The sequence below is a fragment of the Xenopus tropicalis genome, chromosome 8 (genome assembly GCF_000004195.4).
Source record: "Xenopus tropicalis strain Nigerian chromosome 8, UCB_Xtro_10.0, whole genome shotgun sequence".
Lineage (NCBI taxonomy): Eukaryota > Metazoa > Chordata > Amphibia > Anura > Pipidae > Xenopus > Xenopus tropicalis.
In genome coordinates this window covers 127,980,162-128,051,863 of record NC_030684.2, presented here as the reverse complement: position 1 = coordinate 128,051,863, position 71,702 = coordinate 127,980,162, and the positions used below count along the sequence as shown (strand labels likewise).

At 42.9% G+C, this 71,702-nt stretch overlaps 4 protein-coding genes across 7 annotated transcripts in view; 3 read left to right on the top strand and 1 right to left on the bottom strand.

Moving 5' to 3' along the window:
* LOC100496031 overlaps window positions 1-1,877 on the top strand; it is a 5,836-nt gene extending 3,959 nt beyond the window's left edge. For all 3 annotated transcript variants that reach the window (XM_002941659.5, XM_018089724.2, XM_031890708.1), the window contains exons 4-5: window positions 610-861; window positions 1,761-1,877. In XM_002941659.5, the coding sequence (XP_002941705.2) occupies window positions 610-861; window positions 1,761-1,834 (326 nt within the window). In that variant the 3' untranslated portion in view covers window positions 1,835-1,877. The remainder of the gene's footprint in view (window positions 1-609; window positions 862-1,760) is intronic.
* A 29,485-nt stretch (window positions 1,878-31,362) lies between these two features.
* Window positions 31,363-33,085, bottom strand: LOC116406565. Of its 2 annotated transcripts, XM_031890711.1 has the most exons (4): window positions 32,629-33,085; window positions 32,178-32,369; window positions 31,889-31,945; window positions 31,363-31,801 (listed from the first exon to the last, which is right to left on the bottom strand). In XM_031890711.1, exons 1-4 carry the CDS (start codon window positions 32,674-32,676, stop codon window positions 31,445-31,447), a joined length of 654 nt encoding a protein of 217 aa, XP_031746571.1. In that variant the 5' UTR covers window positions 32,677-33,085; the 3' UTR covers window positions 31,363-31,444. The 2 variants fall into 2 exon arrangements, with proteins under 2 accessions (XP_031746571.1, XP_031746570.1); XM_031890710.1 differs by having other exon boundaries at window positions 32,178-33,085.
* A 3,767-nt stretch (window positions 33,086-36,852) lies between these two features.
* Window positions 36,853-51,022, top strand: LOC105945139. Its single transcript, XM_004919232.4, has 4 exons — window positions 36,853-38,112; window positions 46,145-46,471; window positions 47,238-47,510; window positions 49,054-51,022. Exons 1-4 carry the CDS (start codon window positions 37,833-37,835, stop codon window positions 49,215-49,217), a joined length of 1,044 nt encoding a protein of 347 aa, XP_004919289.2. The 5' UTR covers window positions 36,853-37,832; the 3' UTR covers window positions 49,218-51,022.
* Window positions 51,023-56,870: 5,848 nt separating this feature from the next.
* Window positions 56,871-61,009, top strand: LOC116406462. The gene is made up of 4 exons (XM_031890709.1): window positions 56,871-56,989; window positions 57,954-58,283; window positions 59,162-59,407; window positions 60,624-61,009. Exons 1-4 carry the CDS (start codon window positions 56,953-56,955, stop codon window positions 60,737-60,739), a joined length of 729 nt encoding a protein of 242 aa, XP_031746569.1. The 5' UTR covers window positions 56,871-56,952; the 3' UTR covers window positions 60,740-61,009.
* Window positions 61,010-71,702: the final 10,693 nt, after the last annotated feature.

Here is a 71,702-nt window from a genome sequence, read left to right as displayed (position 1 = left end):
TGCAGTTTGTTGGGACAGGTGGGGGTAGGATGAGTATCAATAAATGGTTTTTATCCTATTCAGTTTGTGTAAATTGATTTAAAGAGATACTGTCAGGATTTTTATGGGGTACTTTTTATTTCTAAATTACACTGTTTACATAGCAAATAATTCACTCTACCATTTAAAATGTTATTCACCACACAAGGAATAACCACACCGAATTCAGTCAGTCAGTTGGACAGAGCTGGTTTAGACTAATGTCCGATGGAGAGATTAAGTCACTCGCGATAGATCTCTAGTACCACGGGCTACTAATCTCCGAAATGTCTTTTCATTGGCAATAAAGGAATCACTGGTGGAAAGGCCTACACATTGCTTCAGCTTTCCAGAATTTCCTTCTGAATGAAACTTGGAGCGACTTCGGAAAACTGAAGTGATACATAGGCTTGTTCACCAGGGATTCCTTTGTTGCCAGTGGAAATGCATTTTGGAGAGATAAGTCGCCCGTGATAACAGAGATTTATTGTGGGCGACATTAGCCTTAGACTACAAGATCTGTTATTTATATATTGTGTGTGTAATGTTTATATTTAATTATTTGTCACATTTCCTTGTTTCCCTCCCCAGACCCAGTGTGTGTGACCAACATAAGCGCCAGGCACAATGGAGAAAATGTGAGTGTGAGTGTTTCCTACAGTGGGGAAGAGGCGACAGTTGTGTGGGCATGGAACGGGGAAGCCCTGCCTGAGAGACACCAGCTGAGTGACAGTAACAAGACTCTCACTGTACCCAGTACTGACACCGGCACATTCACCGCCCTTGTCTCCAACCCCGTCAGTCACAGCAGCGCTCACTATAACCTCACACTCCCGGGTAAAGGTGAGTTTTGTGCTTTGCTGCTACTGTAGACACAAACAAGGCCCCAACAATGGCAAAGTAGAAAACTTGTGGATTATATACACATATATACATTTTTTATTTATTATTATTCCACAACTAGAAGTTTTGACCCCATTTCCACCACCCCAGTGGCCTGTATGAGGTAAGGGGACATAGGTCAGGGAACCAGATGAGTGCATATTTATTCATTAGGACCCAATTCCTGGACTTGTAGGCACTGGGATTTTGTACGTCGACTCCACTCCTCAGAAGCAGATTTTGATGTCTGCAATAGATACATAAACACATTCTGAATGTTGGAGCATTTTTTCTGCTTTATTCCAAATACTCATGTGCCACTGTACCGCTAATTATGCAGATATTTTTTTTCCCATATGGGAGAAGCCAGTGTTATTCCAAGGGTATCCTCATCCGAATCATTTCAGACATTCAGTGAACATGCCCTTTAATAAAGACCATCAAAAATGTGTATAGGAAAAGGCTTTTCTCTCTGTTTCTGGGATATATTGTGTGTTTGTCAGGCAGCAGTAATTGCTATATGTAGAGTACACCGAAAAGCAGGCCTTCAGTCTAGGAGACTATTTGTCTTTTTGGAAGTCACCCCTAGACTAAAAGATTCCCCCAGAAAGGAGTCGCTTCAAGGAATCCATCCCTTTGTGTTACTTATACTGCTAGAGTTCGGGAGGAGTTTATACTCGCTGTAACACTTTGGGAAATGGGGGTGCCTAAGGATATGTGGCCCCAATAGAGCAGGGCAGAATGGCCATCTCCAAATGATTACACCTTGACCACTCTCTGATTATATTTATTTTTCATATGCTTTTGGCATCACCCTATTTATCTGTGACAAACATAACATTTTTTGTTTTGCATTTTAGAAGCGGAATTGCAATCTCAAGCTGGGACGATCATCGGAATTATTACTGGATTTCTGCTGCTGATTTTAAAGTGATACTGACACCAGAAATTAAATCTTTTTTTTACATCTATCATAACATTGTCTTTGCAAGAACTTTATTATTTTGCCATAAAAGTATTTGCCTGATGTGTTTACATTACCTGTCTGATTCCCTATGTTCTTCTATAAGGGGGTGGCCATATTTGTCCGTTTGCATTGGAAGCTGTAACTGACAGGCTAAGAAGGGACAGTCAGGTTGGCAAAACAGTCAGGTTTAGGAACTTCAAGTAACAATTACTTACAAAAGCAAACCTGTCAGCGGAAAACCGTCAACATGACTTATAGGTAACTTTTTATGTAGATTCAAATTTTGAAAGGCAGTTTTTTTGTCAGTATCACTTTAATTGCCTGCTTGGTGGTTTATTGGATAGTGAAAAAGAAAAGCCAAAAGATGAATAGCCCTATGTATTCTCTACCTATAGAGAATACACTGACCTGAATTAGCTGTGTGAATTGATGATATATAATATAATAGCTGTGAGATATTATATATGATTTAATTGATGAGGTGACCCTCATCAAATATATCATCAATCTTGACCAGTATTGTATATCCCTTTACCAGGAATATGCAAAGAAGCCATTTCCCCAGCATTAATATCAAATCACTGCAATAACTTATTGTACAGCGCTGCGGAATATGTTGGCGCTTTATAAATAAATGTTGATGATAATAATACAAGGCTAAGCCTCCCTAAACCTCTGTCAGTCACAGTGGAACCATGAGTTTCAGGTAGCACATAACTGAATAGTTCAATGGAACCACTGTAATTGGATTTTGGTGGCTTTATTTCCCTTAGGCCTTGGATTTATTATTATTACTATTATTATTATTTATATAGCACCATTGGATTTTCTCCAATCTAAGGCTGTAGCTTTTCACCATCTCTGGTTCAACTGGCAGAGCAGTTTTTTAGCAGTAATTTTACTCAGACAATATGTTTACATTGATGGTTGGGTGCATATCTTTTTTTAATCTCATCCAATATTATACCGTGTGACTAGTTTTTGCAAGAGGGACACAATATATCTGAACTATATATAATGTAAGAGCTCCCATAAATAACATTTTATTTAATATGAGATTGCTATGCATATTGTTTTCAACTCAGTACTTAATCATTCAGCTCTTATATGTATTTTCAGACAATAATCTACCCTGCGTGCTCACCCACTGGGTTTGAAGCTGAAGCCGGGACAATAGCTGATCAGATTCCCAACTACAGACCGGTTTCACCCTTTCTGGGGCTCATCAGTGTAGTGCAGGGTTTGGAATTCATTCCCAGAATTCCTTTTGTTTGCTTTTGTCTGTATGAGGCAGTCTCCTCAACCTTAATTATTTGTTTGTAGAACCACACAGTGACTCTACCTAAGCTGATCAGAAAACCCTGCACTACACTGATGAGCCCCAGAAAGGGGCAAAACCAGTCTGTAGTTGGGAATCTGATCAGCTAGTGTCCTGGCTTCAGCTTCAAACCCAGTGGGTGAGCTTTAGCCTATAGGATAAGCCCATGTAAAGGGGATTTTTTTAAAAGATCAGTCAGATACTCAGTGAATGTAGTTAAAACTTTATTGGAAAGCTAAATAATAAATTACAATAATACTGGAAATGTAACAGTTGAGGATTAGAAATCCCCTTCCAAGCACAGGGAGATAAACTTGCAGAAGAGTTGGCCAAATTCATTTTTTTTTGGCTTGGATTTTCCTTTTCTCTTCAAGTTCCGTGGAACTCGGCAGAAACACTTTCTAACTCTGAAGCCAAGTTTCTTCTTTTTGGGCCTCTGGGTTTGTCGGTTCTCTCTCTTTTTAGGTATTGCCTTTTTTCTTTTCAGATTTACATGTTTAGGCATTTGGTTTTGTGCCTCGTTCTCAGCAGTGGCCTCTTCTTCATCCTTTGGCTTCCCCTTCCAGAAGTACATTAGACTTATGAGATCCAATAAAATGCACATAAAGAGACTCGAGTTGTCTAAGGAGAACAGGTCCTAAGCAAGAGAAGAGAAAGAGAGTCATGAAACAGAATGTAGCACAACAGCAATGGATTCACTGATTCAGCTTAGATTCCAGCTTACCCCAAGGATCTCTGCTATGTTCCATTTATTCTCTGTGTCAGATACAGATGGGAAGTCCTGCAATAAAAGATTAGGATTTCATCAGATGACTGGGCACTGTGTTACTATAAGCAAATCAGTGATGACAATAAGACCAAATGGTATGGAACTGAACCTGTGTATACATATAAATCCCATGCAATTAATGATGAGGTTTGGGTACCATTATATCCTATGGGAAAGCTTGGCTTAGCCTACACTAGGGGCATAACTACAGAGAAATCAGACCCTGCAGTATTTTTTATTATTGCTGTGGGGCCTAGTTATATCTTGTTACCCCACTGGCCTACATGAGTGATGTGACTGGGGACTTGATTATCAGATCCCACCATTATTAGTTGGTACTTTTGGTAGTTGGCTTTGGGCAGAGAGAAGAATGGCTGCCATGTCAATGCATAAGATGTATCCCAGTGCTCCCACCTCTAATCCATGGCTACAAAATATAGATACAGACTTACAGCATAGATAGTTTGCCTCGGGGTCATCGGCTGAACCAGTGTGGGTAATTCCTGTACTAATTCCACATCAGGGTGACTTTCCTTAGTTGATAGACTGGCTGGGCAGGACTCATCAGCTATAAGGTTTATCCGATAATAAGGTTCGTCATTCCATGAACAAGAAGGTTGAATTAAATCTTTGATAAATTTTTCCTGTAATGGAAACACACAGAGATTAATATAGTTTACGTAGATTGCTGCCATTCCTATACTAATTTGGTCTAGTAACCCTTAGCATCCAATCAGCAGGTATTATTTACTGGTTGTGTGTTTGAAAACAACCATCTGATTGGTTGGGTCTGGGCTAAAAGACACTGTAAACTTTGATTACAATAGAATATATAACAGAACTATCTCTAATGGCTGGAAACCAAATCAATATACTCCCAAAATACAAAAAACCCAACTTACTTTGAAAGAAGCTGTCAGTAAGAGCAGCGCAAGGACTAGCGACCTCATGGTGGCACGAAATCACTAATCTGACTGCTCCCTGCTGCCAGCAGCGCTTACACAGCTTCTCACTCATTGTGATGTCATTACCATTGTGATGTCATTACACCTGAGCACAGTCACATGATTTCAGCTGCCAACAACTAAGGGTTTCAGTTATTTCCGTTATTTGCTTGGAAATACACTACAGGCAGCTGCCAAAATAAAGGAAACACATAAAGTGTCTGAAAAGGAATAAATGAGCCCCTGTTAGTGCCCGTTCCATACTAACTAATAGTGTCCAAGGCAGAGTAAATAGCGCAACTGCACCCAGAATTCCCAGAGTTAGAAATCATTGTTATAGTATTATGTAGCTGTGTATAACTTTATTGCTACAAGAACACGCAGCGCTGTACAACCTTACTTATTGTACAGCACTGCGGAATATGTTGGCACTTTATAAATAAATGTTAATAATAAATGTACAGCAGCACACACAGGGAGGGCACCTATTATAATAAATAATATAAATAAGTATAAACACATGAGGTATGAGACCCAGCAGGAAGGAGGTTCCTGCCCCATAGAGCTTTATTATTATTATTAACATTTATTTATAAAGCGCCAACATATCCCACAGCGCTGTACAATAAGTGGGTTACATACATTGGGCATACAGAGTAACATATAAAGCAATCAATAACCGATACAAGAGGTGAAGAGGGCCCTGCCCAACATAAATGCCGGTAGATGTCAAAAATAAATAAAATGGAAATGACACACGTACTGCCATGAGTATGTCCCTATTGTAATAACCATAAAGCATAAAGCCAAATGTCAATGAATGGATAAACGAGTGAGTAAATATACACAGAAACCTAAATGTACACAAGTAGTGAGTAGTAATTAGAGCAGGTACAGATTCCTTGCTCCCAAGCTGAGTGTTCCCTTCCCCTGATGCACATATTGATGTGATGCTTCTTCATGGGGATAAAGTGCAATAACTCATGTGATTATATTAATATGATTCAATTGCACCATTGAAGTGCACAATAGTCACTAATATGAGCATATATATATATATTTATTACTGTGACTTCCAGAACACCACATACTGTATGCTTCCGATGTGATTCTAATTTATTACATGTAACTGTGCATCTGATGTTTAAGTCCATATTGGGACCTTTATAAGGATATAGTGTAAAAATTACATGTTGTAATAATATGTAATAATTATATGTTGTAATACACGACTTCTAGTGATGTATGGGTTTCCCTTTAGGTGAGGCGGGTTAGGGTTGATATTCGGGCGACCATTGTGGGTTTGGGTTGGTTGCAGGTTAAGGTTTTCCATCTCAGCACATTATTATCGCCTTGCTCTCAATTCAGTCTACATAATGTATTGCAATAATCTCACCACTAGGTGTCACTGTTGTGCAAGAGGCAAACTTTGGTATTTTCTCAGTCTGCTGAGTTTTATATATTAATATGTGTATATATATATATTTAGTTTTCAGTTCTCTTAGGTTCCTGAAAAGTTGGCTCCATATTAGTTTACACCTTAATTCTGACATTTCTGGCTATTCTTAAAATTAAATAAAAGTGTAATATATATGTAATAAGCCCTTTATTTACTACTAACCTGGTGGTATTTGGGGTACATGATAGTTCTTGTTAATCTCCTTATCAAAAAGGTGAATATGGAGTCTGGGTAAGTGACGTCACAATACCGAAGCACACGCTTTCACAATGGACAATCAGCGTTCATTGGGTATATTTGGCCAGCAATGTAGAGTACACTAGGAGAGCCCAAGAGGCCATGTTTGTGTGGAGCATGTGATTTCTTATTGGGGCCACATTCTACTTGTTGGCAGCTCCTATTGCTCAGGGGGCCCAGATAACCAATGGCCTAATTTGGAGCAATCTTGGGGGTGGGCCCTGTTAGCTTAGCACTATATGGCTGCTGGGAATATGAGGGGAGCAGTGATTTGTGTGTGTGTGTGTCTCATTAGGGAATGACTTGTCTGTGAGGGATGGGGGGGCATCAATTTGATTCCCCGACTATAACTAGGCCTGGGCCCCGGGCTCACAGCAACACCCACCCTGTTCCTCAGGTGGAAGAAAAAAAGGAAGGTGCCACCCCTTTCCCAGCACTATACCAAAGTGAGGCAGGAAGTGGTCACCATCCCTGCTAGCCAATAGCACACATATGTTAATGAACTCACTTAGATACACTCCCTTCTGCCCAGCAACTAAGGGAACTGAACCTGTAGGGATTTAAACCATAGGGGCCATTTAACCCTATGGGTCCCTACAGTAACTTACAGCATGTAGGTCATAAACAATGTGTCTGAGATACCATTGTAATGTGTGTGTTCCTCACTTGAACCTTTACTCGCCCCAGACCCAGTGTGTGTGACCAACATAAGCGCCAGGCACAATGGAGAAAATGTGAGTGTGAGTGTTTCCTACAGTGGGGAAGAGGCGACAGTTGTGTGGACATGGAACGGGGGAGCCCTGCCTGAGAGACACCAGCTGAGTGACAGTAACAAGACTCTCACTGTACCCAGTACTGACACCGGCACATTCACCGCCCTTGTCTCCAACCCAGTCAGTCACAGCAGCGCTCACTATAACCTCACACTCCCGGGTAAGGGACAAGTCTGCTGCTGCCTTTGTAGGGAAAGTGACGATTGTGCTTTCTGTGATCCCTTTTTTGCTTTAAGCTGGTGCCGCCAGTCGAGTATATAAAATATTTCTGGCCATACTTATCTTTAGGATTGAGTTCCCCTGACGTGCCTCACCCAGTTAGGCCTTATCCCCGTCACTCAAGGCAACAAATGAAACAACACTTAATTGGAGACTGTTTTCATAAAAGATGACTATTTATATAAGATCTGCATAAATATATTCTAATAAACATTTCTTATTTATACTAAGCCTGTCCATCCTTATTTAAACTCAGGGCTTATTGGTGCATGAAATGCCTGTATATATGAAAATAGAACTCTAGTATGAAAGGAAGTCATGTAGCACTTAAAGGTTGGTTAGCATTTTATAGAATGGCCAATTCTAAGCAACTATTCAATTGGTCTCCATTATTTTCTATAGTTTTTGAATGATGTGCTTTATTCTTCTGACTCTTTCCCACTATTAAATGGGGCTCACTGACCCCGGCAGGCAAAAAACTACTGCTCTGTGAGGCTACAATTTTATTGTTACTTTCTATTGTTTAGAATTATTTAGTCTCTCATCCAAAGCACTCCCTGGTTGCTAATGTAATTTGAACCCTAGCAACCAGATAACTGCTGAAATTCGAAACTATAGAGTTGATGAACAAAAAGTGAAATCACAGAAAAACCGGAAATGATGAAAAAAAAATGAAGACCAATTGCAAATTGTTTCAGAATATTACTCTCTACACCATATTAAAAGCTTAATTAAAGGTGGACAACCCCTTTAACTAATGCAGATTATATACATCATATAGCTATTATGTTATTATCATAACTATCTAGTGGCAAAATGGATGCACTGCTGCACCCCCATAATGACATGGTGCCAGCTACACAATATCCCTGTACAGTAGGGGCAGCAGTATGTATGAAACTCACAGAGATCTGATCAAGTAGTGCAGGTATAGGGAGTAGCTTGGGGAATAGATTCAGGGTGCAGAACTAGGAGCCTATTTGCCAGGGAGAGTTATACACTTTATTTGCAATACTGCAACTCCCAGCGGGTCAGTGCCGGCAGTGGGACCCTAGTCCTAAAGGTCCAGTTCTCTGGTGGGTTTCAAGGTCTCCCAGTCCAGCACTGGAGCAGGGTGTGTCTGCCTCTTCACTATCATGATTACATGATAAATTGCTCATTATCAGCTTTTTGGACAGGAGACCCTTGGTGTTCGTATGCACTATATTATGGCACCATGGGGGCGTCATTCATTTATAAATAACTCTAACACCAACAGTTCATGCTAAATAATGTATAAAGTAATATATACATTAAAAACAAGTATATGTAGATGCATCCCATAAGATTTGCCTTTTGCTATCTCTCTGCTCATTGTCATGGTGGCCCTGTGGCCCTATATACTAATGATACTTAACTAACTGCCCTTTCCCAATCACTGATCACAAGCTGCTCACCTACAAACTGACGCTAAATTCCTCTGCCTCCTACTAACCTCCCCAGATACACACTGTCTAATCCGGCTTCCACTCACTAACAACTGGATGTCTCTACATTTCACTCTCTTTAGTGTCTTCACTATCACCTTCCCTAACTGTGCTACAGATGAAGCAGCCGCAATCCCATCCCAAAACTGGGTAAATAGATGGGCTGTGCAAAATATAAACAGGTTTTAGTGTAGCTAGTTAGCCAAAATGGCATATTATCACTTTACTGTTCCTTTAAAACCACACACAAAACAGCATTATAACAGCCTTAAGTTGGCCATACAGGCTCAGATTTGGCCAGGGAGTTTGCCCGATTTTGGACTATACTCCACTCACTTCTTCTGTAACCATTGGTGTGTTTTGGGGATTTAGTACTGCCTATGCCTGCCACATGGGCATGAAACATGTAAGGCAAAACTGTGGGGTTTATATATTTTATATGACGGACTAAAAAAAATAATTCTTGTTTTATATTTGGAGCGCTTTCTCCTTGAAAGTTTGCTGCGGCTCCCCTGCCATACTGGGGCTGTGTTTGCACTCCTTTTGAATGGTAAATATCCCTCAGTTCAAGAACTTTTTGGGACCAATTGGTTGGATACTGCATGGATTTGGCTGTGTATGGCCTTTAGCCCAAGCCAAACAATCAGATCAAGACATTTGGCCCAGCGTGTGTGGTCAAAACAGGCAAAAGATCCACATGTTCAGCAACCTCCCACCCAATGTAACGACTGTACAGAGCGCCACAGGGAAACGGGTGCGGCCCTCCTGCTGCTGCCGTGATTGGGGGCCCAGACACAAATAAGGGGACACTAGGCAGGACATATAAAATAATCAGCTGCAATAATAACAGCCATAATACTCACTGGGCATAACATTGAATAACTGCATAGAGTTACTAACAAGGTAATATCCCCCATATCCAGTGTGTGCGCTGCGTATAATAAATGCCTCAACGATACCGTGTCCCAGGCAGCCCAGCAACGAGTCTCTAGGAAAGCAGCAAACAGTAAGTAATACACAGGCGCTGCCGCCAACGCTTATAGCTCCCACAGCTAGAGAGAGAAAGTGAAAGGTCGGGCAGTGCGCGGGTACAGGAGTACAGTATACTGTATATAGGGCTGTTCGGCTGCAGTTTGTCACAGAGAGCGGATTTTCTTGCGTTGGAAGGGAAGGATACCGGTATCCTAGCGCCCCCTGTCGGCTGTATGTGCGTCCCGCAGCAGCTATGGGCAGTCGGTAGGTACAGAGCGCAGAGCAGGGCGGGTCAGTGCTGGCTGTGGGGCTGAATGGGAGATAGAGTGCTGGGCGATCATTTACTGCCTGTGAGGCTAAGCCTCCCCAAACCATTTAATCCAAAAAAAAGCCCCCTCCAGAGAAAATCAAAGTTTAAGAAAAAAAAAATAATAATCATCTGACAGAGCCTGCTTGCCTACTTGTGCTTCTCTGAGGAGATGGGTGCTGCTGCTGAAGTGTTTGTAGGGATCCATAGGGTTAACTAGTCCCTGTGGCTTTAAACCCTGCAGCTTCCTGGTTTTGTGCTGTTACTGGGCAAAGACCCATGTATCAGTTTTGAGTTCATATGTGTGATTATTGGTTAATAGGGAGACCACTCCCTTGGCACTGAGATATAGTGTTTAGCAGGGGGTGGGTCTGTCTCTTTGGCTGCCTGTGTTCACAGGGGAAGGAGCACTGTGCTGGAGGGAGAAGAGTTAGGCCCCAGTAAGCCATGTGCCCCAGAGTGTGTCAGCCACTCTGGTGAAGTCGGGGACAGGGACCCTGTGAATGAGGCCCAGTTAGAGAGCAAGTTTTGTGGAGCACTTTCTAGGAAAGTGAGATAGTGAGGGAAGTAAGTGCAGTTTGGCTCAGAGGAAAGTAGCTGTGGGAGTCCCTTCCAGACAGGCACTGTTGCCTTAGTGTAGGGCCACGGTTTAGACCTAGGAGGCAGGTAGTGTGTGACCCCTGATCCAGAGTTGCCGTGGGGCCTGAGGAGTGTGGTATCCAGCTGACTGTTCCAGAGAGTGGGCAACTGAACCGGTGGCACTGGCCCTGCCCAGGCTCAAGGGGAGTTGGGAGGAGCGGGTGAGCACCCTCTCTGTGCTGTCCTCAGGGAAATGCTATGCTAACTGATGTATGAGAGTATATTGCATAACCCTGCAAGTTGCTTGTTGCTGAAAATAAACCAGTTCTACTGTTCAATTGCAAGAACCTTCTGGCGCCCATTTGTTATTCTGCACTGCACACAGCTACAGTGAGTTGTAGTTGCACTACACCATAGCTCCGTTTGGTTACTTCCACATAGCGAAGGCCCATCCTGAAGGACTGAGTCTCGTGTACCCCATGCTCTAGGCCTATCTAGGCGTGCTGTTGGCTTGTTACAGCCAAGAAAGGGTTACATGTTTCTACCTAAAAATAATTTCCTTTTAACTGACAGGGAACTCCACTGTGTGATAACATCATTGTAAGATTTTGAATGGGAAACTGTAAGAGAGACTTAGAGAGGGAGTAGGTGTGAGTAAACGCTACTCAGCTCCCAGGCTGCTTGTTTGTGCCTTTCATAAGGGCTCTGGCACACAGGGAGATTAGTCGCCCGCGTCAAAACTCCCTGTTCGCGGGCGACTAAACTCCCCGAGTTGCCATCACCTGCCATCCCACCGGCGAACATGTAAGTCGCCGGTGGGATGGCACACGCGGCAACGCGATTTCGGGAAATCGTCGAAGTTGCCTCGCGAGGCTTTTCCGGCGAGTTTTGTCGCGGGCGACTAATCTCCCTGTGTGCCAGAGCCCTAATACTGCATCTAGGGGTTCCTGCAATAACAGGCAGTTTGCATAGGCGGAGGGTGACTTTTTTTGTTTGGGGAGGCTAAAGATGGGCCATACAGAGACTGACCTACATGAACCTAATGAACCTCCCAACTACCTCTTGCTGTTCCCAATGAATTTCAGGCATACTTCGCAATAGTGCAGACGGGATTGCTTTTTTTACCCTAAAATGCTTAGGATATAAAAGTATTTATTTCTGTGAGGGGTTCTCAATACATTTGTTAGCTTAAAGGGGTAGTTCACCTTTAAATTAACTTTTAATATGATGTAGACTTTAATATTCTGAGACAATTTGCAATTGGTCCTCTTATTTTTAATGGTTTTTCAGTTATTTAGCTTTGTGTTCAGCAGCTCTCCGTTTGGTAGTTTACCAGCTATCTGTTTGCTAGGGTCTTATTTACCCTAGCAACCAGGGAGTGGTTTAAACAAGAGATGGGAATATGAATAATTAAGGGGCCCTGCATGGAAAAATAAGTAATAAAAATTACAATAATAATAAAATTGTAGCCTTGCAGAACAATACTTTTTGGTCAGTGACCTCAGTTTGAAAGCTGGAAAGAGGCAGAAGAGAAAGGCAAATTATTCAAGAAATATAAAAAAAAAAATTATTTGGAAGACCAATTGCAAAGTTGCTAGGAATAGGCCATTCTATAACATACTAAAAGTTAACTTTAAAGTGAACCTCCCCTTTAGATGTGTTTACGTTAGTTTTATAGAGAGAGAGGCAGTGGGTACTGACATCCAAGGCACATTATATACAGTGAGAAGCAGCGGGTACGGATGGCAGATATTCAGGCCCTGGCACTGATACATTGGCTCCACTGTAACTAGAAATGAACAAAACAATGACAAAAGTAGAAAAGAAAATAGTAAATGCAAAAAACAACAACAAATGTATAAAAGCACAATTAGCTTTTTCAGGGGGAAAGATTTAACTTACCATTCATCTGTTAGGGTAGGGGATAGGGATATTATAGATGTCAGGTCAGGCAAAAAACAATTTAATTTCAGCTAGTGGGTCAGCTGTTAGAACTGTATAGCGCCTGCGTATAGTGCCTGTGTATAGTACCTGTGTATAGCGCCTGTGTATAGTACCTGCATATAGCGCCTGCTTATAGTGCCTGTGTATAGTACCTGTGTATAGCGCCTGTGTATAGTACCTGCATATAGCGCCTGCTTATAGTACCTGTGTATAGTACCTGTGTATAGTGCCCGTGTATAGTGCCTGTGTATAGTACCTGTGTATAGTACCTGTGTATAGTACCTGTGTATAGTACCTGCATATAGCGCCTGCTTATAGTGCCTGCGTATAGTACCTGTGTATAGTACCTGTGTATAGTACCTGCATATAGCGCCTGCTTATAGTGCCTGCGTATAGTGCCTGTGTATAGTGCCTGGGTATAGCACCTGCGTATAGTGCCTGCGTATAGTGCCTGCGTATAGTGCCTGTTTATAGCGCCCGGGTATAGCGTCCGTGTATAGCGCCCGTGTATAGCACCCGCGTATAGCGCCTGGGTATAGCGCCCGGGTATAGTACCTGCGTATAGCGCCTGCGTATAGCGCCAGCGTATAGCGCCCGTGTATAGCACCTGGGTATAACAAAAAAAAATAACAAACAGCAGCTCCCTGGCATAGGGTTTAGCAGCACCCAGGGCTGCAAAGACACTTTTCCCACTGTTGTACTCTACATTCAAATCTACACCAAATCTAACCGTATTGGGCAAAGGCACTACATGTGTGAAGTCACAGTGGAGTATTTGTGAATACCCCACTCTTCATAGCACCTTGAAAACATTTAAAATATGGACATACAACAACAGCTTACATTGCTGCATACATGCCGTTATTGTACTTTTCCATGTGGCGTGACAAATGGCTCACAGCCTGAGGGCCCATCATTTGGTAACTCTTAAGTCATCGTATGCATAAGAAAGATTTTAGCCTGAGAATGAGTGCATTGTTAGACAAAGAAATCCATCCTGTGCATTTGCTCAGTGACAGGTTGATTCCGCCAAGGAATGTTGGATTATGATTGGCTATTAAGCACCCACACCTTTCAAGTTTATTCCCTGAGACTGAGATATAACCAGCAGTTTCCCATGTTGTGTGAAGGAATTGGGCTGCTCCCTGTAGCCCCTTCTCTGTGATTTCCAACATGCTGTTCCCCCAGCTCAGTACAACAGGTAAGAACCTTTATACTAATAGCGTGGGACCCACCAGCGTTACTGTTATGTATTTATAATGTGGCCACATGGCGCAGCAAAGTAAAATTAAAAGACATCAACCCAGAAAAATAATTATTTTGCCCAATAAAAAAATAGATCCCAGCAACTTTCTGATATGAATTTATTAAACATGTTTAGTATTTTCAAAGTTATGTGTAATGTAATTGCTGTGGAAAGCAGCATTTGCTGAACTGTTTATGACTCCATTTTGCAAGTGCCACTGAGTTGCGCAAACAGGTCTGTCAGGTCTGTTTCATATAATAAAACCCTATCTGCGCTCTAAAAGTTGAGATGAGATAGATTATAAGGTATGGAACAGGACTGGAAAGTGCATAGTGAAGAAAATGAATTGAAACCAATTAAATCGGGATTATTATTAGCTGCCTTCCTCCAAACTAATCCCTAAGTGTGCAACATAACTATCTTAACAAGAGTTGGCGCTCAATAACCACCCAGTGATGTGAGTAAAATCAATTTTGTTTATTAAAAAATAAAATGTGTTTCAGCAAGTGAATACACCAATTATAATGAAGTTAACCACTTATAAACACAGACTAAATCACCACATAGATTCACAAGTTAATTTTTTATATACATAATAGGAAGGACATATGGTGCAAATGTATTTTCTATATAGAACAGTATAAAGGTAGATAGCACCTAAGATCAAAATACCACATGTAATGAATTTCTTATGGATAAAAATCAATCTATGTACAATAGAATAAAAAAACTTAACTATCTGGATTGCTTATGGATAAACATCCATCTATATACAATAGAATAAAACGCTTAATCAGCTGACCTCACTATAAAACCCAAAAAGGGTTTAAGAGAGAAAACAAAAAAAAAACAAAAGGAAAAAAAAAAAAAAAGAAATGACCTCCCAGCGACCCCTAGTTACCAATTAGATTTAGTAATAAACTCTCCACACTATATCAAATATAGGCAAAGAAAAATTATAGAGCTAATACGCCATCAGGGGAATGTTTGCAGGGTTAAAGGAACAGTAACACCAAAAAATTCAAGTGTATAAAAGAAATTCCAATATAATGTACTGTTGCCCTGCACTGGTACAACTGGGGTGTTTGCCTCAGAAACACTACTATGGTTTATATAAAGAATGCAGCTATGTAGCCCCGGGGGCAGCCATTCAAAGGAGAAAAGGCACAGGCACATAGCAGATAACAGATAAAACACTATTGTATTCTACAGAGCTTATCCGTTATCTGCTATGTAACCTGTGCCTTTTCTCCTTTTTTCCAGCTTGAATGGCTGCCCCCGGGGCTACACAGCAGCTTATTTATATAAACTATAGTAGAGTTACTGTAGCAAACACACAACTTTTACCAGTGCAGGGTACTAGTATATTATATTTTATTTACTTTAAAACTCTTTACTTTTTTGGTGTTACTGTTCCTTTAAAAAGTAAACTCACAACGACAGACGCGGAAAAAGCTTTTGACAGGGTCTCCTGGCCCTTCCTAAGACAGACACTGGCTGGAATAGGATTGGGGGAAATAACCATCAACAGAATCATGGCACTATACCAAGAACCTACAGCCCGCGTTAGAGTAAATGGCTCACTCTCACCACAGATTCATATACACAATGGAACCAGACAGGGGTGCCCCCTCTCCCCGCTCCTTTTTGTGTTAGTGATGGAAACCTTACTAGCACACATAAGGGGAAACCCTGACATCTCAGGCATTATAACAGGCAAAAGGGAACATAAGATAGCAGCATTCGCAGACGACCTATTACTAGTCATTACAAAACCCAACATAACGCTACCGAATGTAATGCAGCTGCTCCTACAATTTGGCAAAGTATCAAACTTCAAGGTAAATGTAAGCAAGTCAGAAGCCATAAATATCAATCTCCCAATCTCAATAAAAACTAAACTAGAACAGAATTTCCCATTCCAGTGGTCCCCCAACAAGATTAAATATTTAGGAATATTGCTAACACCCGACCTCTCCAAGCTATACCAAGCTAATTTTGTCCCATTAATAGACAAGGTGGACAAACAACTGAAAAGGTGGAAAACGCTAGGCCTATCATGGTTTGGGAAAATACAGGCAATTAAAATGTCTATAATGCCACAAATCCTCTACTATCTCCAAACCATACCTATTAAGATCCCTAAAATATTTTTCCAATCAATTAAGAGAACAATTTCCAATTTCATTTGGGAAGACAAAACCCCCAGACTCAAATACGAAACCCTAATTCTCCCCAAAAGCAAAGGAGGACTATCAGTCCCAGACACTTACCGGTACTACGCATCGATCCACCTGGTGCGAACCCTCCACTGGTACCTGCAAAGTAAGGAGAAAATATGGGTGGAAACCGAACAAGCACTGTACAAAATCCCACTAAGCAACCTACTATGGGCCCAACCCTCAAATATACCCAAAGAAACGTTATCACACCCTGCTATAGCGGCAACACTAGAAATTTGGAACAAACACAGACAACAACTTATCACAACAACACCCTTCCCCAAATTCCAAACACTGATAGCAAACCCAGAATTCCCCCCCAGCTTAGACACTAGGGCCTTTGCAAGATGGGGAACTTATAAGGAAAGAGAAACCAGGTTAACTGATTTTTATAAAAAAGGGAAAATCATAAATCTGGCAAGCATTCAAAAAATTTGGGGACCCCACCCCAGAGACGCATGGTGCTACAACCAACTACATCATTACCTAAACAAATTTAAAGGAACACCACCTAGTAACCAAACAACTACATGGGAAAGTTTGATAGAAACCCAGAAATTACCTACAAGACCGCTGTCTTATACATACCAATTTCTGCTGATAAACTATAATACCCCCCAGCAGGGCTATTTTGATGCCTGGGAAAAAGAACTAAACATAAACATCCCCCCAAAACATAGAGAAAAAATACTAACAAATATCCACAAATCCTCCAGAGCATCAAGAATACGGGAGATGCTCTTCAAAATAACCACCAGATGGTACTATGTGCCCGAGAAGCTAAATAAGCTTTTCCCAAATGCTAGCAACAAATGCTGGAGATGCGACTCTGAGGTGGGGTCCTTCAAACATATATGGTTCTCATGTACAGCTTTGACACAGTTCTGGAGTAAAGTGTGTGAAACAACCAGCAATATCACTAATAGCAATATACACCCCTCCAACCTCCCCCTGCTGCTATTATACTATGATGGCAACAGCAAGGCAATTGTAAAAGATAAATTGACACTCCACTTACTGCATGCAGCAAAAGCATTAATCCCCAAAAAGTGGAAATCAATAAACCCCCCTACAGTAAAGGAATGGATCACTCTAGTAGAAGAAACTAGGAAACTAGAAGAAATCACAGCCTTGCTGCATAATAAGATCCAACAGTATCATAGTACTTGGAACCCCTGGATAAATTTGCTAAAGTAAGATAATACTACTATAATAGGACAAAATCCTAGGAACGAGAACCTACATACCAACATGTGACCTAAGATGTATTGAATATGCAATGTATTTTACTATCTTTGTATAACAAAACTCGCTGTTAACCCTGTCAAAACATAATGGACAATGAATACTGTAACTTTTGCCGAACCCCCCCCCCCTTTTTTATCTTCTGTACCCCTCCCCCCCCCTTTTTCTCTTTTGTACCCCCCCCCCCTCTTTGAATGAAAAATCAATAAAAGAAAGATTTTGAAAAAAAAAAAAGTAAACTCACAATTCCCTCACTTCCTCCAGGCAAGTAATAGAGTACCGGGGAGACCTTGAGGGAAAGCTATCTGACTAGGCACACACTATAAACGGCGTGCTCGTATAAATCCACTAACGCACAGTGGGCATCAACTAGAGGAACTCACTACACAGGGACTTACCACTAACACCGCACCTTTGTCCCGGCCGGGAACTTACTTGAAATAGAGAGGATAGTCCAGCTAACCGTAGCGGCTTGTGCGCCGTTCACTTCCCTCCGGTGACGTCACCGGTAGGCGCCAAATCAGTTACTACGGGTCTTCTCTAGGTGTCAAAACTATTAGTCGACGCGTTTCGCGCTTCCTCCTGTCAAGTCCCCGTGTGCTCATCCCCCTTTTTTATACTCAGCTGCGCTCAACCTCAATCTGGGGTTAACCCCTTGCTAACACTCCTGACTCACCTGTTTCATATGCCAGAGCCCCAGGGCAGGGAATAGAAAGGACAGGCAGACACTGCTTTTAATAGCAGGTATAAATACCAATAACTCAAAAACCATTACATATGTGTAATAAATGTATGTTGCAGAGTTGCTTAAAATTGTTTTCTTTTGTTAAGAAAAAATATTTTTTTAATGGGTGTATATATTGAACATACAGAATAACATGCAAAAACAACCAATAACTGATACAAAAGGCCCCGCCCAAAAAAGCTTGGTGTGCCTGAGACTTACTGAATGCAATGTTTACTTGGAATTTTATGCTTAAGCGGCACTGCTCACAATAAGAGAAAGTGTTGATATTGGTGGAAAATGATTAGGCGTGCGACTATAACACTTTTCAGGTTGCTGAGGCTTAATTGAAAGCAGATGGCAGTTATGAATATCTATAATAGAGGCCCTGAATAGGAATACACACTATAAAGTATGTTTAATAATACATTTGAAAAATCTTTGTCAAAATGTTTTTATTTGCTGGGGGTCAGTGACCCTGACAAGCAGTCGGCACTTTCAGTTGTACTTTTTACAAACACAATACTCAAAAAAACAAATACTCAATAAAAAAAAACTGATAAAGGTTAAACAAAGCAGAGGTTATAAAACACTACTAGAACAACCTAAGAGCCATGCAGAAAATAAATGATATTGCAGCTCAAATTTTTGTTGATACTTTAATTTATTTGTGGTAAATTTGCTCTTTAGTTGACATTTTGGATTATATGCAGTATGTAGCAATAAAGTTAGAGATTGGGCCATGTAGAAGATAATGCAGTTATATATTTAAATGGCAGTAGCTAGAATGGAAAAATAAGATTCTAGGGTTTGGGGTTAAATACTAGTGGAGTCTCCTTGGACCTGGGTGACTGGCATAATTCTCCAAACTTAATTCACATTATAAAATGGATATGTCATGGGTACAGCCAATATGCATCACCCCTGGCTTCAGTCTCCTTCATCCTCTGCTACTGCATATAAAAGGGATTATTTACTCTGTGCAGAAGAAAAATTGCCACAAGTCTCTGTACTCTGAAATGTATTGCAGAGACCCATGTGAATCCCATTCTGCCTGCATTTGGCATTGCCGTATTGATGAGGGCCGGGCAGGGGGAGGCAGGTAGACAGAATGAGGCTGGACCCTGGAAAGAAGTGCTCTCTGCATGGGTACGAGGGGTCACGCTTTTGCACCCTTTTGTGAACTTGCACAAATGACCCCTATAGTCTGTTATTGTTTTCACAAACTCCCTTCCCTGTTTCATTCTCTTCTGATTTCTCCTCCTCTTATTCCTATAAAAGGTAGAATAAGGCCTTAAACAAGAAAATGGCAGGAGATAAATAATAATGCCCTTTTTTGTTTCCCAGTTTCCCTGTTTCTCTTTGTTCCCTCTGCCTGGGCACTGATACATCAGATAGCAGCAGTTTCTTCAAACCTCAGTCTTTGTGGACTTACGTGTGAGAGAGATGGCATTTACACACTGGACAAAGTACCCAATGTTGGAATCCTGGAATACGCTTGTCGGGACAAATATAAGAATTTTAATAAAGCTTACAAGGGCAGAGCTCGCCTGGATGAATCCTCTGGCTGCTGCATTATTAGAGATGGCCAAAAATCTGACAACGGCGACTACTTTTTGGAATTCCATGAGTATGGAAAAAGAAAACAGCTGGTCCAGACTACTGCATATGTGATTATGTGTAAGTACTGTCTACTGTTATTCAGCTATTAAAAATGTGCAGTTTGTTGGGACAGGTGGGGGTAGGATGAGTATCAATAAATGGTTTTTATCCTATTCAGTTTGTGTAAATTGATTTAAAGAGATACTATCAGGAGTTTTATGGGGGATACTTTTTATTTTTAAATTACTCTATTTACATAGCAAATAATTCACTCTACCATTTAAAATGTTATTCACCACACAAGGAATAACCACACCGAATTCAGTCAGTCAGTTGGACAGAGCTGGTTTAGACTAATGTCCGATGGAGAGATTAAGTCACTCGCGATAGATCTCTAGTACCACGGGCTACTAATCTCCGAAATGTCTTTTCATTGGCAATAAAGGAATCACTGGTGGAAAGGCCTACACATCGCTTCAGCTTTCCAGAATTTCCTTCAGGATGCAACTTGGAGTGATGCATAGGCTTGTTCACCAGCGATTCCTTTGTTGCCAGTGGAAAGGCATTTTGGAGAGATAAGTCGCCCGTGATAATTGCGGCCGACTAAATCTCTCCGTCGGACATTAGCCTTAGACCACAAGATCTGTTATTTATGTATTGTGTGTGTTTAATGTTTATTTATTTGTCACATTTCCTTGTTTCCCTCCCCAGACCTAGTGTGTGTGACCAACATAAGCGCCAGGCACAATGGAGAAAATGTGAGTGTGAGTGTTTCCTGCCTGAGAGACACCAGCTGAGTGACAGTAACAAGACTCTCACTGTACCCAGTACTGACACCGGCACATTCACCGCCCTTGTCTCCAACCCCGTCAGTCACAGCAGCGCTCTCTATAACCTCACACTCCCGGGTAAAGGTGAGTTTTGTGCTTTGCTGCTACTGTAGACACAAACAATGCCCCAACAATGGCAAAGTAGAAAACTTAGTGGATTATATACACACATATATACATTTTTTATTTATTATTATTCCACAACTAGAAGTTTTGACCCCATTTCCACCACCCCAGTGGCCTGTATGAGGTAAGGGGACATAGGTCAGGGAACCAGATGAGAGCATATTTATTCATTAGGACCCAATTCCTGGACTTGTTATGACCAGTCAAATCTTACTGAGCATTGGGATTTAGTACATCGACTCCACTCCTTCTCAGAAGCAGATTTTGAAGTCTGCAATAGATACATAAACACATTCTGAATGTTGGAGCATTTTTTCTGCTTTATTCTAGAGCTGGGCGGTATGACCAAAAATTCACGGTAAATCACGGTATTTTTCAAAATTATATCGGTGTCACGGTACTTGACGGTATTTTTTTTTTCCATGCATGATTAGGTGTTAACCCCATTTCCTAATAAATTAGAGAATAATTACTGCAGTATTGAAAATCAGAGTCAGGCAAGCGAAGGATCGGCAACAGAAAGTCGTAAGGTAAATCAGGCAGGCTTAGTTTCCCAGGCAAGGCCGCAGACAACATAGCACAGGAGGAGGCGTTTGATAGTTTTAAATACCCCCCACGTATGCGCAGAACCGGTGCCGTCAGCGTGTTGCAGACGTGCACGCTTTGGCATGTATGTGCGCTTTGACGCGGACAATGGGACGCGGACGAGACCGGGCCGCACGGGTGAGTACCCTGACACCCTGGTGTCGTCCAGCCCTACTTTATTCCAAATACTCATGTGCCACTGTACCGCTAATTATGCAGATATTTTTTTCCCATATGGGAAGAAGCCAGTGTTATTCCAAGGGAAACCTCATCCCAATCATTTCAGACATTCAGTGAACTTGCCATTGAAGAAAGACCATCAAAAATATGTATGGGAAAAGGCTTTTCTCTCTGTTTCTGGGATATATTGTGTGTTTGTCAGGCAGCAGTAATTGCTATATGTAGAGTACTCCGAAAAGCAGGCCTTCAGTCTAGGAGACTATTTGTCTTTATGTTAGTCACACCTAGACTAAAGAAGAAGAGTTGCTTCAAGGAACCAACCCTTTTTGTGTTACTTATACTGCTAGAGTTCGGGAGGAGTTTATACTCGCTGTAACACTTTGGGAAATGGGGGTGCCTAAGGATATGTGGCCCCAATAGAGCAGGGCTGAATGGCCATCTCCAAATGATTACACCTTGACCACTCTCTGATTATATTTATTTTTCATATGCTTTTGGCATCACCCTATTTATCTGTGACAAACATAACATTTTTTGTTTTGCATTTTAGAAGCGGAATTGCAATCTCAAGCTGGGACGATCATCGGAATTATTACTGGATTTCTGCTGCTGATTTTAATTGCCTGCTTGGTGGTTTATTGGATAGTGAAAAGGCAAAAGATGAATAGCCCTATGTATTCTCCACCTATAGGGAATATACTGACCTGAAGTAGCTGTGTGCATTGATAATATATAATATAATAGCTGTGAGATTAACTAACTGACTAACTAACTTACTAATGATATAATTAATGGTGACCCCGTAAAGTACCCTTTTCATAAGAATTTCTTGACCAGTATTGTATATCCCTTTACCAGGAAACTGCAAAGAAGTCATTTCCCAGCAATAATATCGAATCACTGCAATAATGCAGTTTGTCTGCGATGATTGTAATGTTAGTGAGGGGGTTGGCACTTTTGAGAGATTTGTTGTAGTGCTGGATCCAAGGGTTCGTTATGTTGGTTTGCTGCCACTCTTACAGCTTTGAAACTACACTCCCCAAACTTGAATAGCATAATCATAGGGTCAGCCTGAATGAAACCGTGACATTTGTTGGATGACCCAAAGTGGAAGGGGCCAACAACAGCCAATCAAATTTCACCATTTTGGGAAATTGAAACTGCTGCCAACCTTACAGCTTTGAGGCTTCACTCACCAAACTTGATTCACACAGTCATGGGCTCAGCCTGAATGAAAATATGATTGTTGGATGCCCAAAAGTGGGTGGAGCTGTGAACAGCCAATCAGATTTTACCTTTTGACTTTCAGTGGAGGAAATTCAACCTGCTGCCATTCTCACAGTATTAACACCAGGGTCCCCAAACTCTTCACAGTTGGTCACTAGGGGACTGCAGTTTTAGGTTTGAAAAAGTGGGTGGAGCCATCAGCAGATTTAATCCATTGAATGTTCTTGGTTTAAATTTAAAATGCTGTCATTCTCACACTATTTATCCCAGGGTCCCTAAACTTTGCAGAGTTAGTCGCAGGGTAACTGCAGTTCCGGGGGAAATTTAAATTGCTGCCATTCAGACACTATTAAAACCAGGGTCCCCAAACTTTGCACTATATAACTATATAACTGCGGACCACGTTTAGAAAAACTGGGCGGAGCCAACATCAGCCAATCCGATTTTATTCAGTCACTTCATGTTTTTTAAACCAACATAAAGTTTGTTCTCAAACTTCCCTTATCTGGTTTAGATTTGTTATTTTAGAGTGTGTCCTATGTATATATATATATATATATATATATATATAATTATGTAATATATATACATATATAGATAGAGCTTTGTGATAATCTTACAGTGCCACAGATATGTGCCCTCAGATTGGGTGCAGAGGCCTGTAGCCATTTGTAGACGGCCAAACGCAGCAAAGTGCATTACAAAAAGGTTGATTTCAGCCTTTTTTTTAAGCAAATGAGGCTTATAAATTGAACACTACAATGTGCAACTAGTGTTTAATGTCTTTAATGGATTTTTATGGCCTTTAGGCGTCCTAGTGCTATCACTTTTTTAGAATTCTATTTTCATATAATACAGGCCTAGGCAGTTAGTACTGTGGTTGTTTTCCTCAGCCTGTACAGTGAGAGAAGCATCAGAAACAGCCGCACCTCCAAGAGTCTTTAAATCATAACCTTTATTATAGTGAACGTCCTTAATCAGACTAACATGAGCCCTGAAATGTGTGTGTGTATGTTTATATATATATATATATATGTCTCGTTTATAAAAGCATCCAGATTTTTGCATTAAAGAGATACTGACGCCAGAAATTAAACCTTTTTTACATCTATCATAACATTGTCTTTGCATGACCTTCATTTTTGCCATAAAAGTATTTGCCCAATGCTTTTATATTACCTGTCTGATCCCCCATGTTCCCCTATAAGGGGGCTGCCATATTTGTCCAGCATTAGAAGCTATAACTGTCAGGAGAAGGGACAGTCAGCTTTAGGAACTTCAAGTAAAAATTATTTACAAAAGCAAATCTCTCAGTGAAAATCAATCAACATGACCTATAGGCAACTTTTTATGTACATTCATATTTTGAGGAGTCATTTTTTTAGTGTTAGTGTCACTTTAAAGAATATTTTGGGGTTTTTTTTCACCAAGTCCTGTGAATGCTGAGTGCTGTTTACTGTATTTTCACACAATTCACTCAGCATTCAAGCATTTTACTATTGTGGTATGTGCCCGCCTTCTACTATGTTTATATATATATATATATAAAACAATCTCTTGTTATAAAAGCATTCAGTAAGCATTATCCATATCCGTGCTGTCCAACATCTAGCAGCCACCTAGTGTAATGGTTAGAGAGCAAATGAAAGTGAAAGACATGGTTGCTTTTATATAAATGCACAACATGGTGGGAGATACCTGACAGAAGGCTGAAGAAGTCCTGTTTTCAATCCCTGTGGCTCCTTTCTGACTGGATAAGAAGCAGACGTTTCGAACACTATCGCTTATCAGCCTTTTCCCAGTACAGTTGGGCACCACGTTCCCACGGCCTGAAAATGAATTTGACGACAGGACAGCGGGACAAAGTAGAGCCCACAGGAGTGTATACATTCTCAATGTAAGAAAAATACCCCTGTGCCCTCTGCTTCAGTTTGCGCCATGTACTGGATATGTTAAGGTTATGGTATATGAAGTCTCCCTACAATGTCTCTATTATACATATGTACATTTAGACCATAAAGCAGTTGGGGAGCTTCTGCTTTTCAGGGACCTTTCTCATGTGGTTGTATTGTAAAGATACTGTATTTCTTTCAAACATTACCCATTTTCAAAACGTTAAGATAATCAACCATTTTATTTGGGCTGGTAAAAGACCAAGAATACAAAGAAACACACTGTGCAGCCTTGCAGGGGGAATGGGCCTGCCGGACTTTTATCTTATTATCAGGCATACTGTATATTCTGCCCAGGGTGGTAGAATACTCTCATCCGCAGTCTACAATTCAGTGGAAACAACTGGAAGAAGCTTGGTTGGACTTCTATGCATTTAACACAATCTGAAAAGCATCCCAACTTAAATACCTTGACAACAACCTCAACCACCTGGAACTCCATAAACCCCAATTAGTCCCTGGTACCATACCCATAACCAATTATGTCTCTCGGCCGCAATTTAGGGTCTCCCCCACATACTATGCACTATGGCATACATTTCTGTCAGGAAATAAAAGCCCCACTATCCTGCAAAATACGCAGGAATTGTCAACTATGGACAATTGGAAATATTTGCAAATTTCTCACTTTCTCAACATGGACAATAACTTATTAAAAGCCAATAGGCCACTATTGGAATTATAACACCTGTGTTTAAAAGTCCCCTCCTCCGCACATTATATCATGTTTATACCCATTGTTATTAAACAAAAAATATATAAATCTAGCGGGATATACCAAATCATGGGAAACTAAACTACAAACTTATTTGGAGGAGGAGGAATGAGACAAAATCTTTAGATCTTAGCAATAGATACCAGGAAAGCTCTTACAAGCTTGTGTTGGAGATGCAATAAAACTGCCAGTACATTGTCACATATCTGGTATAGTTGGTATAGATAAAACCATTTTGAGAAGCAATTAGTAACATATGTAAGGAGATCACGGGTAACCAAATTAATCTTGCACCATTGCTAATTCTATTACTACATTATCCCTATGAAGAAAGCAAAGCTTACTCTTCCAATTGGTGTTGGCAGCACACTTTCTGATACTAAAACACAGGAGGGATCCATCACTCCCCAACTATAGGAGAATGGCGTAATGCCATTAATGACATCTATCTCATGGAAGAAATAACTGCCTCCCTAAACAATAGACAAGTTGATTTTTACTGCCACGTGGTTACCTTGGGTCTCCTATTACACAACTTGATTTTGTGCTTGTTCTTTGATAACATCATTTTACCATTTTGTTCTTACATTATATTGTTTTACCTTATTTTATGATCATATTATACCACATCATCATGTGTCATTCTACATAGAAAATGTCAAATATTTTGCATGAAGTACCGACACTGAATATTGAGCCAGGGCATACTAACATGTACGGACTATTACAGAATTGTAAAAGAATCAAGATGTTGTTTAGCACTTTTTTATTTTTCTACACACAAACAGAAGGTATAAAATTGTGTGACTTACCTATTGTATTATTCTTGGTAGAGGTAATAGGGACTGAAACACTTGGCAGTATGTGATTATATAAGATCATAAATAGACGCACTGGTCCAGGAAATCATTGTTCTATTTACATTTATAGGAGTTCTCTTTAGCCCTCATATAAACTGTATATTTTGTATTCATGGGGCACAATCATTTCAATGGTGCCCTGTAGCCTCTGTGGGACCATCCAACCTGTAGGAAATATTGGCAACTACAAGTTAGGGGAAGGGTTTATTGGGTGAAGTTTTAGGGTTGGAATTGGGGTGGTGTCTCATTAGTGCTGCCTTGGGACATGAGGGAAAAATAGATATGTTTTGAATTAAAACAATGAACAAAATGTATTTTTTTTAAACAAACTCTATTCATTGAGCTCATGTTGAGTCGGGTATGGCTGCTCATGGGATGTGTGCCCCCTTGGAACCCCATCAGGTTTTGACAGGGCCTTTCTCTCTAGCTTAGTAGTTTCAGTTGTTAATAGGCTTGTCAGTCAGTCTGTGTGCCTGACTTGGCATGAATTGGAGACCACACTTTCCTCCAACCATCTCCTATAGTCCTTTATAAAGCTATTTGGCACCGCACTGCCTTTTATCCCTTCCGAGCTAAGATTTTCTTGGATTTTTGCACTGATGGATGCCATTTCTGTCAGTTTGTCTGCAAATGCGCAGTACAGGAGAGCAGATTAGCTTTTCTCCACCTGCATAAAACTCACTTTCTTCCACTAGCCTTAGGCTGATGCCGACTGGGTCTATTCTTTGCCTGCGGAAAAACACAGCCCGAAACCAGCTTCTCCGCTGGCATCAGCCCCCTACCGTTGTGTTGGCCCCGGTGCCGGCACACCTGGTGGACATCAGCACAAGAATACGAGAGTTTGCCTTATAGGTCTGATATCCGCTGTGTGTGCCCGCACCCGGGCCGTCACTAAGGTGCTAGGGTGCAGGCAAGGTAGGAGGCAGATGCCAGCGGAGAGGCTGTTTCTCAGCCTGCATTTTTCTGCCCCATGTGGCATCAGCTTTAGATCTGTTGGAGCTGCAGGGACAGTAGTTTTCGTCTTTAGGTCTAGTTAATCAGCTCAGTGAATGATTCTGTTTTGCTCCAGTTGCATCTTACCTGTCTGGGACCAAAATGTCAGATGGTGGATTTTTTTGCGCATGGGAATGCAGGAGTTAACTGAGCCCATTCTTCTCTGTGGGACAGCAGAGATGGCAGTTCACTGAAAGGCCCAATGCAGACCTCCAGTTGTATCTGCATTACTGACATTTCAGCGCCATGGGTACAATCCACATAGACAATGCGCGTCAGTTAACTCCTACATTCCCATGAGGGACAAACAAGCCCCATATGTAAAAACTGTAAGAGACACCAACAGAGATTTCAGCTCCCTGAATGTTTAGGGAGTCCCCCTGCTTTAAGCCCCTCTCACATGTTTACCCGCAGGGCAGTCTTCTGCTGTCAGTAATTTGTATCCAAAACCTAATTTACCTGCTTAATTAAAATGAACAGAATCTAGTGATGTGCGGTGCAGAAATGATCTGACCTGAAGGCCACCCTTACCCCCTCCTCCTTAACTTGGGGCTGACCTGCCCCAGTAACAACCCCCACCCAGTTTTTCTCCCACCCACCCAATCCAACAAATCTTTTATATCATCACTTTGTGTGAATTCCCCCCTTAGTGACAGTGGTACAGTCCCATTTAAAGGATACAGTTGTGGTCACAATGGAGGTGGGTGACATCTCAGCCCTATATACTAACACCCTGCAAGATAAAGGAGTGAAATATGTAACTTCTTAGAAAAGGAAGGTATTTTACCAGATATTCCAACTGATTTTCTTTTACAAGAGATTTATTATTAAAAGTCATATTTACTGTGTTTGGGTCGGAATTATATATATATAGCCAAAGAGTTGGGACTGCAGTGGGATTCTCCCTTCATACCTGTCTGACACATGAACATTGCCAGGTCTCTAGGGGGGAATTTTTGCAGTAAAACTGGTGGAAAACACTTTCTCCAGATTCACAAACAGAAATCCGCCTAAATTCCGACTCAACCGTCACTTTTTCGTTTTTGGTGAAAGAAAGACAGTTTACAGACATTTTGTGAATTAGTTGTTTATACAGCATTTATACAACGTTTTAACTGCATTTTCCCCTGACATTTTCAAAATGGAGTAAAGCTCAGTGTAACTGTCAGACCAATTCTAAGCTCTTCTCTTTTGCATTGTTTCACCCAGTCTCCATTTCCCACCTCTGGTAGGGGCCCCATTGGGGGATCAGTAACATATTAATGGGGATTAGCAGCCTATTGTTAGGGGACAAGTTTCTGTCTAACCCTAGAACAATAGGTGCAAAAGCCTCATTGACATTTTATAGTAAAGTTAAAAAAGTCAAACACTGATTAAAAAAAGTTTAATTTATAATCTTAGATATAAAAAGTTTTTACCTCACATTTGCATTGTTATGCTAGTTTTAGCCCCAACTAATCTGTGCCCCCATAGCATGTCCAGAACTACAGAGCTGCTTAACAGCATTGCCCCCCCCCCAACTTTAGCTGCACCACTTTTGTTCCCAGCCGCCATCTTGGGGATCAGCAAACAGCACATACACACTGGCACCCACACTGGGATATTGGGGTACAGGGTCGGACCGGTCCAAGAGGGAGCTGGATAAAAACCCATTAGGCCCTAGTCCTGTTGGAGCTCTATTCACCGGGCATGTTTTGTGGGGGGGCCGGATTGCTGCTGCCCAGTAATGAGTAGGGGATAGAGAAGAAGGTATTTAGACCCTTAAATCTTGTTACAGAAGTGGAATTACACAGAAATATAGGAAACATTAGAAAGCCCAGATTGGCCTGAAACAAATGATGTATAGTTTCCCTGGGAAAAGTAAAATGACCCCTCAGGAAATGCCCCCAAAGTGAAATGGCAAATGGCAAACGAAATGCAAAATCATGCTGGTAAAATCCTTACCCCGAGGCTCATGTAGCTTTGGGACTGGGTTTGTGGCACTGACAGATTTACTAACAGCTAAACGCAAATTTATTAAAAAAGATGTTGGTAAAATGTAGCAGTTGGGGGTTAGAAATCCCCTTCCAAGCACAGGGAGATAAACTTGCAGAGGAGTTGGCCAAATTCATTCTTTTCTCCCTTGGCTTTTTTATTGCTCTACAGGGAAAGAATAGTATGGGCAGGCACTCCGATTCCCAGGAAGTGGTGTATCAAAAAGCAGTCATATTATATGTAAAAAAAGTATATAAATTTTACTTAATCCGTATAAAAAAGAAAACACAGAAGCCTTACACGTTCCGTACCAATAGGGTACTTAATCATAGGCTACATAACATTTACATCATACACTGGATATAAAGTCAAAGTGGCCAATGGGGCCACTGTTTCAAGTATCGTTAGACTATTATTAACAATGCTCTTTATAGCCTTGTATTGAGGGCTGTAAGGGAAAATACCAGATAATGCTTCAGTGTAGACATGGCCATAGTTTCTGTGGAGTTTCTTGTTTTATATCTATTAAAGAGGTCGGATCTGTTTGTTGAAATGCGACTTTCTCAAAGGCTTCTTGGATGATTCTTTTTTGGTAACCTCTATCGAGTAGACGATGGTAAAGACCTTTTGATTTTAATAAAAATTCTGTGTCCTCTGAACAGATGCGCCTAATACGCAGAAACTGACTGTATGGGATATTTTGTATGAGGTGTTGGGGGGACAGGATTGTGCATTGAGCAATGTGTTGGCAGAGCAGTCTTTTCTAAAAATGGTGGTGGTGACGGATTGGTTTTTAGTGCTTAAAGTGATGTCTAGGAAGTTGATAAAATTATCATTAATTTCTGAGGTAAATTATGATTATAGTTATTTGTGTCAGTATAGCTAATGAAGTCTGTGACATTTTCTTTTGTACCTGACCAGATTAGGACAATATCGTCTATGAACCGGCCATAATATTGAATGTAATCAGAGTACATGTTTTCATCATTATAAATGTGTAGCTCTTCCCACCAACCAAGGAAGGAATTTCGCACCCGTAGCCGCACCGCAACATTGTAGGTAGGATTTCTTATCACAATAAAAGAAATTGTGAGTTAAGAGATACTGAATAGATTGTACAAGGAATGTGATCAAATTAGATTCATAAGTACTGTAGTGAGACAGATGATATTCTATAGCTTTTAAACCAAGTTGGTGAGGAATACGAGAATATAATGAAGTGACGTTTATGGAGGCCCATTTGAAATTATCTGCATCCCATTGAAAGTCTTTGAGTACGTGAAGTAGATAAATAACTTGGAAGTCTCAAAACTAAGGGTTGTAAGAAGTAGTCAATATATACACATATATTATTATTATATTATTATTATTATTATATACTCTCCTAGGGACCCAATACCGGCAATAATGGGACGTCCTAGGGGAGGTCTTTCTTTTTTCTGAACGTTAGGTAAATAGTGAAATACAGCTGTTTTTGAATTATCAGTTTTCAAAAAAGAAAAGAGCCTTTCATCCATAAAGTTGAAGTTTAAAGCTTCTCATAGTAAGTTATCAAGTTCAATAGCAAAATGAAGTGTTGGATTTTTATCTAATACTTTATAAGATTCTGTATCTGAAAGCTGTCTGTGTGCTTCTACAAAATAGTCAGTTTTGTTCAGTATGACAATTTGACCCCCTTTGTCTGCTCTTCTAATCACAATGTCCTTATCATTTTCTAGGTGCTCTTTTGTCTTTTAGGGTAAGGTTATTTTTTTCTTACAGAGGGAGATTTTTTATTCTTTTTTTTTTTATTGCTCTACAAGTTAGATGTATCTAATCGAATAAGGATAGGTGGGTAATGTGCAAGCGGAGTACCAGGTAAGTATATGCACAAAGAAAAAAGAATACCATTGGAGGTAATGTGTAATTAGACTCCATTTTGCTGCACCATTCCCACCGACAACAATCAGGTAAGTTGTTACCCAGAGACAAAGAGTTGATAAAACGTAACTTTTATTTACAGAATCAAAATTGATTTGAATCCACGTATTGACTCCATTGATTATTAAAAAACCCATAGGGTGAACTACATTCTCCCAGTTGGAGAGTTGGAGTTGCAGCAGTTGAGGGTTAGAAATCCCCTTCCAAGCACAGGGAGATAAACTTGCAGAAGAGTTTGCCAAATTCAATTTTTTTTGGCTTGGATTTTCCTTTTCTCTTCAGTTTCCGTGGAACTCGGCAGAAACTCTTTCTAACTCTGAAGCCAAGTTTCTTCTTTTTGGGCCTCTGGGTTTGTCGGTTCTCTCTCTTTTTAGGTATTGCCTTTTTTCTTTTCAGATTTACATGTTTAGGCATTTGGTTTTGTGCCTCGTTCTCAGCAGTGGCCTCTTCTTCATCCTTTCGCTTCCCCTTCCAGAAGTACATTAGAGTTATGAGATCCAATAAAATGCACATAAAGAGACTCGAGTTGTCTGAGGAGAACAGGTCCTAAGCAAGAGAAGAGAAAGAGAGTCATGAAACAGAATGTAGCACAACAGCAACGGATTCACTGATTCAGCTTAGATTCCAGCTTACCCCAAGGATCTCTGCTATGTTCCATTTATTCTCTGGGTCAGATACAGATGGGAAGTCCTGCAATAAAAGATTAGGATTTCGTTAGATGACTGGGCACTGTGTTACTATAAGCAAATCAGTGATGCCAATAAGACCAAATGGTATGGAACTGAACCTGTGTATATATATAAATCCCATGCAATTAATGATGAGGTTTGGCTGCCATGAATGGCTGCCATGTCAATGCATAATATGTATCCCAGTGCTCCCACCTCTAATCCATGGCTACAAAATATAGATACAGACTTACAGCATAGATAGTTTGCCTCGGGGTCATCAGCTGAACCAGTGTGGGTAATTCCTGTACTAATTCCACATCAGGGTGACTTTCCTTAGTTGATGGACTGGCTGGGCAGGACTCATCAGCTATAAGGTTGATCCGATAATAAGATTCGTCATTCCATGAACAAGAAGGTTGAATTGAAGTTTTGATAAATTTTTCCTGTAATGGAAACACACAGAGATTAATATAGTTCACGTAGATTGCTGCCATTCCTATACTAATTTGGTCTAGTAACCCTTAGCATCCAATCAGCAGGTATTATTTACTGGTTGTGTGTTTGAAACTAACCATCTGATTGGTTGGGTCTGGGCTAAAAGACACTGTAAACTTTGATTACAATAGAATATATAACAGAACTATCTCTAATGGCTGGAAACCAAATCAATATACTCCCAAAATACAAAAAAACCCAACTTACTTTGAAAGAAGCTGTCAGTAAGAGCAGCGCAAGGACTAGCGACCTCATGGTGGCACGAAAATCACTAATCTGACTGCTCCCTGCTGCCAGCAGCGCTTACACAGCTTCTCACTCATTGTGATGTCATTACCATTGTGATGTCATTACCCCTGAGCACAGTCACATGATTTCAGCTGCCAACAACTAAGGATTTCAGTTATTTCCATTATTTGCTTGGAAATACACTACAGGCAGCTGCAAAAATAAAGGAAACACATAAAGTGTCTGAAAAGGAATAAATGAGCCCCTGTTAGTGCCCGTTCCATACTAACTAATAGTGCCCAAGGCAGAGTAAATAGCGCAACTGCACCCAGAATTCCCAGAGTTAGAAATCATTGTTATAGTATTATGTAGCTGTGTATAACTTTATTGCTACAAGAACACACAGCGCTGTACAACCTTACTTATTGTACAGAGCTGCGGAATATGTTGGCACTTTATAAATAAATGTTTAAATGTTAATAATAAATGTACAGCAGCACACACAGGGGGGGCATCTATTATAATAAATACAATAAATAAGTATTAATACATGAGGTATGAGACCCAGCAGGAAGGAGGTTCCTGCCCCATAGAGCTTTATTATTGTTATTAACATTTATTTATAAAGCGCCAACATATTCCAATCTGAGACTGAAATAAAGGTCCTGCCTGTTACCTACCCACACCCAACCTACCTTAGCCACTCCCTATTTTCAAGGGGAAGTGGGAGATTATAAATAGCAATGTATTCACATGCACTGTTTCCTTGGTTATGGTCTGAAACATTGGATTCACTTATTTTTATTGTAATGTGTATTAAAGTAATAAATAAAAGTATTGTAGATACTCCAAGCAGCACTCACAAAGGCCGGTTAGCAGGGGGGTAAGTGACAGTTACTGGGCTGCACAGCAAAACCAGTTTAGTGCCCCCATAACTGCAGGAAGATCACACACATATTAACATTGCACATTGCACCCTGTTTAGCCTTCAGGCTTATTATTAAGCAGTTAGCAGTGTCCTCATAACTTATGTCTCATCTCACTTGAGCAAATTCACTGGCAAGAACTTTTTATTGGTTTAAAGCAGCTGATGAGATGTAGGGGGTCATCCATAAAGAAAGAATGAAGGAAAAACCCCTTTAAATGGGCTACACCCCAACCGAGGTTTAGAAGTATACAAAAATTTTTTTTTTCATGCAAAAATAATAATTAAATATATATATATTTCACATGGGGCTAGCCATATTCTTCATTTCCCAGGGTGCCACAGCCATGTGACCTGTGCTCTGATAAACTTCAGTCACACTTTACTGCTGAGCTGCAAGTAGGAGTGATATCCCCCCCCCCTCCCAGCAGCCGATCAGCAGAACAATGGGAAGGGAGCAAGATAGCAGCTCCCAGTAGGTATCAGAATAGCACTCAATAGTAAGAAATCCAAGTCCGGCTTGGGACTCCTCCAGTTACATGGGAGTAGGAGAAACAATAGGTTAAAAGCTCAGACTCAATGCACTGAGATGGCGCCTACACACCAATATTACAGCTACAAATACATTTGTTGGTTCAAGAATAAAATGTTAAATGGTAATTCATTATTTACTATGCAAACAGTGTAATTTAGAAATTAAAAGTACCCCATAAAAACCATGACAGAATCCCTTTAAGATAAAAACACACACATTTAAAAATTAGCACAAAGGGTAAATAGTGGACTCAGTTATTAATTACTGTCATGATATAGGCCTGTAAGGGTTAATCAAGCAGGCCAATGTATCCCAAACTCTTTCCCAATGGGCCAGAAACAGATATATAACAGGCCTCTGGTCACTAGGGTCTGGAACCAGCCATGTGTAAAGGCCTCACATCCTGGAATGCCCAGCTCTAATCCCTGGTTGATAAGGGCCATGCCATGTGGGGGAGAGAAAGCCCACAGAGGGATTACATAGAGATCACATCAGGACCCATCATAGGTGATGTGGAGGTCACACCATAACCAAACTCACAAACATTTATTGTCCCAGAACCCATACCGTTTATACTAGAGGTACCAAAACCTGAGTATATGTCTTTTTTAATATGGCCTTTCATACAAGTCCAAACATGATCGAATGGGGCACTCTGTCAGGAATATCTGGGCAGGGGCAGGTCACACAGTAGTGATGTTTAGTCTGTATGGGACCGGTGGGATCATTTAGAATTGATAAATTTAATTTCATCTTTCTATTATGTTCCCACAAGGAGTTATGTTATGGACATTTTTATCATTGATCCAGTCCATACATTCAGGAGGCCATAAAACTCACACTGTGTCCTGCTAATGGTGACACCCCTTGCATTCCTGGGGAAGGGGGAGCGTTCAGTTACCTGATCCCCTGCAAACTGGGATAAATAGCCAGCTCTTCTGACTATACTTTGATTAAAGCTGGCCATACACGCACCAATAATATCAGTACGTGTATGGCAAGTCGGCGAGGCGACCAATATCACAGGAGGCTGCTGATATCGGTCGACTCGCCGATCAGGCGGGTTAAAGGATTTTGATGGGGCGCCATAGAAGGCGCCTGAGCAAAATCTGCCTTCAGGGCTGAATCGGCAGAAGGAGGTAGAAATCCTATTGATACCTCCTTATTTGATGTTTCAGCCATGAACGGTTATTCGCACAAAAAGATCGCAAATCGCCACGTGTGTCGCCACCTTTACTTTAGAGGACCAATTTTGTTGGAAGGTTTATCCCGTGGTTTCCCCTTGCCTCCAGGACTAGAAGAAATTTGCTTGGTACAGTATAGGACTTCTATGTTTTTCCCTTTTATTTTAAAACTGTTTGTACTTATTTTATTGTATGTCCTTGTTTTATATATGCATAAACCTTTTATAATATTAAATATAAAATTTAATAAGTTTGTCCTTGATGCTCTAAAATGTACCTAACCTCCGAGTGTGTAACTGTGTTGTGTGCCTTAGCCCTCTGCATGCTGTATGCTGATTAACCCTTTGACTGCTGGTAAGGAGAGTGTGTGGGTCAACATTAACCTTTTCTCTGCCAGTGTGCTTGGCATCTCTCATCACCAGTGTAAGAAGTATGAGAGTGGTGGCAGCAAGTTGTGTATGAGTTTGTGAGTGTTGGTTGGTCTTTGGGGTGCTGTGACGCCAGTCTGACCTGTGTGCCAGGTGTGTGAGACTGAGTAGGGGACCCTCTAGACAGCCACGCCTAAAGTCACGTGCGTCTGAAGTAGCGTAATCATGACAATTACTAAACATACAGGGCCATTTGTCCCAAACACAATTCCAGCATGTAATGAAGATAACCCAGTTACTGAGTACCCGGGTACAAACAGCTGCCCAAACAGAACATAAATGCCGGTAGATGTCAAAAATAAATAAAATGAAAATGACACACGTACTGCCATGAGTATGTCCCTATTGTAATAACCATAAAGCATAAAGCCTAACATCAATGAATGGATAAACGAGTGAGTAAATTCGTCTCTAATGTACTTGTAGAGAGTAATCATGACACCTTGCAAGCCCCTTTTTTCCCAGAGAAAACAACCCCAACCCTGACAGTCTAACCCAGTGATCCCCAACTAGTGGCTCAGGGGTAACATGTTGCTCCCCAACCCCTTGGGTGTTGCTCTCAGTGCCCCCAAACCAGGGAGTTATTTTTGAATTCCTGTCTTGGGGGAAAGTTTTGGTTGCATAAAAACTATAGGGGTATATTAATCATGCTGTGTGTCACAGCCCATATTTGGCACCCCAGGAACTTTATATGTTTGTGTTACTCCCCAGTTCTAACCTCTTATCTTATTTTAAATCTTCCATCCCCTTTACAAGTTTAGTTGCAGAAAAAGAGGTGTACCATAATGAGACTGAAATTAAGAAGTAGATGGACTGGAAAATAAAAATATATTCTAGAAGTATGAAAATGAGACCTTGCCTTGTAAAAGTGAAGAGGAGTAGAAAAGTTTATTTACTTTATAAGCCTGTATTGTTTGCTGTGTGTAGTGACTGTACTGAGCATCACATCCAAACACTCCAGCCACTTATTACACAGTATATGGAATTTCAGCTCTGTTTATTGTGAGCCCCAAACCAAACAAGAGATTATTAAAACCTGCCCCAGACGCCATATCAGAGCTTCCCGGTGCTTAGACTCCACCTTTATTTTTATCTAGTCAATTGTTAAAAAGCTTGCGAAAAACAGTGTGGTTTATAAATGAATTGCTGCTGTACTGTTAATATCAAACACGATAATAACTAGCAGGCTCAGTTCAATGTATTATCTTGTTTTGAAAGCTTGGAGTCACTTAGCGCGAGTTACAACGTTACTTCACCACTTCCGGTTTGATCTGGTTCGCCATGTTGTAGGAAGACTCGGCAGCTCCTCACACACTTACGCAACCCAGCGAGCTTGAGGGGAAGGTACCCTTGAGCAGCGGATTTTAGCAAAACAGCAAGTTCCCGGGACCTACGCGGGAGTGGCACTAAGGCGATAATTGTTTTCTGCGAGTTCCAGTGTCTCGGAGAGCAGAGAATGGAGCGGAAATCTGAACACTGGGAAGCGCCGATATGGCCTCTGAGGGCAGAACTTTTTTTAAGTTGTGGAGAGGCAGAAAGTGTCTCCCTCGCTGGGGGACTGAGGGCTGGGGGACTGAGGGCTCGGCGCCTGATTAAATACACGGAGACTGATATGAGTTCCTTCCGTTTAGGGGGAGGGGGGTGCGGATCGATGGCGGGCCGCTCTGTGTGCGCACCCTCCGGCTGTTCCCCTCAGTGTGGGACTGGGGTGCCGGGGGCCCCCAGAAAACCTTACACTGTGGCCCTAGTTTACAAATTATTTTTCCTTTCCTTTTAACTCGTCTTGTTTATTCCTTTAATCACTTATTTGTACATGTTATTATCTATTATGCCATCCTCTTTATTCTCATATGTAAGTGGGGGACGGCCCTGGTATAAATCTACAAGGCAAATGGCTGGGTGAGCAGGAGGGCCCACTGACAGCTGGGCACAGTGAGAGGGATCCTGGTTGCCGTAGTGCTGCACACAGACAGTGAAAGCGCATCCGCCTCGGGCAGAGAAACCACAGGGCTGACAGAAGGGGCTGTACACTTGCTGACGTCTCTTTAAACCAATGGGCTTTTTTTTGACGACCTGACTGCTCCGCCTCCATGTGCTTGTAGGGTTATTTCATGCAGGCTGCTGAGCTTGGTGCTGTTTCCCAGTTGCTGGCACAGACCCTTTACATCTGGGAGAAGAACCTCATGCACAAGATTCTCTGGACTGGCCCTGGCAGTGTTTTATTGTATTATTGCCACCAAGTAGCCACACAGGAGTCCGTTTGTGATTGGCCACATAGGGGGCATTTATTCTGCATTTTGAGATCCTGGGATCCTTACCTGTCAGAGCTGCAGCATTCAGAGCCCCCGACTGAGGGAATTCCGCTACCAATGGCCGGGTCATATCTAACAGGTGAGTGGGAACAGGCTCCCTATACTCTTAAATAGAAATGCTGGGACACAGGCTTATTTGCACTCCTACCCCTGAACTGGATCTGAGAGGTGCGCTAATCACTTTACTAACCTATTGCCCCTTTGGTGCCAATTTCCCTGCCCAGAACCGTGTCGGGCCAGGCTGGAACAAGCTGTAGTTTATGTAGGGCAACTCTGTCAGTGAATGTGAGCTTTTAAATCTGTGACCCAAAGTAATTTATTTCTCTAAAACACCACTGAATGAATAAGAAGCCAACTTAAATTCCAACAAGTTACTATTTATTTAAAGGGGCTATATACCATACATTTTTACATTTTTTAAACCATGTAAAATAATGTAAGTGCTTTTATTTTAAAGGAGGCATATACAATAATTTTTCAGAGTGCATTAATGGATGTTTCGTACTGTAAGGGGGAAGCAGGGCAGCAAGGCTCTCTGGGGGAAGCAAGGCTCTCTGGGGGAAGCAGGGCAGAAGGGCTCTGAGAGGGATTGGAGCAGGACAGAAGGGTTCTGAGAGGGGGGGAGCAGGACAGAAGGGCTCTGAGAGGGATTGGAGCAGGACAGAAGGGCTCTGAGAGGGGGGGAGCAGGACAGAAGGGCTCTGAGAGGGATTGAAGCAGGACAGAAGGGCTCTGAGAGGGGGGGAGCAGGACAGAAGGGCTCTGAGAGGGATTGGAGCAGGACAGAAGGGCTCTGAGAGGGGGGGAGCAGGACAGAAGGGCTCTGAGAGGGATTGGAGCAGGACAGAAGGGTTCTGGGAGGGGAGGAGCAGGACAGAAGGGCTCTGAGAGGGATTGGAGCAGGACAGAAGGGCTCTGAGAGGGATTGGAGCAGGACAGAAGGGCTCTGAGAGGGATTGGAGCAGGACAGAAGGGCTCTGAGAGGGATTGGAGCAGGACAGAAGGGCTCTGAGAGGGATTGGAGCAGGACAGAAGGGTTCTGAGAGGGGGGGAGCAGGACAGAAGGGCTCTGAGAGGGATTGGAGCAGGACAGAAGGGCTCTGAGAGGGGGGGAGCAGGACAGAAGGGCTCTGAGAGGGGGGGAGCAGGACAGAAGGGCTCTGAGAGGGGGGGAGCAGGACAGAAGGGCTCTGAGAGGGGGGGAGCAGGACAGAAGGGCTCTGAGAGGGATTGGAGCAGGACAGAAGGGCTCTGAGAGGGGGGGAGCAGGACAGAAGGGCTCTGAGAGGGGGGGAGCAGGACAGAAGGGCTCTGAGAGGGGGGAGCAGGACAGAAGGGCTCTGAGAGGGGGGAGCAGGACAGAAGGGCTCTGAGAGGGATTGGAGCAGGACAGAAGGGCTCTGAGAGGGGGGAGCAGGACAGAAGGGCTCTGAGAGGGGGGGAGCAGGACAGAAGGGCTCTGAGAGGGGGGGAGCAGGACAGAAGGGCTCTGAGAGGGATTGGAGCAGGACAGAAGGGCTCTGAGAGGGGGGGAGCAGGACAGAAGGGCTCTGAGAGGGATTGGAGCAGGACAGAAGGGCTCTGAGAGGGGAGGAGCAGGGCAGAAGGGCTCTGAGAGGGATTGGAGCAGGACAGAAGGGCTCTGAGAGGGATTGGAGCAGGACAGAAGGGCTCTGAGAGGGATTGGAGCAGGGCAGAAGGGCTCTGAGAGGGGAGGAGCAGGGCAGAAGGGCTCTGAGAGGGGAGGAGCAGGGCAGAAGGGCTCTGAGAGGGATTGGAGCAGGACAGAAGGGCTCTGAGAGGGATTGGAGCAGGACAGAAGGGCTCTGAGAGGGATTGGAGCAGGACAGAAGGGCTCTGAGAGGGGGGGAGCAGGACAGAAGGGCTCTGAGAGGGATTGGAGCAGGACAGAAGGGCTCTGAGAGGGGGGGAGCAGGACAGAAGGGCTCTGAGAGGGATTGGAGCAGGGCAGAAGGGCTCTGAGAGGGGAGGAGCAGGACAGAAGGGCTCTGAGAGGGATTGGAGCAGGGCAGAAGGGCTCTGAGAGGGGGGGAGCAGGACAGAAGGGCTCTGAGAGGGATTGGAGCAGGGCAGAAGGGCTCTGAGAGGGGGGGAGCAGGACAGAAGGGCTCTGAGAGGGATTGGAGCAGGACAGAAGGGTTCTGAGAGGGGGGGAGCAGGACAGAAGGGCTCTGAGAGGGATTGGAGCAGGACAGAAGGGTTCTGAGAGGGGGGGAGCAGGACAGAAGGGCTCTGAGAGGGGGGGAGCAGGACAGAAGGGCTCTGAGAGGGATTGGAGCAGGACAGAAGGGTTCTGAGAGGGGGGGAGCAGGACAGAAGGGCTCTGAGAGGGATTGGAGCAGGACAGAAGGGCTCTGAGAGGGGGGGAGCAGGACAGAAGGGCTCTGAGAGGGATTGGAGCAGGACAGAAGGGTTCTGAGAGGGGGGGAGCAGGACAGAAGGGCTCTGAGAGGGGGGGAGCAGGACAGAAGGGCTCTGAGAGGGATTGGAGCAGGACAGAAGGGTTCTGAGAGGGGGGAGCAGGACAGAAGGGCTCTGAGAGGGATTGGAGCAGGACAGAAGGGCTCTGAGAGGGGGGGAGCAGGACAGAAGGGCTCTGAGAGGGATTGGAGCAGGACAGAAGGGCTCTGAGAGGGATTGGAGCAGGACAGAAGGGCTCTGAGAGGGGGGGAGCAGGACAGAAGGGCTCTGAGAGGGGGGAGCAGGACAGAAGGGCTCTGAGAGGGATTGGAGCAGGACAGAAGGGCTCTGAGAGGGGGGGAGCAGGACAGAAGGGCTCTGAGAGGGATTGGAGCAGGGCAGAAGGGCTCTGAGAGGGGGGGAGCAGGACAGAAGGGCTCTGAGAGGGATTGGAGCAGGACAGAAGGGTTCTGAGAGGGGGGGAGCAGGACAGAAGGGTTCTGAGAGGGGGGGAGCAGGACAGAAGGGCTCTGAGAGGGATTGGAGCAGGACAGAAGGGTTCTGAGAGGGGGGGAGCAGGACAGAAGGGCTCTGAGAGGGGGGGAGCAGGACAGAAGGGTTCTGAGAGGGGGGGGAGCAGGACAGAAGGGCTCTGAGAGGGATTGGAGCAGGACAGAAGGGTTCTGAGAGGGGGGGAGCAGGACAGAAGGGCTCTGAGAGGGATTGGAGCAGGGCAGAAGGGCTCTGAGAGGGGGGGAGCAGGGCAGAAGGGCTCTGAGAGGGATTGGAGCAGGGCAGAAGGGCTCTGAGAGGGGAGGAGCAGGGCAGAAGGGCTCTGAGAGGGGAGGAGCAGGGCAGAAGGGCTCTGAGAGGGGAGGAGCAGGGCAGAAGGGCTCTGAGAGGGGGGGAGCAGGGCAGAAGGGCTCTGAGAGGGGGGGAGCAGGGCAGAAGGGCTCTGAGAGGGATTGGAGCAGGACAGAAGGGTTCTGAGAGGGGGGAGCAGGACAGAAGGGCTCTGAGAGGGATTGGAGCAGGACAGAAGGGTTCTGAGAGGGGGGGAGCAGGACAGAAGGGCTCTGAGAGGGATTGGAGCAGGGCAGAAGGGCTCTGAGAGGGGGGGAGCAGGGCAGAAGGGCTCTGAGAGGGGGGGAGCAGGGCAGAAGGGCTCTGAGAGGGGGGGAGCAGGACAGAAGGGCTCTGAGAGGGGGGGAGCAGGACAGAAGGGCTCTGAGAGGGATTGGAGCAGGGCAGAAGGGCTCTGAGAGGGGGGAGCAGGGCAGAAGGGCTCTGAGAGGGGGGGAGCAGGACAGAAGGGCTCTGAGAGGGGGGAGCAGGACAGAAGGGTTCTGAGAGGGGGGGAGCAGGACAGAAGGGTTCTGAGAGGGGGGGAGCAGGACAGAAGGGTTCTGAGAGGGGGGGAGCAGGACAGAAGGGTTCTGAGAGGGGGGGAGCAGGACAGGACAGCTCTCTGGGAGAAGAGGGAAGGAACCGCTCTTGGGGGGATGGGGACACAATCAGCTGTGAGTGGGATGCAGGGAGTGCAAACTATACTTTTTAGAGAAAGGGGAATATATTACCAAAAACAAATATGATGCAATATGTTTCCTTTAATACCTTTTGGGTTCAAATATGTCCATAACAGCTTGAAAACTGTGCTGTACCTTATGCAAGCTTCCGGTTTAGACTCCTCAGTATGTGGATGTGTTTTGCTTCAGTAACAGAGCAGCAGCTACCAACTGATCGGTTCCCTCCCCCTTTGTTTCAATGACATGTGACAGGGCAAGGAAGACTGAGAGGACTATTTTACTAAAGGGCTATGTTAAAGGAACAGTAACACTAAAGTTTTTTTTTTAAGTAAAAAATCTATTCTACTCTGCTCCAAGAATTGCCCTATCCTGCGCAAAGTTTATTATTTTCAATGCTTTATTAAAGATACGTGCTAAAACTCTACTTCCGGTCTTTTCAAATAAGACGATACGGCGAAAAAAGGTGTAAAAGGACATCTTTACCTGTTTCAGATTTGTCAAAATGTCTACTTTTTCAAAAATATATGGTTTTCTGACCGTCTCTTTACAATGAGTTGGCAGGAGAGAAAATTCATATGCACTAATTTCATTTGGGGTCCATACATAACTACATACTTGGGTAAGTCTATGCATATTGGGCATCCAACTGTTCAGTAGACCTTTTCAGAAATGTCATAAAAATTGCTAAATTTAAAGTGGACCTGTCACCCAGGCATAAAAAGCTGTATAATAAACGTCCTTTTCAAATTAAACAAGAAACCAAAATTCATTTTTATATTAACACATCCAAACCCATTATAAAGGCATTTAAAAATCCCAGCTGTCAATCATATTGCCTGCCCCGCCTCTATGCCTAAGGCAGACAAGTACTTTAACTTTCAATTCAGCTCTCGCTTTCCCCCTCCCTCCTAACCATCTAATTGTGTAGCCAGTGCATGGGCCTGGGCATCTGGTCCCCCATTCTGGCACAGAAACAAGATTTTGAGGTGACAAAGCTTGCCTTAATAACAGTGCCCACAAAATGGCTCCTGCCTATTTGCTGTGATTGTGTAATTCCAGGACTGAAGGAAACACGATTTATATTACTTATATAGTATAAGTGAAGTTTATTTTGCTTAAAAAACACAATAGAAAAGAATTTCAAATTATCTCTTAGGGTGGCAGGTCCCCTTTAAGAAAGCTTTGCAGATTGGTACTTTGGTGTAGAAAGGCATCTTTAACCATGTTGGATTCGTCAGAATGTGTACCTTCCAAACATATATATAATTTTCAGAGGTCTCTGTACAGTTAGGGGGTATTATGGCATATAATACACAAGCAAGGGGTCTTGTTTGCAGAAGCTGAATTGGCAGCCGAGGAAATTCACATGCACTATTCTTTATTTGGGGTCTGTAAATATCACATACTTTGGTAAATCAATGCATATTGGGCAGCAAACTGTTCAGCAGAACTCTAGTCTATTTTGGGTGATTTGCCATTGTATGTAAACAACAACAATTACAACATTTTTTTTGGTGTTGAAAGGTGTCTTTACCCATGTTGGATTCATCAGAATGTGTACTTTTCAAAAATGTGTTTTTTTGGGGATCTCTGTTTGTAGAAACTGAATTGGACCCCTGGCATTTATATTTAGGGTGTTTTATCTTGGTACCTAATGCTATGCTATGAGATAAGAAGCTGTAGAATGGAAGCTTTGAAATGATTTTTCCAAAGTTTCACAAATTTTTATAAAGACTGGTACATTTAGGAAAGCATTGCAACTTGGTAATTTGGGGTAGACAGACAGTTGTGTCTATTCTGGATTCCCCAGAATCTGTGGTTTTTTTTCCAAAAATGTATAGTTTTCTAGGATAAACCTACTGTAAGTGTAATATTTGGCCTTGAAATCTAAAGTATGCAAATTTGTACATTTTTTGGAGCAGTGCTTTGGAAATTTGGTAGTGTACTGCTGGGAGTATATACACTCACCTAAAGGTTTATTAGGAACACCTGTTTAGCTAATTGCATTAATGAGAAATTAATCAACCAATCACATGGCAGTTGCTTCAATGCATTTAGGGGTGTGGGCCTGGTCAAGACAATCTCCCGAACTCCAAACTGAATGTCAGAATGGGAAAGAAAGGTGATTTAAGCAATTTTGAGCGTGGCATGGTTGTTGGTGCCAGACGGGCCAGTCTGAGTATTTCACAATTTGCACAGTTACTGGGATTTTCACTCACAACCATTTCTAAAGTTTACAAAGAATGGTGGGAAAAAGGAAAAACATCCAGTATGCGGCAGTCCTGTGGGCGAAAATGCCTTGTTGATGGTAGAGGTCAGAGAAGGGTATTAGTATGGTGTTCCTAATAATCCTTTAGGTGAGTGTGTGTGTGTATATATATATATATATATATGTATATGTATATGTATATATATATATATATATATACACAAATAGTTTAGAAGCTAATGAAAAAATGTTATGCCCTCTACATGCCTTTAGGACATTATGTATACTATATCAAAAAGAGGGATCCATGGCTAGTCAAAATGAACCAAAGCAAATGGGATACAGCCCCCAGATTTAAAGGGCAAGTGGAACAGCAATGTCCAAAAGTATGACAAACACAAAAAATAAAAAATCACATTTTATTCAAAAATTTTAACTTTTTGTGTTTGGGATACTTTTGGACTTTGCTGTTTAGGACATTAATGTCAGGCCAATATCTGCCCCATGTGTATAGTGACAGACTGATGCCTTTGAGGTCACTCACTACAGGCACAGGTGGCTTTGGTGTTCTCCCAGCTGGCAAATTGTGACGTCAGTCTTAGCACAAGGCCAGCTTTATACCTGTTTGTTAGGGCCCACAGGCCGAATGATCAGAGCTGCAGGGGGTGACGAGTAGACTTGTGTGCTGGTGCTGCATTCACCTACCAGTATGGTGTATGGGCAGATTGCATTTTCCAGGATGTCCAATCGTGACCTGTCAGAACTGCCACTTAACCTGGCATACATAGCCAGATGGGCAGGCAGTATAGTCAAAATCGGCCAAACTGGCATATTGGGACATGTATGGACAGTTTATACACGGTTTGTTTTCTCTGATCGATCGGCCCAGATGCCCTGTTTGTGTTTGCACCTTGTAATCACTGCATACATTTGTGGTGTATAGAAAATTAGTACATACAGTGCCAAACAGAGTGCATATAAGGGGCCACCAACACTATCGCCACCTTTCTTCTATTCCTATAATTTATGCAGAGAGGTGAACTGAACTCTGAACTGCAGGAAGTGAAGAGAAACTGCGTCTGCTTTTCACTTTTTCACCTGCAGGATGTGCTGTGCACAAATCAGCCAGCCATACATTTACCAATAAGTGTGAAACTGTTTTATACAATATTATTGGTTTGTGTATGCCAGCTTAAAGGGGCGGTTCACCTTCAAGCTTACTTATATTATAGAATGACCTATTCTAAGCAACTTTTCAAATGGTCTTCATTATTTATTTGTTATAGTTATTGAATTATTTGCCCTCTTCAGTCTTTGCAGTTTTTACATGGGGGTCACTGACCCCGGCAGCCAAAAAACAATTGTTCTGTGAGGCTACAGTTTTATTGTTATTTTTACTTTTTGTAACTTTCTTTTTTAATTCAGTCCCCTCTCCTATTAATATACCAGTCTCTCATCCAAACCATTCCCTTGGTTGCTAAGGTAACTTGGACCCTAGCAACCAAATAGTTGCTGAAACTCCAAACTGGGGAGCTCCTGAGCTGAAAATCAAATAATAAATGAAGACTAATTGGAAATTTTGTGGAATTTTATTCTCTATATCATACTAAAAGTTAACTCAAAGGTGAACCACCGCTTTAAGGTTCCATTAAAACCAACAGACTTGTTTAGACTGATAAAAGGCAGATAAATACTGTAAAGCTCACACCACACTAGAATAATAACCAGTACCTCTGTAAAAAGAAAAACATTTTTATATGTACAAAATGTCAAAAAATTACTTCATTTTTGCCGCTGCTTTTTTAAAGGTTTATTGCTTTGTGAAGTTGATTCCCTACTACACAGGAGGACAACGTGTATTTTAATATACAGTATTGTAATGGGGTAAACAAGAATTTATTAAAATAGTACCCCCTGATGGAATAACATTTTAATTATGTTTTTCTGTTTTGCAGTTGCCCTGTTTGTGTCACTGCTTCCCAGAGCCGGGACAGTGATCCATCGAGTAGCAGTTTCGTCAGACCTCAGACTCTGTGGGTTCACGTGCAACAAAGATGGTATTTACACACTGGTGGGCCGAGTTGATATCCTGGATTACGTTTGTCGTGACAAATCAGTTCATTTTAATACCTTGTATGAGAGCAGATTGCAGATGAATGTTTCCGCCGGCTGCTGCATCATCACCAATGCTCAGAAGTCTGACACTGGGAAATACCTGCTGCAATTCCAGGAGTTTCTAAAAAGAAAACATCTGGTCCAGACTACAGAATGCTTTGTTATAGGTACGTTTTTGTTATATACTGGACCATTAAAATGTTTTATTTTAGGGCTCTGGCACACGGGGAGATTAGTCGCCCGCGAACAGGGAGTTTTGTCGCGGGCGACTAATCTCCCCGTGTGCCAGAGCCCTAAGGGTCAAGACACACAGAGCTACCATAGACAATACTGAGAATTTTCTCTGCTAAAACACATGTAGAGACAATTATCAGTAAATGATCCGCATTGTCTATTTTAGTAGCCATGACAAGTAGCTGCTACTAGTAGCTCTGTGTGTCTTCACCCTAAATTTTGTTGGAAAAGTTTGATAGACAGCACTGCTCTAGATCTTGCATTACTGTTCATGCATCACATATCTCTGTTTATAGCAAAAGTAAACATTTCTCTTAGTTTACTAAATACTAATCCTACACTTACATTTTTATTTCAAAGCACTGAAATTTAATGGGATCTGTTAGCCACTTTCCCTAACGCATTTCTCTAATAAGGGACAGTTAGAAAGCATTGCAGTTACTTGTTGGCACTAAAGGTAGCAATACGCTATAAGATCTTTCACCTGATATGCCCACCTAAAATTCAATATTGCAAAATATCAAATTACAGTGACAGGAGCAGGAGCTATCTGTGAGCTGATGCAGTTTCCAATTGAACAGAAAAATCAAACCTGCCTGATTGACATCTGGCCGATTTTTTTATATATAAATAATTTTACTTTTTGTCTTTGGAAATGTTTTATATTTTCTTTTTACATTTCTTTATTTCCCTCCCCAGACCCAGTCTCTGTGACCAACATAAGCGTCAGGCACAACGGAGAAAATGTGAGTGATTCAGGGGAGACTGTGTCTCTGAGTGTTTCCTACAGTGGGGAAGAGGCGACAGTTGTGTGGGCATGGAACGGGGGAGCCCTGCCTGAGAGACACCAGCTGAGTGACAGTAACAAGACTCTCACTGTACCCAGTACTGACACCGGCACATTCACCGCCCTTGTCTCCAACCCAGTCAGTCACAGCAGTGCTCAATATAACCTCACACTCCCAAGTAAAGGTGAGTGTTTTGCTGCCCTGGTACCCTGTAATATATGAAAGCAGCTTCTGTGTTGTGATACTTGCAGCAGCTTCTGTATATTTGTTAGATTTGTGTGAATCACAGACATTACCATTTACCTTACGGGTATAAATAGGTTTGCAGTAGTACACAGTGATACAATTTGCTGCTTAGTCCAGACCCAAGAGTATGCATAGAAAGTGAATTGAGAATTGGTGGCAGGTACAGGTATGGGATCCGTTATCCTTATCCAGAAAGCTTCAAATTACGGGATGGCCATCGCCCATAGACTGCATTATAATCAAATAATTTAAATTTTTAAAAATGATTTCCCTTTTCTCTGTAATAATAAAACAGTACCTGTACTTGATCCCAACTAAGATATAATTACCCCTTATTGGGGGCAGAACAATCCTATTGGGTTTATTTAATGGTTAAATGATTCCCTTTTCTCTGTAATAATAAAACAGTACCTGTACTTGATCCCAACTAAGATATAATTACCCCTTATTGGGGGCAGAACAGCCCTGTTGGGTTTATTTCATGGTTAAATGATTCCCTTTTCTCTGTAATAATAAAACAGTACCTGTACTTGATCCCAACTAAGATATAATTACCCCTTATTGGGGGCAGAACAGACCTATTGGGTTTATTTCATGGTTAAATGATTCCCTTTTCTCTGTAATAATAAAACAGTACCTGTACTTGATCCCAACTAAGATATAATTACCCCTTATTGGGGCAGAACAGCCCTATTGGGTTTATTTCATGGTTAAATTATTCCCTTTCCTCTGTTATAATAAAACAGTACCTTGTATTTGATCTTAACTAAGATATAATTAATCTTTATTGGAAGCAAAACAATCCTATTCAGTTATTTACAGTTTAAATGATTTTTTTTTAGTAGACTTAAGGTAAGGAGATCCAAATTAAAAGATCCCTTAAAGGAGAACTAATCCCCCCCCCCCCAGCTATAAAAGCCCCCTTAACTGGCCTGCCTCGACGCCACCACACTTCTCCCTTATTGCATACTCTGTTTTTTAAAAAACTGCCCGTGTCGCAACCCCCAAACTAAAAATGCATTTTTAGGTTGGGGTTTGCGACAGGGGCAGGGTTGTTGTTTTTCTGTGTTTCTGAGATAAATGTGTTTATATGGCAGGCTGTAGGATTAGGTAGATGTCCAGGAAAGCAGTTCCCTCACTCTAGGGGAATCTTCCTTTCTTGGTCTCTTTGATAGAGACTGCCCCAGATTAAACATTCTCCAGAAAAGATTTTCTTTAGGGAATACATTCTTTTGTATTAAATTGTGAGAGCTGGAGTTGAGGAGTTGATCCTCTGTGATGTTAATGAGAAATGGGAGAGTCAAAGGAAGGGGCCCCAGTGACATTGGAAATATTACCTTCCCACTGCAGAGCACAGAGATTGGATAGGAGGAAGGCTTATTGCCCCCTTGCAATATTCATGTCCATGTTTGTTTCATGTATGCTTTGCCTATGTCCTATTTATCAGTGACCGATGCAATATCTTTTGTTTTACATTACAGAAGCAGAATCACAGTCTTATACTGGGATGATCTTCGGAATTATCTCCGTTCTTGTGGTTTGTGTTGCCTGTGGAGTGGTTTATTGGGCATTCAAAAGAAGGCCACAGATTGATAGGTATTCTCCACCTCCAGAGAATGGACTGAACACGGAGGGGGGGGTGTGAGTTGCAGAGTATGGTGGCACCTCATGGATCTGAATAATCAGGTGTCACTACAGCTTGGATGCAGGACACTTAGTCTGCTTTCTGTCTGCCTTTAGCTATATTATCAAGAGTGGCCTGTTGTATTTGAGCCCACAAGTGCCTTTGTGCCTTTGCTCCAATTGAAAAAGGATGCAAGCTAAGAGGAATGCAAACATCAGTGTCAATATTCCTTTCCCACTCTTGTTATATGGGGTTGCTGTCTGTCACCTCTTTCTACATGCTTAGGGGCTCTGGGGCTTCGCGTTGTATTTTCACATATTCGCTGCTCTGTTTCCTTAACAGGATAAAGTGAGTGAGAAATTCCCAGGGAATGCTATATCCTCTTGAAAGAAATATTTGATATTAGGTGCCTAGGGGTAGCCAAATCATTACAGAAATCAATGCGAGAAAGATAGGAAAAGGTGAGTTTAGGACACGGATGTGGTTTGGATAAAGAACAGAGAGCAAATGTATTTACACAGGTAAGCAGGAGAATCCAGGGAGGCATTGCCTATAAGAGGCAACAGTTGGTTGGGCTGATAATGTGGTGACATGGGTCTTTGAGCCAGTTCAAAAAATATCTAGGGCATTTCAGTATGTTTCTGTTCCCTTGCTAACTGAGACATCAGCCCAATGCTGCCCCCCCCCCCCCAAGGCCAGGGTATAAGGGGCCACTTCAGTAGTGCTGACAGCACAATTCTGCACTATTACCAAACCTATAGTTAAAAAAAAAAGAAGAATTCTTGGGTTTTGCTGCACACTGCTGCCTTACCAAAGCACCATGTGGCATGCACTCAATCGGGCACCAGGGGGCAGCAGTGAAGGTTAAACGGCTTTATTCATAAATACATCCTGATGCGCTTTGTGTGTATACAGTGCTTCCCACGTTGTGCTTTGATTCGGTGTTCCTCCCTGTGCTGCAGGTCAGGCATTGCACCCGGACCACCAATAAGAAGCGATGAGTGACCTGACTGTTTTAAAGGTTTTCTGAGTTGTGTGGCTAATTGAATGGAGTAAACATTTCTAGTAAAAGGTTTGGGGCATGGGCACCCCAAACCTCATCTGGTGAGCTTGTCTCCGTATTTATAAGTTGTTTAAAAAATTGTAACTGGTAGCCAACAAGTTCCTTTATATACATAAGTATAGATAGATACATATATATATATTAAAAAGGCTGTTTTAACCTAAGATAGGTTGGGAGCCTCCTTATGGTATAGTACACTGCTGCCTTAGGCAAGGTTCTCTCCTCACAGTAGCTGCAGAACTATGCTGACACTTGGCTTCCAGGAGTATCTAGACAAACAAAATTGGCATTTTCTCCAAATTTCATTCTGATTGGCCATTAGGCTGAGCTTTCCAGTCACTGCTATGTGGAGAATAATGAGTATTTATATGCCTTAAATGCACAGTGAGCTCTATTTATAACTCAGGTATGATGGCAGTGGGGTCAAAGGGTTTGGGGGGTTTCTGTGCTTAATAAATTGCAAAAAAAAACCATCTACAGCGGTTCTAAAGTATTTTTAGCCGTCCTGACAGTGTTACAAAGTATATGTAATGTGCTATAATATACACTCACTGCACATTGCGTCTTACTGTGCCAGAATGAGTTGACTAGTGACATTCAGGGCAAGATGGTATCTTCAGTTGTGTCCTCTAATCTCATGAACAACAATCAATTAGTGCCTTAATGAACAAGATCTTAGAGAAACTTTTTGTCATTTTTCCTTGTAATCTATTGTGACTAGCCTAAAACAGCTTTGCTGAATAAAATGTGATTTACAAGATAATGAATGAGTTATACTTTTTCTTAAAGAACAATAAAAGTTAAAAAATAAACACAGCTCAGATTATAGGGTGTATTCTGTAGATGTGCAAACCAACAGTCATTTGCTCAACAATACCCCCATTATTGGAGTCCGAAAGAGTTGCTAAACTGTTAAGGTCCCCATACACTATAAGATCCGCTCGCTTGGCGATGTCGCCAAGCGAGCGGATCTTTACCTGATATCCCCACCTACGGGTGGACGATATCGGGTAGCAAGTTGCTTTAAAAAAAAAATAATCCGATCGTTTGGCCCTGGGGCCAAACGATCGGATTACAGTTGCGGCCATGGGGCAGTCGGTTCGGGGACCGCATCAACGAGCCGATGTGGTCCCCGATCCGACTGGATTTTCTAACCTGGCCGATCGATATCTGCCCAATTTCAGGCCAGATATCGGTCGGCCAGGCCGCTCGTTTCTGCCCATACACGGGCCGATTAGCTGCCGAATCGGTCCAAGGGACCGATATCGGCAGCTTCTATCGGCCCGTGTATGGGGGCCTTTAGGAAGGAAGTCCCATTCATTCTCATTACCAGCAGTGGTGGTAAAAGGAGGCACACACCTGATTGGTTGCTAGTGGTAGGCCAGCCTGTGTTATAGCTGACTGGCAGTAAGAGGTAGAAAGTTGTGTGCCAAAGGAACGTATGTAGTGCCACCTTTTGTCTGGGTATTCTAAGTTTGCTGTTGCTCCCCTGGAACAATTCCAGCCACTTTCTCTACATATTGCATTGCTTTAATTTACACAATTCACAGCCTATAGAGTGTTCTGGTATCCCATGCTGGCAGTCTGTGGGTTCTGGCAAATGCCAGAGGGGCCATAGACACTCGCTATTTATTGGGTCTATGGGGGGCTGTTTAAGACTCTCTGTACAGGTATGGGATCCATTATCCGGAAACCCATTATCCAGAAAGTTCTGAATTACGGGAAGCCTGTCTCCCAGAGACTCCATTATAAGCAAATAATTGTAATTTTTAAAAATGATTTCCTTTTTCTCTGTAATAAAAACAGTACCTTGTACTTATAATTAATCCTAATTGAAGACAAAACAGTCCTATTGGCTTTATTTAATGTTTGAATAATCTTTTATTAGACTTAAGGTATGAAGATCCAAATTACGGAAATATCCCTTATCCGGAAAATCCCAGGTCCCAAGCATTCTGGATAATGGGTTCCATATCTGTACTTGAAGTGCCAGGGCTAGCCTGATCTTCTGTGATTTGGCACATGGCAAGAGCATACTGAGCATGTACAGGGTCACTGACACCCAAAAGCTGGCCTAACAAGTTTACAAGATTGAAAGCCCCTGTGCATAACTTTGAATGCCTGGATCATTACTGTTAAATGTATCATTTTTGTTTTGCACTTGACACTAGAGAAACTTACTACTGAGCTGCCATTCTCTCCAGTTAACTAAGCACATGTGCACTTATCTCCCATAGCCCTCCTTTTGTTTTATGATGCTATTTCAAAAATATAAGAGTGGAGTGGGGGAGCTTGTTGCTGTATGGATGTGGCCAGTGAAAAAGGTATATATATTAAACACTACAACTGATACAACTCCCTAACCAGGTGTGATTAGTTTATTGCCCTTAGACTTCCCAGTGGCTTCATCAACTTTTTTGAATTATTGTTTTTTGTCAATTTTGTATTAGAGTGTGCGTGCAAATTTTACTGTAACAAAGTACTGTCCAAAACTGTATAGTGTACCCCCCTACTGTCCCGATTTTAACAGCTCAGCCTGCAATCCTGAATTCTTACTCAAAAGTGCCTCATTTCCCTTTAATCTTCTGCACTGAATGCCATAAAAATACAGAGTTTCTCAAACTTAATTAAATAAATAGGCTTTTGACAGAGCCCTGAATACTTAACAGTCAACACCTGCACTGAGATACAATTGTAACTAATAAGCTACACAGGTCTCTTGGGGGGAACTGAGACTCACATCTTAAAGGGCAATTTCAGCTGCATTAGCAAAACTGTAATAACACATAAAATAAGACCCCAAAAATGTGTTCAGACTTTACATAAAGAAATGTCCCTCTACATTTCCTTCTTCCAGGAAATGCCCCTGAAGTGAAAGAGCAGAAAATGTTAACCAAAAAAAAAAAAAAAAAAAAGTCAAGAAAAGTACCACAAGCGTAAAATCTTTAGGCAGTGCAAGGGTTAAACTGCAGTTTGATCATATGAAAAAAAAAGTCTGGAAAAGATCAGTCTCAGGGTTTCACTTGAAATAAGCAGTTTTCTATCCATATCCAAGTTATGTAACACATAGGAGCTAAATTGCACCAGTGCAGTAAATAACAGCAACCAATATCTGTCTATCCTTAATTAAAGGTACAGGATCTATTATACAGAAACCCGTTATCCAGAAAGCTCTAAAATACAGCAATTCTAATTTAAAAAAAAAACAATGCCTCATTTTTAACTAATTTTCTTTTCTTTTTCTTTCTGTAATAATAAGAAATTAGCTGTACTTGATGATAACCAAGCCATGTTGATAGGAAAAAAAATCACGGTATCTTAATATTTAAATGTTCTTCAATTATTGGCCAGATTATTGTTTGGGTTTCATAAGGCTAAAACCTGAGACGTGAACAGGCGGCAACCCTAGTGGGAACCTGTATATGGGCAAAACGCTGGCTGATATTGTCTTCTAGGTTGGTCTGACTGACATGATCAGTTCAAGACTGACACAAAACAGTCCATTCCTTTTATTTACAGGCACAATGATGCCACCTACTGGTGAGAATGTGTATGTCACTGTATGGGATTTGTACTGAGTAAGGGTAAACTCATTAGGAACAGGTTTGGATTATTATGGAGAACTGGAACATTATTTTAGCACTATTTGTTTTACATACAAAGACAACTGTATAAAAGTATGTGACACTGTATTATCCATGAGGTAATAAGGGCTAAACCACTGGACACTTCAATGTGTAATTATATGTGATCAGGGCGGTACTTACCAAATCAAAACCACCGCTTATCTGATCAAATCAGCAGCCATAGCAGGAGGGTCAATCAAACATCATTGTGTATATAAATATAAACTTTATTCATATCTTCTAAACACCCAAACACTTTGGGGCAGAGACAGCGCAAAGGCTTGACATGTTATGTGATTCTGCCACTCCCTCACTGTCACTCCTTGTCTGAAGCCACTTATAGCCAATATTATATCAATATTATATATGCTATCAGGCTGAGCAGCTACAGCCCCACCCAGAATCAGCTGTGCCTGTGAGTCCTACTCAGGGCAAATACTGCCTCCCCCCAGCCCATCTACTCTATAGTGTCTGTACAGACGGGGCTGCATGGTACTGGGGAGGCAGCTGCGACTCTGCATGGGTCAGGGCCTTTACCCATAATCTTAGTTTGGCAGCATTGCTGTTAAAGGAAAACTAAAACCCCAAACAATGTAGGTCTCTATAAAAATATATTACATAAACAGCTCATATGTAAAACCCTGCTTCATCTAAATAAACCATTTTCATAAAAATACACTTTTTTTTAGCAGTATGTGCCATTGGGTAATCCTAAATAGAAAACCGCCATTTTAAGTACTAAGGGCTGCCCCCTGGGATCATAGGACTCTCAGTGCACACAAACAAGCCAAGGCACACATACATGCTAGGGCACATCAGCCAATGAATGGGCAGAGTTCTGCCTTTTGCTCTCACACTACTTCCTGTTACAGTTAGAGCTGCATTATTTCCTGTCAGCTGATCTCTGAGGGAGCACACGGCCCATCACTAAATGGCGGCTCAAGGGAAAGGATGTAAAAGGGCAATATTTACTGATATATATATTCCAGTTTGGCGAGATTCTTTAATAGGTCACTTAACATAATATAAACTATCTGTTGGTTAAGTATTCATTCTGGGGGTATAGTTTTCCTTTAATAGGGGCTGCCTGCTTGTCTGTTGCTCTGTGGTATCTGATTGCGGTCCTTTAAAGAGAGGCAGAACCCAGTGACCCCACGGAACATTCCCACAGGGCCCCCATGGGATGTATCACAGCAAGTGGGACATATCGGTACCGGTTACTGAGCATCAGAGTGAGGGGGAAATGTTACCGGGTAACGGGGCCTAATGGAACCAGCTAACAGCCTGAATACAAAGCATTAAATGAGCCTAAATGAAAGTAACTGGCTATTACCTAGGGTGAAGATGGCAGCACAGTGCCACCCTGCGCCCTGTATATCTCACTTCTGCCCCAAGGGTGTCTGGGGGAGCGACTCATTATCACTTTAGTGAATTCTCCTAATGCTAAAAGTGACTGGGTTTATTCTGTAACTTTAGTTACTCAGCTCAGTGAATGGGTCTTTTTTTCTTCCTTTGGAACCAGGTAGGAACCTAAATAAAAAGCATTAAATGAGTCTAAATGAAACTCACTAACTAGTGCCTAAAGGTGGCCATACACGCACCGATAATATTCGGTGCGTGTATGGTATGTCGGCGAGTCGACCGATATCGCAGGAAGCTGCTGATATCGGCCGACTCGCCGATCGGACCAGTTTGAAAATTTTGATCGGGCGCCATAGAAGGCGCCAGACCAAAATCTCCCTTCAGCGCTGAATCGGCAGAAGGAGGTAAAAATCCTATTGTTTCTACCTCCTTACCTGCCGATTCAGCCCTGAATGGTGTGTGGCGGATCTGACCGATGGTCGCATGAAACATCGTCAGATCGCCACGTGTATGGCCAGCTTAAAGGTGAAGATGGCAGCACAGTGCCACCCTGCTGTATATACTGTATCATCTCTGCCCCAAGGGTGTCTGGGGGAGCGGCTCATTATCACTTTACAGCTCCCATATAGATTGTAAGCTCTACGGGGCAGGGACCTCCTTCCTCTTGTTTTTCTGACTCTTATTGCAACTGTACCTTGTATTTATTGTTGTACTCTGTATTTATCCATTATCTTTAACCCCCTGTTTGTATTAATGTATTCTACTGTACAGCGCTGTGTACATAAGTAGCACTTTATAAATAAAGATATACATACATACATCACTTTAGTGAATTCTCCTAATGCTGAGCTGGAGAGACTGGGTTTGTTCTGTAACTTTAGTTACTCAGCTCAGTGAATGGGACTTTTTTTCTTCCCTTGGAACCAGGTAGGAGCCTAAATAAAAAGCATTAAATGAGTCTAAATGAAACTCACTAACCAGTGCCTAAAGGTGAAGATGGCTGCACAGTGCCACCCTGCACCCTGTATATATCATCTCTGCCCCAAGGGTGTCTGGGGGAGCGAATCATTATCACTGTAGTGAATTCTCCTTATGCTGAGCTGGAGAGACTGGGTTTGTTCTGTAACTTAAGTAACTCAGCTCAGTGAATGGGACTTTTTAAATAAAAAGCATTAAATGAGTCTAAATGAAACTCACTAACTAGTGCCTGAAGGTGAAGATGGCAGCACAGTGCCACCCTACACCCTGTATTTATCATTATTACCACTGTAATGAATTCCCCCAATGCTGAGCTGGAGAGACAGGGTTCGCTCTGTTACTTCATCGGCTCTGTGTGAATGATTCAGTTTCATGGCTATAGCGGCACAGGTAGCGGCACAGGTATCAGCCGGAGAGAAAGCGAAAGAAAAGAATGAGGTATTTCCCGCGCTCCCCGATACACACATGGCGCCTCCGTTTTATTCCGAGAGCCCAAATGTCACTGCGCCAGAGCTGCTGAGAGCGCTAAACTGCACAGCGCTGCCCGGGTACAGTCTGGGGCTGCCAGACACTGTTTCCCGGCTGCTCTGGGGATACTGTGTGGGGCCGCTCTGGGGATACTGTGTGGGGCCGCTCTGGGGATACTGTGTGGGGGACACGTCTCGGTTCAAGCGCTGCACTAGGGAACCTGTCGCTGCGATCTCTCGGCTCGGTGAGTGCGGTACGGATGAGCGCTCAGGGGCTGGGGCTCCTATGGTTTATAGGTGAGTTACTGGGGGGTTATTCTGTTACCAACCTGAACCCCATTTCTCCAGCTGAAAGGGTGATTGTACTCAGGGGGACAGTGAGGGGTGTGGGGCATTATCAGGCTCTTCTCTATGGTTCCCCCCTGTATTTTAACACTGAAGATTATATAGTTAAATGCTTCCCTCATTATGGTATAGGGTGTTCCTTAAGTAAACTTTTAGTATGTTATAGAATGGCCTGTTCTCAGCAACTCTTCAGTTGGTCACAAAAAGTGAAATAACCTAAAAACTAGAAGCATCTGAGAATATCACCCTCTCCATCATACTAAAAGTTAAATCAAAGGTGAACAATCCCTTAAGGCTAATGCCACACGAGGCGTAGGGCGGATAGCTTTGACAAGCAGAAAACCGATTGCCGAAAATTCTGCCCTACACCTCCTACATGTGCCTGAATGAATGGGATACGCTCGGGTGCAGGCACATGTAGCGGAAATAAGCATAAAAGCGCGAGAGAATGCAAAGGTGCGGGCACATGTAGGAGGCATAGGCAGGGTCGGACTGGGCCGCCGGGACACCGGGAAAAATCCTTGCAGCACACCCCTGCCCGACCGCTCCTGCCCCGACGTGTTAAATTTACGCACTCGGGGAAGGACGTCGGGTGGGGGATCCTGCAAGAGGGGCACCTCGGGGGGGGGGGAGGCTATGGGCGCGGGCCCCGGTGGGCCCTTCACCCGAGAATTTTTGGCAAGTGTTTTTCCGCTTGCCAAAAATATCCGCCCTACGCCTCGTCTGGCATTAGCCTTAAGGGCAGCGTGCTGGCCAACTGCATTCTTTCCAAAGCACCGGGGAGGCACAGGAGATGTGGCAGCTGTTTAACTCTCCTGCACCCCAAATCCCCAGTGCCTGAATGGGAGAGGGGGGGGGGGTTACAGGGGCATCCTTCATAAATATGAGCCTAAAAATGTGACAATCTTGTTCCCAGTTCTCCTGTGTTCCGCACATTGTTCTTTGGGCTCTGAGAATGTTCAGTGGGTTCCGGTATCATCCGACCTGCGGATCTGTGGCCTCACATGTGAATCACTTGGGATTTATACCCTCGATCTTGCACCTGATAAACCCATCCTGGATTTCGCTTGTTCAGACAAATCCCTGAGGATATACAGCATGTATGATACACGGATTAACCTGAATGTATCCACGGGCTGCTGCTCCATAGCCAATGCTGGGAAATCAGACAGAGGGGACTATGTGCTGTATTTCTATGGGACAGATGGGAAGAAGAGACTGGCTACACAGGCAATCTGGGTTATAGGTAAGTGCCCTGTGTGCTGTGACCAATGCTTGCCCAGTGGGGACTGTCATTAGCCCAGAGTAGGGGTTTGCAAGGCCTTGGTAATATGGATATTCTAGGGCCCACCTGCCCACCCTTACATTCAAAAATGAGTATATCTGCTTTATATACATTTATCAACCCCAGCACAGTAACAGTTGGAGCCCTTGGCTTGGAGTTAGGCTAAAACAGTATAGTCTTCAGTATAGAATTCATTCTGCCACCCCGGGGTATTCCCTGTGTATAGTGTGCCTGAGGAGCCAATAATCACTCTCTCACACTGTATATAGTATGCTTGGTGTGTCAGTGCCAAGTGCTTGGGGGCCACATTTTACATAGTTACATAGGGTTGAAAAAAGACCAGAGACCATCAAGTTCAACCCATCCAAGTAAACCCAGCACACACAACCCACACCTACCAATCTATACACTCACATACATAAACTATATATACAACCACTAATACTAACTGTAGATATTATTTTGCCATGAAATGTTTGGGGCCAATAGAACAAGAGAAAGGGAGGTGAAAAGGCAGGGTTACACCATCAGTCGTATGGAGAGAGCGAGAGGCAGGGACTATTTGCCCACCCAGCCCCGGAACCCTGTGCCAGCTGGCAATAAGTTGTGTAGGGGCCCCACAGTTTATAAGACCGGCCCTAAATTCCAGGGATCATCTGCTTCCTTCCCAGCTGGGCTCTGAATTTCTGAGATGCTCCTCTCACATCTGTGTACTGTCCCTACTGTATATGTGTCTGTAATATGTGTATTATGTGTGTCCTGCATACATGTTAAATATTTATGACCTGTGTAGAAGTGATCGCAGTGGAACCGAAAAAGGTGTTTATTTCCCTCCCCAGACCCAGTGTGTGTGACCAACATAAGCGCCAGGCACAATGGAGAAAATGTGAGTGTGAGTGTTTCCTACAGTGGGGAAGAGGCGACAGTTGTGTGGGCATGGAACGGGGGAGCCCTGCCTGAGAGACACCAGCTGAGTGACAGTAACAAGACTCTCACTGTACCCAGTACTGACACCGGCACATTCACCGCCCTTGTCTCCAACCCAGTCAGTCACAGCAGCGCTCACTATAACCTCACACTGACAGGTGAGTGAGGGTCAGATCTGTTACCATTTGTTACATTACACTTTACTAAAACTTTACAACACCTTGTGTGTAACTTGAGAGTGAGAGTAAGTGAGAAAGGGTACATAAACCCTAAATAAATTTTTTATTTTTTGTAGTATTTTTTTTAAAGATAACTGCATGTTGCTCATTGCTTTTCTGAGATTCTGGGCTACTGCCAAACATGGTGGATTCTGACAGGCTGATAATCTTGTGTTACCCTTCCTCAGGTACAATTAACTTAGGAGATCACCAGCTGAACACATATTGACCTCCAGTGTCCATATACAGGAAAAAAGTTTTTTCCAAGTGAATCCTTATTAAGTCCATATACATAGGGGCACATTTACTAACCCACAAACGGGACGAATGCGTCCGATTGCGTTTTTTTCGTAATGATCTGTAATTTTGCGATTTTTTTCAGCGTCTTTACGATTTTTACGTAAAAACGCGAGTTTTTCGGCGTCTTTGCGATTTTTGCGTAAAAACGCGAGTTTTTCATAGCCATTACGAAAGTTGCGCAAAGTCGCGATTTTTTTTTATCTGTGGAAAATAAATAACTATTAGAAATATGGTACATAATCGCAAAAAGCAATTAAAATTGGCATCCTCATTTAAACCATTAGTGGCAGTATTAAACTGCATAATCCAAAACTACTCCCTTTATAATAACTTACGTGTCTTATCGCCCTCTGGAGCTCAGTTATTGAATTACAAGTGGTCTCTCTGTGTTTTTGGCATATGGCGCTGGTTGGAAGGTACCAGGAGTATCTACTTGTATCTCATTGCTCTTTTTGGTGCAAAATTAATGTCTGCCTTCTTTGTGAGGATCAATAATGTCTTTTGGAATAATCTCTGTAACACATGAAGGCACTATATAAGTAAAGTACAATAAATAATTTTAATTATTTGATGAAATAAAAGAAAATATACTCTTTTAATAGGTAAGGACTGATGCAAGGACTTTGTAGAAACCATGTTACTAAATGTGTCTCTTTTTACCAAATGCAGACATTTTCCCTTCAGTGTGTATAAGATTAGGTTTCATTTTCTCTTTAAGCTATATAATGGAGTACTGGGGTAATGTGTATAGTGTATTATTATTTGCTAGATATATTGAGTCTCCTACCCTTGTGGTTATAATAATAACACTTAATAATATATGCAATGAAATATAAAATACTTGTTTCTCTTACAGACTCAGCATTTGCCTGCAGATCCCTAGGATGGAGAATTGGGATCATTGCATCCGCACTTGGTGTTGTTTTTCATGTTTGGTGCCATGTTAAAATGAACCACGAACAGAAAGACTGAGACAGAAGTTATGATGCCAGTTATATTACATCATTATAAGTGCAATGTTTTGGGCTAAAGTGCCGCAGTAAATTTTGTGTGGTGAACTTTTTTTGTGCAAGTGATACTGTGCCATATAGTGTTATCCCTACTCCAATGGAATAGAGGATTTCTGACACATAATTGCTTCTAGGAAGTATTCTATATGTGTATATAATATCTGTGTAATAAGGATAACTGTAAACTTGCCCAGAACAACTACCCACAATAAATGTTTTGCAGTAAACCTGCTGATGCTCTTTTTCCTACCTTTTGGATATTGCAGTTATAGCTTGGTTGCAGCACAGAGCAACCACCAGAAAGAACAGACTTTTACACATTTTTATTTATACAGTTCACCGACAATCTCATTTTTTGCCCAGAACTACTGTACCTGTGCCAGGGAATGGAATCTTTGCACTGAAATGTTATAATTCATGATGTTATCATTTGTATTTTCTATGTATATAGCTGATTATATAATGGATAATATGCCCCCTGTAGTAAAATATAAGGATATTATATTATCACCAAGGAGTTCCTTGACCATTAAGTGCTTGAAAACAGGTCATGGAATTCTGATCATATTTTACAGCAGGGATCCCCAACCTTTTTTACTTGTGAATCACACTCAGGTGTAAACAGTGTTAGTGAGGCACACAACCATAAAAAAAATTATTTGGGGGATGCCAAACAAGGGATGTGATTGGCTATTTCAATACCATGGGGAATGCTGGCCTGCAGGATGCTACACAGGAGTAAACTTGTATCTCTGTGCTTCCAAAACTTGCCTCCAAGCCAGAAATTTAAAAATGGGCAACAACTGGGGCCACTGGGAGCAACATCAAAGGGGGGGGGGGGGGGGGTGAGCAATATGTTGCTTCCAAGCAACTGGTTGGGGATCACTGTTTTACAGCAAAGGGTCCATTATTTATCACAATACACAAGTTTCTGAGTCATGTGACACAAATGACATCACTACTAAGCTGATGATAACTGGGATATAATTTACATGATATTCATGTGTATTATAAGGTTATTATAAACAGAGCTTTTGGCATCAAGATTGGGCGCGGCATCAGGTTTTGGTGCCTCAAGAAGAACTTTACCAATAACTTACAGGGCGAGGCCTACAGCTTGTGGGAATTAGACAATTGCCTTCATACTGAATGAGTTCAGTTGAGTCAGTTATAAATAGAGTAGGGGTACATCCAGTCCATGTAATCCTTATTGGGGAGCCCCAGCCGGGTTCTCCTATTTAAGAATTTGTCCTGAGTGGCCCATAGTATACTAGTCCGCTTTCCATGCAAGGTCTTCACTGCCTGGAAACTTGGTTTTGGTCTTGGCGCCATTTACCGAGTACTTTTTGGCTGTTGCTCAAATGCTCTGTCCAAAATATTTTACAAATAGTTTAACCTACAACGTTGTAGCTCCTGCTCCCAGTATCAAGTGTATAATGGAGGGGTTTATCGGTTTTGTCTATTAAAGTTATATGTAACAATGAAGTGATGCCTTTTGAGTGGGGACAAGTAACGCATAAGGACTCACTTATAACTACACAAAATAACTGCAGCACACAAAACTGGATGCATTGTATAATGACAACTATCATTAAACACTACTTGTGCCTATACATGGCCCTTGCATCTGTGAGTACTTGCAGGGAGCACCACTGCACCCATCGAGTCTTCCATGATGAACTGTGCACAAATGTTTTCATTGATTTCAGGGAATTACTGGCAGTAGTTGATGGAAGCAAAGTTGGGCAAAGCCATGTCAGGAGATTACTTCACAGCCATATACATTCTGAATATAGTCTATGTGGTTGTTGGTCAGACATTTTGAAAAGGCAGGCCTAAGCCCTGGAGAGATTTCTGGGTTACCCCATGGGGCAGAGGTTTATGTGGAGCAATTAACCCAAACTGAGGCTAATAAACTGTTTCTAATTGTACCCAAAATAGGGGGTAGAAACATTAATTTGTGCTGCTGGTACTGGCTCAGCTGCTCAGTAGTAGCGATTCTAAGACTTGGGGGCCCCAGACCATGGCATACTTTCACTTTAAATAAGCCTTTGTTCCAAACAAATTTGGGCAAATGCTCCTGCATGGTGACTAAGGCTTTCCGGGAGAGGCCCAGGCACGGTATGTAACAAGTACCTGGGTTATTTGGGTAATAAAGCCTTTCTGACAGAACTGTCAAGCCATGCACAAGAGATCTTGTATTTGGGCCATTCACATGGGAGGGTTTATAGAGAGAATTTCAAGCAATTTCTGCTCAATATATGTAAAGAGTTGAATTCATTTAACCATATGGGCAGGTAAGTTAACCTTAAGTTCCCCTGATATGGAGACCTGAGATCAGTCTAAATTGTTCCAAAAGGGTTGTTACATTTAGTGATGATGTGAGGGGATTGGTAAGGGCGAGTATGAATTCCTCTGTGAGTGATCCCCCTCTATATTATGTTGTTTTTACGAGGACCCTGTTTATTTGGGGATGAAGGGTAATTAATCTAGTGGTTTCATAACTAAAGAACTGGGGGGGAGTCAGCTTTGCTGGGTACCTACTGAAGTGAAACCATAGAGATCCAGAAGGTCTCCGCTTATGAGTGGAGGGATTAAATAATCTTTGTAAATGGCAACCAAAGCCCCATATTGATAGAGTACATGCAAGGTCATCCCATGTTACATGATGATACGCAATGGAGCTTTACCCTATATATTTCAGCATTTCTATGCATAAAATAAATGATGGTTTTTATATTACATATATAATGTTCCACCATCGGCACTCACCAATCAGAAAACAACGGCCGGTTGCTAACTCACAAAGTACATACAATCCTTAGAAAGCACTCACGGCATAAACATCTCCAAATCAAGTCCTTTATTCAGACATAATGTCTACGCATTTTGATCCCCACAGGACCGTCATCCTGATGTGTAACGTGTAGACATTATGTCTGAATAAAGGACTTGATTTGGAGATACTTATGCTGTGAGTGCTTTCTAAGGATTGTGTATATATATATATATAGTTTTCGTAGGTAAATTAAAAGTCCCCCACAGAAAATGCCCCTAAAGTGAAAGAGTGCAAAATGTTCAAAAGCGCTCAGTGCAAGTACTAGAAGTGTGTGTATGTATGTATGTATGTATATCTTTATTTATAAAGCGCTACTTATGTACGCAGCGCTGTACAGTAGAACAACAGATTAATACAAACGGGGTTATTAAGATAATAATAGATAAATACAAAGTGTAACAATAAATACAAGATATAGTTGCAATAAGTTAAAGACACAAGAGGATGGAGGTCCCTGCCCCGTAGAGCTTACAATCTATATGGGAGGGTAACTAACAGACACAAATAGGCAAATATAAGTGCTGTAGGTCACAGTGGGTGACACTACAATATAAGTGCCAGTTCCCAGATCAGGTGCTGGGCGAGTGCTCCAAAAGGGAGTCTTTAAAGGGGACCTGTTACCTTAAGAAATAATTCCAGATTGTTTTCTATTGTGTTTGTCAGGCAAAATAAACTTCATTTACACTATATTAATTATTTTAATGTTATTTTCTTCAGTCTTGGAATTCATAATTGCAACAAACAGACAGGCTCCATTTTGTGGACAGTGTTATTAAGGCAAACTGTGCATCTTACTAAAATCTTGTTTCTGTGCCAGTATGGGGGGGGGGGGGTGCAGTGACTAAGTGATCTAAGAAGTTCTGAATTGAAAGTGAAAGTAACTCTCTGCCCCACCCCTATGCAAAGGCTTTTATAATGGGTTTGGATGTGTTAATAAAAAAATGAGTTTGGGTTTCCTTTTTAATTTGAAATGGGCTTTTATTATACAGTTTTTTATGCCTGGGTGACAGGTCTGCTTTTAGTTTAATTTAAAAAGACAGAGGGAGGATTCTCTCTGGAGGAAATCAGGGAGGGCATTCCCAATGTAAGGGGCAGCCAGGCAGAAGGGTTTAAGGTGGGAAACAGCAGTAGTAGTCGGGGGCGGAACCAAACGGTTGCTCTGTGAGGAACGAAGGAGTCGGCCAGGAACGTACGGAGACACAAGGGAAGAGATGGAGTGAGGGGCAGAAAGAGAGGCTCCATATTGCCAGGTAACGGTGCCCTAATGGAACCAGGTAACAGCCTAAATGAGAAGCATGACTAGTGCCCGGGGTGCCTGAAGGTCAGGACAGAGCCACCCTCATATCCCTGCACCCTGTATATCTCACTTCTGCCCCAAAGGTCAGGGGGAGTGAATTTTTTGAGACAGAGAGGAAATGAGGTTTGTCTGTGGGTTAGTGAATAAGCTCCGGAAATGTTCCATCGCTGCACAAACACCAGCACCGGCCCGAGCAGAACAGCAAGAAAACATTGCAGAGTTACCTTGTCATCTCTCAGCTTGGTGGTGGCACTGAGGGGGGTTCAGTGGTTTCTATGGATAATAGGTAAGTTACTGTTGGGGAGAGGGGGTGTCATTCTGTTACTAGCCTGTACCCCCTTTCTTTAACGGAGAGAAGCATTATACTGTAGTTAACCCACTAAGGCAGGGGTAGGGAACCTATGGCTCGGGAGGCAGATGTGGCTCTTTTGATGGCTGCATCTGGCTCGCTGCCAAATCTTTAATAAAAAAAATAACTGGGGGCGTGGCCTGTGCTCGGCGGATAGAAGACGTGTTTTAAGCCTTAGAACACGTCTTTTATCCGCCGAGCGCAGGCCACACCCTCCTCTGCATCGCATCTGCATCCGGAATCCTTGGGACCCACCCTACCTTGCCCCGCAGCATCCGCGGCCAAACATATTGTATGGCTCTCACAGAATTACATTTTAAAATATGTGGTGTTTATGGCTCTCTGAGCCAAAAAGGTTCCTGACCCCTGCACTAAGGCCATTACAGTTATAGTAAGATGCTTCTCAGTATTGTATAGGGTGTAATCCATCCTTCATTGCCCTGTCACTGCATTGGGAGGGCAGTTTCAAAAATATCTATTGGGGACAGTGAACTATATATTATTTTTATTTGGATTGAGGGGGGTATAACAAATGCCATTATAGCCTGGGGGCACTGTATGCAGGAGGCTCTGAGATACCCTTGGGGTCACAGTGTAGGTTTGTGAGCCTAAGATGTGACAGTTTTGTTCCCAGTTCTCCTGTGTTCCGCACATTGTTCTTTGGGCTCTGAGAATGTTCAGTGGGTTCCGGTATCATCCGACCTGCGGATCTGTGGCCTCACATGTGAATCACTTGGGATTTATACCCTCGATCTTGCACCTGATAAACCCATCCTGGATTTCGCTTGTTCAGACAAATCCCTGAGGATATACAGCATGTATGATACACGGATTAACCTGAATGTATCCACGGGCTGCTGCTCCATAGCCAATGCTGGGAAATCAGACAGAGGGGACTATGTGCTGTATTTCTATGGGACACACAGGAAGAAGAGACTGGCTACACAGGCAAACGGCTTTACCCCCCCCCCCCCCCCCATCCACCCCAATATTTTTCAAATGCTCCATTTTATTTGAAAAGTAAAGGTGTTTTTGTATAATATATATTGAAAAAAATATTACAACTATTTAGGACAAAGGTGGATATATACAGAGTGACAAAGGAGATGACCAACCAAAATAAAATAAAGACAAAGACAAGGGAGGGACACCGGCATATTCCCATGAGAGCAGGAGTAACAGTGAATTTGGGCTCAGCCCACACCTGGACTAAAGGAACCATAACACTGGCAAATGATGGAAAAGTAATCTAGTTTAACCCTTTTTCTGCCCCATCTCTGAAACATCTACTGTGGCCTGTAGGAGGTAAGTGGGAACCAGATAAGTGTATTAGAAATATAACTACTTTATCACTTTTAATTCTGTTATTATCCAAGAGATTATAATTACCAATTCATTGAAGTTTTTGGTGCGACTATTACTGGGGGAGAAAAAAAACCTTTCAAAACCTATTGCCAGGTCAGACAGAGCTTTATATTGCCATAATTAAAGGGGTGGTTTGGCCACAATGCAAACAGGTACCTGTTAGTTTAAATTAATTTAACACTCAAGTACACTTAGACGTCACTGAGGGGTGCTGTGCCCATATAATGGCACAAGGCTGCAGGCTGAGTTATACAGGGAACTCTGAGTATCACTCATGTATTATAAGGGATAATGTACCCCCTACTGTAAATGATAAGGATATTAGCAGTCACTGAGGGGTTCTGTGCCCATATAATGGCACAAGGCTGCAGGCTGAGTTATACAGGGAACTCTGAGTATCACTCATGTATTATAAGGGATAATGTACCCCCTACTGTAAATGATAAGGATATTAGAAGTCACTGAGGAATTATCTTACCATGTAATACAAGGCTACAGGCAGAGTAGTTTTATACACGTCATGGAACACTGAGGTGACTTCTAATATCCTTCCTCATATTTTACAACTTTTAAGTATGTTTTTTTTCTTCATTTACACTGTTTTTCTCCCTCTGCCACATTGTTGCCGTTGAGCGGTATTTTCTAGCTACCACCTTACCAACATGTTTATTACTACTTCTTGTTTAAATAATTCTCCATTGAAAACTAACGGACTGGAAAGCCAGAGATGTTACACAGCTAGGGGCCCATTTACTTACTCACGAACCGGCCGAATGCGTCCGATTGTGTTTTTTTCGTAATGATCGGTATTTGGCGATTTTTTTCGGAAAATCATCGTGACTTTTTCGTTACCAATACGATTTGCGCGAAAAAACGTGAGTTTTTCGTAGCCGTTACGATGCGCTCATATTTTGTCGCGACTTTTTCGTAGCCTTCGTGCCGAGTACGAAAGATTCGGATTCATTCAAACTTCAGTATGGAGACTTTACTTGGGCCAGGTTGGAGCTGCAGGGTGCCATTGAGTCCTATGGGAGACTTTCCTTGGGCCAGGTTGGAGCTGCAGAGTGCCATTGAGCCCTATGGGAGACTTTCCTTGGGCCAGGTTGGAGCTGCAGAGTGCCATTGAGCCCTATGGGAGGCTTTCCTTGGGCCGGGTTGGAGCTGCAGAGTGCCATTGAGCCCTATGGGAGACTTTCCTTGGGCCGGGTTGGCGCTGCAGAGTGCCATTGAGCCCTATGGGAGACTTTCCTTGGGCCAGGTTGGAGCTTCAGAGTGCCATTGAGCCCTATGGGAGACTTTCCTTGGGCCGGGTTGGCGCTGCAGAGTGCCATTGAGCCCTATGGGAGACTTTCCTTGGGCCGGGTTGGAGCTGCAGAGTGCCATTGAGCCCTATGGGAGGCTTTCCTTGGGCCAGGTTGGAGCTGCAGAGTGCCATTGAGCCCTATGGGAGACTTTCCTTGGGCTGGGTTGGAGCTGCAGAGTGCCATTGAGCCCTATGGGAGACTTTCCTTGGGCCAGGTTGGAGCTGCAGAGTGCCATTGAGCCCTATGGGAGACTTTCCTTGGGCTGGGTTGGAGCTGCAGGGTGCCATTGAGTCCTATGGGAGACTTTCCTTGGGCCAGGTTGGAGCTGCAGAGTGCCATTGAGCCCTATGGGAGACTTTCCTTGGGCCGGGTTGGAGCTGCAGAGTGCCATTGAGCCCTATGGGAGACTTTCCTTGGGCCGGGTTGGAGCTGCAGAGTGCCATTGAGCCCTATGGGAGACTTTCCTTGGGCCAGGTTGGAGCTGCAGAGTGCTATTGAGCCCTATGGGAGGCTTTCCTTGGGCCAGGTTGGAGCTGCAGAGTGCCATTGAGCCCTATGGGAGACTGTCCTTGGGCCGGGTTGGAGCTGCAGAGTGCCATTGAGCCCTATGGGAGACTTTCCTTGGGCCGGGTTGGAGCTGCAGAGTGCCATTGAGCCCTATGGGAGACTTTCCTTGGGCCGGGTTGGAGCTGCAGAGTGCCATTGAGTCCTATAGGAGACTTTCCTTGGGCCGGGTTGGAGCTGCAGAGTGCCATTGAGCCCTATGGGAGACTTTCCTTGGGCCGGGTTGGAGCTGCAGAGTGCCATTGAGCCCTATGGGAGACTTTCCTTGGGCCGGGTTGGAGTTGCAGAGTGCCATTGAGCCCTATAGGAGACTTTCCTTGGGCCGGGTTAGAGCTGCAGAGTGCCATTGAGCCCTATAGGAGACTTTCCTTGGGCCGGGTTGGAGCTGCAGAGTGCCATTGAGCCCTATGGGAGACTTTCCTTGGGCCGGGTTGGAGCTGCAGAGTGCCATTGATTCCTATGGGAGACTTTCCTTGGCCAGGTTGGAGCTGCAGAGTGCCATTGAGCCCTATGGGAGACTTTCCTTGGGCCGGGTTGGAGCTGCAGAGTGCCATTGATTCCTATGGGAGACTTTCCTTGGCCAGGTTGGAGCTGCAGAGTGCCATTGAGCCCTATGGGAGACTTTCCTTGGGCCGGGTTGGAGCTGCAGAGTGCCATTGAGCCCTATGGGAGACTTTCCTTGGGCCGGGTTGGAGCTGCAGAGTGCCATTGAGCCCTATGGGAGACTTTCCTTGGGCCAGGTTGGAGCTGCAGAGTGCCATTGAGCCCTATGGGAGACTTTCCTTGGGCCGGGTTGGAGCTGCAGAGTGCCATTGAGCCCTATGGGAGACTTTCCTTGGGCCGGGTTGGAGCTGCAGAGTGCCATTGAGCCCTATGGGAGACTTTCCTTGGGCCGGGTTGGAGCTGCAGAGTGCCATTGAGCCCTATGGGAGACTTTCCTTGGGCCGGGTTGGAGCTGCAGGGTGCCATTGAGCCCTATGGGAGACTTCCAAAATCATGCTAAGTCTGAAAGTTTAGCCCGCCGCTTACAAGCGCTCAATACGAAAAAGTTGCGACAAGATACGAGCGCATCGTAATGGCTACGAAAAACTCGCATTTTTTCGCGCAAATCGTATTGGTAACGAAAAAGTCGCAACAATTTCTGAAAAAGTCGTAAAGGCGCCGAAAAAAATCGCAAAAAATCCGAAAAGTCACAAAATGTTCGTTTTCCAATCGGATTTTTCCAATTCGGATTTGAATTCGTGTCTTAGTAAATGTGCCCCCTAGTGTTGGTATAACAGAGGGGGATTAGTGACATGTTAGGGTACGAACCTCAGCCCCCCATTCCTTAGTATCCCCTCAGCCCCCCATTCCTTAGTATCCCCTCAGCCCCCCATTCCTTTGTATCCCCTCAGCCCCCCATTCCTTAGTATCCCCTCAGCCCCCCATTCCTTAGTATCCCCTCAGCCCCCCATTCCTTAGTATCCCCTCAGCCCCCCATTCCTTTGTATCCCCTCAGCCCCCATTCCTTAGTATCCCCTCAGCCCCCCATTCCTTAGTATCCCCTCAGCCCCCCATTCCTTAGTATCCCCTCAGCCCCCCATTCCTTTGTATCCCCTCAGCCCCCCATTCCTTTGTATCCCCTCAGCCCCCCATTCCTTAGTATCCCCTCAGCCCCCCATTCCTTAGTATCCCCTCAGCCCCCATTCCTTAGTATCCCCTCAGCCCCCATTCCTTACTATCCCCTCAGCCCCCCATTCCTTAGTATCCCCTCAGCCCCCCATTCCTTAGTATCCCCTCAGCCCCCCATTCCTTAGTATCCCCTCAGCCCCCCATTCCTTAGTATCCCCTCAGCCCCCCATTCCTTTGTATCCCCTCAGCCCCCATTCCTTAGTATCCCCTCAGCCCCCCATTCCTTAGTATCCCCTCAGCCCCCATTCCTTAGTATCCCCACAGCCCCCCATTCCTTAGTATCCCCTCAGCCCCCCATTCCTTAGTATCCCCTCAGCCCCCCATTCCTTAGTATCCCCACAGCCCCCCATTCCTTAGTATCCCCTCAGCCCCCCATTCCTTACTATCCCCTCAGCCCCTCATTCCTTAGTATCCCCTCAGCCCCCCATTCCTTAGTATCCCCTCAGCCCCCCATTCCTTAGTATCCCCTCAGCCCCCCATTCCTTACTATCCCCTCAGCCCCCCATTCCTTACTATCCCCTTGTTACTCAATGGGAACTCCTGCATTGGCAGTTTGGGGTTTCTTTTCCATTCTTACAGAGAAAGGGATTCCTGTACTTTATATAATATAATCCAAGTAACTCAAACAATGATGCTCACATTATAAAATGTGTAATAGGAAACTATCTGCCATATTATCTAAGGAAGAAATATAATTACAGCTGTACCTGACTGTCAGGTATTGGACTGACAAATACATTCTTTAAAAGGGCGCAATGCAGCATCATTTCCATGCAATTCTCTTTGTGTTATTTGTCGGCCCCTATTATGTAAGAGAGAATTACAATAAAAAAGCAACAATTACTGACTTACTGGGGATCTTAAAAATGTATTTCTTGAAAATATAGAAAACATATACATCTTAACGTTTCTTATGTTTCTTTCAGTGCTGGGACACATTTAGCACAGTGAGGGCTGATTATTATCCAATCCCTTTGATGAGAGTTAAATGGTTAAATGTTTATCAGTCACGAAATTAACCACAAATCATTTCACAGTATATTTGTTTGCAAAATACACCGATTTTTTTTTTTTACAGATCTTGATATGTCTCCCCCCCCCCCCCATCTCTGATATTTGTTATTTCACTGTCTGAAGACGATTTCGGGCGATTAAAACAGCCAGTCGTTGACTTCTCTGTCCTACACTGATTCCCTCTGTCAGTCGGCACAATTACAGAAGAGACATCGTAGCGCCAGAAGTCGAATCAGAATCAGAAGTCGATTGGTGTGGGAGAAACATAAGTGGGCACAGGCGGATAAAGTTCTAGCAATATACTAAATGCGCATTTACCCGCTGCGCTAAGATTCATATTAGCCGTTAGTCGCCACCACAGCAGAGACTTTGAAATTCTTTCTAAACTACAACTTTTAGTATAAAGTGGATTCGTGGAACCTTCTAGTAGCTGGGTTCGACTACAGAATAATGCTCCACATCAGGGGGCAATAAGCACGGGTGGAATGATTGGTGAGTTACATGAAATGCCCCAGTATCACT

Bases quoted from the DNA above. Each gene is read 5' to 3' on its own strand.
- LOC116406565 (XM_031890710.1), bottom strand. From the start codon at position 32,420: ATGGCAGCAATCTACGTGAACTATATTAATCTCTGTGTGTTTCCATTA. The intron at 31,946-32,177 runs GTAAGTCTGTAT...CTTTTATTGCAG, and splicing joins CGAGGCAAACTATCTATGCT to GACTTCCCATCTGTATCTGA. The intron at 31,802-31,888 runs GTAAGCTGGAAT...TCTCTTGCTTAG, and splicing joins ACATAGCAGAGATCCTTGGG to GACCTGTTCTCCTCAGACAA.
- LOC105945139 (XM_004919232.4), top strand. From the start codon at position 37,833: ATGCAGGCTGCTGAGCTTGGTGCTGTTTCCCAGTTGCTGGCACAGACC. The intron at 38,113-46,144 runs GTGAGTGGGAAC...TCTGTTTTGCAG, and splicing joins GGCCGGGTCATATCTAACAG to TTGCCCTGTTTGTGTCACTG. The intron at 47,511-49,053 runs GTGAGTGTTTTG...TTTACATTACAG, and splicing joins CCTCACACTCCCAAGTAAAG to AAGCAGAATCACAGTCTTAT.
- LOC116406462 (XM_031890709.1), top strand. From the start codon at position 56,953: ATGAGCGCTCAGGGGCTGGGGCTCCTATGGTTTATAG. The intron at 56,990-57,953 runs GTGAGTTACTGG...TCTTGTTCCCAG, and splicing joins GGGGCTCCTATGGTTTATAG to TTCTCCTGTGTTCCGCACAT. The intron at 59,408-60,623 runs GTGAGTGAGGGT...TTTCTCTTACAG, and splicing joins CTATAACCTCACACTGACAG to ACTCAGCATTTGCCTGCAGA.